Source organism: Sinohyriopsis cumingii, chromosome 8 (assembly GCF_028554795.1).
Source record: "Sinohyriopsis cumingii isolate HCF-2022 chromosome 8, ASM2855479v2, whole genome shotgun sequence".
Classification (NCBI taxonomy): Eukaryota; Metazoa; Mollusca; class Bivalvia; order Unionida; family Unionidae; genus Sinohyriopsis; species Sinohyriopsis cumingii.
In genome coordinates, this window is record NC_142968.1 from 121,878,518 (window position 1) to 121,950,606 (window position 72,089).

Here is a 72,089-nt window from a genome sequence, read left to right on the forward strand (position 1 = left end):
TAAGACAATCATTTTAAAATAACTTTTCAACTGGTAATTGCTCAACTCGATATGAAATTGATTTTAGTATCCATGGATAGTAGTTCAATCAATACGATATTGACCTTTGTGCCCACCGGTATTACTTCAATCAATATGATATTGACCTTAGTGCCCACCAGTATTACTTCAATCAATATGATATTGACCTTAGTGCCCACCGGTATTACTTCAATCAATATGATATTGACCTTAATGCCCACCGGTATTACTTCAATCAATATGATATTGACCTTAGTGCCCACCGGTATTACTTCAATCAATATGATATTGACCTTTGTGCCCACCGGTATTACTTCAATCAATATGATATTGACCTTAGTGCCCACCGGTATTACTTCAATCAATATGATATTGACCTTAGTGCCCACCGGTATTACTTCAATCAATATGATATTGACCTTAGTGCCCACCGGTATTACTTCAATCAATATGATATTGACCTTAGTGCCCACCAGTATTACTTCAATCAATATGATATTGACCTTAGTGCCCACCGGTATTACTTCAATCAATATGATATTGACCTTAGTGCCCACCGGTATTACTTCAATCAATATGATATTGACCTTAGTGCCCACCGGTATTACTTCAATCAATATGATATTGACCTTAGTGCCCACCGGTATTACTTCAATCAATATGAACTTGACCTTAGTATCCAATGGGAGTTCTTCAATCAATATGAAATTGACCTTACTACCCATTGGTATTACTTAAATCAATATGAAATTGAACTTAGCACGCACTGGCAGTGCTTTAGTCAATATCAAATTGACCTTAGTACCCTTTGGTATTACTTAAATCAATATGAAATTGAACTTAGCACCCACTGGCAGTGCTTTAGTCAATATCAAATTGACCTTACTACCCATTGGTATTACTTAAATCAATATGAAATTGAACTTAGCACCCACTGGTAGTGCTACAGTCAATATGAAATTGACCTTCTTACCCACTTGTAGTTCTTTAATCGATATTTAATTGATCTTAGCACCCACTGGTAGTGCTTCAATCAATATAAAATTGACCTTTGTACCCACTGGTAGTGCTTTAATCAATATGAAATTGACCTTCGTACCCACTGGTAGTTCTTTAATCGATATTTAATTGACCTTAGTACCCACTGGCAGTGCTTCAATTAATATGAAATAGACCTTCGTACCCTCTGGTAATGCTTCCGTCAATATGATATTGAAGTTAGTACCCACGGGCAGTGCTTCAATCAATATGTAACTGACTTTTATGCAAATAAAGGGAATCATAATACTAATATTATCAGTTTAAATCATTAAGGCAGTCAAATTAAGTACATCTCCAATTTTGTTATAAGTTTTAAATTTAAATTAGATTTAATATTATTTGAATTCTACAAATATGTACTGTATAAAGAAGGGCATCGTCAGATCAGTAATGAACGTGACGTATTAAGATGGTCATGATCCTATGAGTAAAATGATGTACGAAGACTGGCATAATCATATCAGCAGTACAACTGACATATTGAGATGGGCAGAATCTAATTAGTAAAGATGTGTACATGGTGACCGACATAATCACATCAGTAGTGTGATAAGTATTTCAAACACGGATGTAATCCTGTCAGTAATGATACTGAGGTATTAAGATTGACATGATCGTCGGCATGTTAAGGTGGATATAAGTACATAATGCTGTGAGGCAGGTTTTCTGCATTGGTAACTAAGTGCTTTCATTCTGACAAGGTTGTATAACCTTCCGTAGGCCTCATAAACAAGCAGACGCCTTCCATTTTAGTGGCCAAGTCATAGTTAAAGAGGACTGAAAAGAAGATGTAAATGGTTGATGTTGCAAGGACCTTTTAATGTTTTACTTCATGCCTGATCTTAAAGCTGTTAGACGCTAAACAAGTCAAACAGTACCGTTTGGAGTAAGTTTTCATAAAAAGAATGAATGGGGCCAGTCATTCCAAGTATCTTGAAGACACTCTGCTGAGCGTATCGAAAGTTTTGGCGTGGTTTCTAATGTTTTCAGAATTTCTCTTTCAATTAGCATAAGGAGACAATAATATCCACTCTTGAGCTATCTAATCTCAATCTGACATAGTGGGACTCTAAAAGAACTCGATCGGCTCGTTGTTATAGTCTCAGAAATGTGACGGATGCTAATGTCTTCTCTGTAATATTGAGGAATGTAGTCGCTGCAGTCACCTTTATTGGTGCGCAATGTGATTATGCTCGAGTAAAAAATGTCCTATGGAATTGTTCCTTTTTTTGCAGCAGAAAAGAAAGAGTTTGTGGAGTGGTGGTAGCAGGCTTGAGGGCTTTGGCTGCAATTCCACCCTTTAAAGGTGCCACAAGAAATATATGGCTCGCTAGCGATCTGTATCTGTTTTCGCAGCTTAGAGCTTCTCTATTAAGGGTAGATCATGCATTGCGTTACGCGCCAGCTGGGAGGTGTCAATTTTGCGGGAGTGGAGCTTAGTACAGTGTTCTATCTGCTTTCTCCTGTTGGTGATCACCGATCCATACAGTACCTTCAATAGGTCAACTGAAGTGATAGTGGAATTATATATATTGTAAAATATTCTCTGTTAAGATAACACTTGAAATAAGATAAATAAATGAAAGCTAGCGAAGTTCAAATTGAATTATTAATTTTACAAATTTTTCGTTAGTCCTTGCCAAAGTTGTTGTTCCAGAACTAGACTGAGGCTATGAGGAACAGGTAAGTCAATCCCGGTATTAAACATAGATTTAATGTAGATAAATGCATATTGGTATGGTATCGTTTAAACATAGATTTAATGTAGATAAATACATATTGGTATGGTGTCATAAGGACATGATTAGCAAATGTACACTAATCCCTGTCAACCTGATGGATATATCCAATTTCTTTTATTCGAGGGTAAAATTGCAAAGTATTACGTAATAATGTGGATCTTTTTATACAGATTCCTAGTATTCAGCGATCTATCGTATCCCTTCCATATTATGTGTACATATATTTTATAATCCAATCGTTCTATGTTTTTAAATCTTTTCAACTTTGTATGTCATTTTGTTTAGTAGATAGTGAAAACTCTTGTACTATAAAACTTACCCACGCCTTTTAATTTTCAAGTGAATAAACTACTGCATTACCTAAGATTATTTTGTCGCACATTATACATTTATTCTGTCCTTGTGGGTAGTTGTTTGTACTCAAAGAAGTTAATTCAAACTTTAAATCCCTTTGTTCCTCTTCAGTTTCTTCAGATGTTATCATGATTATTGATCTGTGATAAATGCTATTATATCAGTCAACTATTTTATGCAAAACATTAATCATTTTTTAGTTTTATTTTCGGACAAATCTTTATTGTTGTTGCAAGCGTTTATTATTTTTCAGAATAACTTGAAAAGTTGTCCAGATTTATATTTTCAAGCAATTATTCAAACATTTTATCATTAACCTCTCAGAGGTCTCTTTTTGGCTTTACGTTCTTCAAATATTTCTTCTAGAGAACAATACACATTAACTCCGACGTCTGTTTTAGTTTCCAAGCCCAATAAAACACAAAAACAAGCCCAATAAAACACAAAATCAATATTAGAAAAAGCATTTATTCCTGTTCAAACGTAAATATATTCTTCATTTAATTTTCTATATTGTTTCATTTGAACAGTATACCCTTTGTGGCTTGTCGGGTTGTTATGCCGCCACTGTGGTAGGTGTGTTATGGTTGGGGTGGGGTGCTCCCAATGTTATATCTAAATTATTATAGAAGTCCCACCCAGGCTCGATTTGGGTTGGAAATTAAATTAGTGAAATATAGATGTAAAGTTCCGAGCCCTCAGTCAGCAATGCCGACGGTTAAATGAATGAATATACAAAAAAGTGAAATTCAACGAATAACAATTTAATAATAATTTAATAGTCAAGTGTCTCAAATTTCCTAAGTACTCTCCTTCAGCTTGACCCTGTGATAGCCTATCGCATCATTTGATTAGTAGTGTCAGATAGCTTTCCACCTGTCCTTGTATTCTTATCATCTGTGTATTCTTCTCTCCTATTCATCCAATTCCTTCACCTCTTCCTCCATACTTTCTCCAAATTCCTTCTCCTCCTCGACATCTCTATACTTCTCTCCTTCTCCACTTTCTCATCTCGACTCCTGTTCCTCCTCTTTTTCCACTCTCTCCACCCACTAGACTTTTCGATTCCAACTGCTCTGCTAGTCTCATTTCCGTCTCCCCTCTCAGAGACTCTGGACTTCACTGAACCAGAAGTGCTGTCGCCATAAGCTTCCATTACGAAGCTTTGTTTTCCCTTAGAATCTCCTCTCTAAGTTGTACAGCCAAATTACGAGTGGATTCCTCAGCAATCTTCCTAGGAGAGACTAAATTGTCGCTTGCTAGTTAGAAGTTATAATTCGGATCGAGATTGTTATCATACCCTCTCAATTCCGATTGGGTGTCGTTTTGACCCGATCCAATCAAATGTAGCGGACAATCTCCTTCTCGCTATTTGTCTGCGTGGAGACGGATTTAGAAAACGCCCCGGTCCCTGGCGGTGCCTCTGATCTTAGGACTAAGCTTTTATACATAGGTGGGAAGTCGCTCTATCTAACGCCTGTGCCGATCCAAGATGCCGGGTCTTTTCTATGGTCAGGTAACCTTGCGTATGAGATTAACTCTAGCGTACGGCAATTAGACATCAAACCATGGCTTGTAATAATACCTTAGTTCATACACGACTTACTAACTGGGGCTGAGCAAACGTGACACTCGTGTTACTGAATGGCAGGGTAGATTACCCTGACTTGTTTGTGAAATGATTAACAGAGATATATGTTAGATATCCTTTCAGTTCATTGTATTCCATTTACTTTCTGTCAGGTTGTATCTGTTGCCACAAGTTAGTTATAGTTATCGATAGCCACAAGAACTATTAAATCATAATACATATGACTCAAAAATTCTTTTTTATAAGTTCCATTCATATCATAATTATAAAATGTGTACTTGCTTTATGTGACGATACTTGTTTGGTACAAACAGTGTAGATTATACTTTGATAACGTTAACATCACTGTGGTAGTTTAAATTTTGTATTTTTGTTTCTCTCGTCGTAAAAAAATATTAATAAGACCTAATCTACCAACCGATGCATTCATTCAGTTGTATGATTTAATAATTGAATTGTCACATCCTTGGGGGAGTTCACGATTTGAATCAACAGGACCATCATTATGCCGATTGGACCGATTTGGCCCAATCGGACAGGACAATCCTTAGGCACACAGAGGCACCACGCGTTAGACATTTTTACAAATATATCTACAGATAGAAATTAATTGTACAGCGATGGATGAATATTTTAAGTTAAATATCATATAAAATTTGTTTATAAGTGTATTTCCAATCCTTTGCTCAAAGGGGGCCGTGGGCGCATATCCAGGGGGCCCTGTCTAAATGATCAAATTAGGTACAAGCGTTTGCTAAGGCCGCTACTGGGAACAAATACCCACATTCACCCCAAATCACTCGCACACACTTCAGTGCTATCTGCAAATCCTCTTGCTTATGAATCAATAGATAAGACGACCTAATTCTAGACTGGATCAAGAGGTCAGTCATGTCACAACCGTCATGCTTATATTGATAAGACCGCTGAACGCGACTTGGAATTGCGGTATTTGAAATAATGAAACTTCTTGGATTTCTGCTCTGTACAGGGATATACATTGGTAGGGTAATGATTTATTAATAACATTTAGTCTGTCTATTTCAAGTTGGCTCTAACTTCTCACATTTGACTGGGATTAACTCAGAAATAATATATTCCTATTATTTTAACAAGAATACTTGTTTTCTCTCGCACATACGTGCACATTCTTCTCTATAAGTACGGCTTGGTACGTGTCGTTGTCACAGAATCAAGTCGTATACGGAGTATAGTGATATTCATTTACTGCGCTTTCATGAATATATGTATGTAAATATATGTATGTAAATATATGTATGTAAATATATGCACTGGGATCCTATAATGCACAATTTGGGAACCAGGGACTTATTTTTGCGATGCACTGAATGTTTTCAAGACCCTCTTTCTGATGAATCATTTTGGCCGAAATGCTGATATTCTCATTCGTTAGGAAGACACATGTTTATAACCACCACCCACCACCCCAGATATCACGAAGTTATGAAAATTTACAAAGAGAGAAGACAACCTACTTAAGATATGAAATATTCAATATGGTTACTTCCTTTCTGGACTTAAACATACACTCTCCTTTCTCTTTCTGTACGGCAATAATGTTGACATCTTTGGCTATGTCAATACACTGAATTCCAGGCCACTGAGGCAATGCCATCCCGAGTGGGTTGAGTTTTCCGTGTTCCTGTCGTTTCTGAAAATATGTCTTTGTAAATGAATCTTCCAATGGTATTTCGCATTGGCTCTGACTATTCCCTGAAGATGATCGTTCATTTGCTGAAAGAACTGCTGCCTTGTTTGATGTATGTATGTATGTATGTATGTACGTATGTATGTATGTATGTATTTATGTATGTATGTGCGGAATTAAAACTTATTTAATGCAAAATCTTGAAGAAAAAGTTTACGAAATAATCACTTTTGAGACAGGCATTTGCAAATGAAAAATCATTCCTTATGTTCTTTAATTAATCTTCCACAGGTTTAGCAAGGTCGGAGTGCCAGGATGCAAGCCCCGATGCATGTGCGTTGATGAAACAGAGCAAACCCAATTTGTGTGAAGATCCAATCATCTCCATTTCAGTTTGTCCCAAATATTGCAACAAATGTCGTGAGTACCTACCTACCTAACTACCTACCTAACTACCTACCTATATATATATATATATATATATAGAGAGAGAGAGAGAGAGAGAGAGAGAGAGACAGACAGACAGACAGAGAGACAGACAGACAGACAGAGGGATATAGATACTTATATAGATATGTTTAATGCCAAATGTGTCATGATACTGTAACACATATTTGTTTATGTGACTGCCTGTGTACGTCCCTCCAAATTCACAAACTCACGTGTAATGTCCAATCTGAAGTTTATATTGGACCTGCATGATAACGTTCGTATTAATATCCGTCTACTGCAATGCATTTCTGTGTCGGATTTTGTCTCTCTGTCTGTCTGTATTGTTATTTGTTCTGCATACAGATGAATTTATGGGAATTAAACCCATTTCATTAATCTTTCTTCTTTCCAGCCGTTTTTTCCAACGGGTTCTATCAATAATGACTTCACAATTACCCAAACGCATAACTTTTAAGGTCTATTTTAATGTATGCCTATAATAATAATAATAATAATAATAATAATAATAATAATAATAAAAATGAACGGCATCACCATCATAGCTTTCGACATAATTTTCATATTATTAGCATTATTTTTTATTATTATTTTTATTATTGTTATTATTATTGCAGCCCTCTCTTGTTACAGTTGTCATGAGGTAGACCATCCGACTGACTGCCACAATGTAACTACGTGTCAAGCGAATGAGGTACGCTTCCTAAAGTCAATGCAGGCTTGTTGCTCAACACACGTAGCAATGAACTTGATTGTTTTCTGGCAGCATTATTTGGCTCACACTTTACTGTGTTATGATTGGTTAATACCCACTAATCTCTCTTTGTCAAAATAAGTATATCAAGCTTGTGTAATTACATAAATGTAATGTAAGATTCCACTGTCTCGCATCTTGTCACGTCATATGCGAGATGACGTCAGAAACGGATAACTGATCAATGAATGTGTATTTTGTTGAGTGTATTAATCACAAAGAACTTGTAAGCGAATGTTTGTTTGCATGAACTTCGATTTGCCCATCCATCGGTTTGTTGGATCGTCTGAGCTTTCAATTATGTTACTGCCTGCGTTATAAATCGGCTTTAATTCAGACATTATCAGTGGCAAATTCGAAAATTTTATATTCATTTTCTTTCTTTTATTTTTTATTTTTGACGGGTGCACTTGTAACACTCCCATTCATTGGTCAACACTGGTAATACAAGCAATGATTCGTCAACACAGCAACACTTGCATTGATTATTTCGCACTTGCAGCACTAGCATTGATTGGTCAGTACTGTAAAACTAGCACTGAGTGGTCAACGATGGTAACATTGGCACTGATTGTTCAAAACGTCGATGAACTAACACTGATATAGCTACTCACTAAGAGCATTTGTTCAACACTGCTAGTACTAAAATAGCTCCAAAGACCTTTGTTATACCAGGAGTTCTAAACAACATTGATTGTTCAACATCTTTACCACCTACATGTAGTATTCAACCCTACAACACGATAAATGATTACTCAACATTGTAACAATGTTTGTTCAACACCTTCAACACCTACATGTAGGATTCAACCCTACAACACGATAAATGATTACTCAACATTGTAACAATGTTTGTTCAACACCTTCAACACCTACATGTAGGATTCAACCCTACAACACGATAAATGATTACTCAACATTGTAACAATGGTTGTTCAACATTTTTACACCTACGTGTATTATTCAACCCTATAACACGAAAAATTGTAACAATGATTGTACAACACGTATTACGCGCACGTTAACTATTCAACACTGCAACGCTAACAATAAGTAGCAGCAGAGAGGGCGAACAACCTCTAATTGGTTCACCTGTATCTTCGCAAATTAAGCCTTCCTGGGGGGTCGCAAAACTCGTTAAAAAAATGCGATATTCAGCGTAAAACAACTTCGTCGATGACAAATTGGTTTACCTGTTACGGCTGATGGTTTTTTTTCTTCGATGTAACTTAAGAAAATACGTGCGATTGTCGGTGACGCGTTGAGAGCGTCGCCGTCCCTGCTGCTATGAATTAAAAATTTTATAACAAATAATGGCCAATATTGGAGAAGCGTATACTACTAGATTAACTCGAGAGCGGCTAGAAGCAATTAAAAAATATATACCGCTAAGGGATTCTGTCAAAGAAAAACTTCGAGCAAGACAAGAAGCGCAAGTTGAGTTTACAGAAGGTGCAGAACAGTTATTTAAACCCATTACAAAAGATACAAGTAAAATTGTGACGGGTATCGTAGGGGATATCGAGGCTGACAAAGAGGGTCTTCTTCAATTATCAAAAAAACTGTGGAGGCTACGGCGGCATCACAAGATGTTATCAAAACCTTGCCAACCCAAATTGCTGAAGCTGTAGAAGCTGATAATCAAACACGCGCCGAAATCGATGATGTTAAAAATGTTGTCGATAAACTACCTAAACCAGAAATAAAAACAAGATATTTTACTCAGGATGCTTACGCGGAAATAAAAAAGGATCCTGTTGAGTTTGCGGCGACGAAATATATCTCAAGAGATAAGTTACTGAAGCCACAATTTCTTAATACTCCAGAACATGAGTGGAACGCAAAAGTATTTCGTGAGCTTAAAGATATTCCAAGAATCATCGGTGAACATAAACTCGAATTTGATAGTTTTGTTAGTCGGGTTAATGAATTAAAAAGGGCTAAAATATCAGCGTGGAAACCTCGGTCACGGAGACGACGACAAGCATCGCCCGACTCGAGTGAAAGATCCGGTGATGGGTTTTCAGGAAGTGGTTTTATTCCCTGTCCTAACAGTGTTCTTTCTGACGTAGAACGACTGGAAATTCTCATAGGAGGTAAACGAGCTGGGAATAATTCTCCGGAAATCATTAATGAAGCGGCTGGTATTTGTCAACGATTATTTCAAGGCGGTATCATTGAGGCTGATATTTACCGAGAATTTATTAACAAGCTCGTTGACGATTACAGCGATTAGATAAATAGTAATTAGATAAGATGATCATACATGATTCTTATCATATGCCCCAACGAGTTAGGATGGTAAATTCGCGATATCCTGTCTACAGTGCGTATTACGGAGATGGACTTGGAAATGTTATTCAAGGATTATTTACAAGAATAGCTTCAAAGGCGGGGCCAATTGCAAAACAGTTATCGGCAAAAGCTATTGATATTATTCGCGAAAAAGCTCCTGGCGCGATTAGTGATGTTGCTGGTAAGGCGTTTTGGTCAATCAAAGACAGAATAATGCAATTGTTACGACGGCGAAAAATGATTCGGCAGCAGCCAGTAAAATTGCAAAGCACAGAGGTTATGCCTGCGGATGTAAGTAAAGTAATAGATCAGGCTGCAAATCAAAAACTAGCAGCACTAATAAATCAACAGGTTGGTGTGCCTTTCTCCAAAGAAACAGAAAAAATATAACTTCGAGTTTAATAGCAGGAAGTGGTCTTCGTGTTAGACGATGATTTAAATCAACACAATTACAATAAGATGTTTCAACGTGTATCCAACGTAGCATTCGATATGGATAAACCAGTTAGAAAAGATGAATCCTTGCGCGATTATCAATATTATTCCTATGATGCAAAAACACCTAACGCGCAGGGGAGAATTGAATTTCATGATACGAGTAGATATTTTCTACCCAGTGAAGCTTATACTGAAGTCGTAGGTAAAATCGTAAAAGCGGATGATGCTGGATATGGAATAGGTGATCGTATTGGTTTTGTTAATAACGGTGTGATGGCGCTATTTAACAGAGCCACATACTCGTTTAGTGGAAAAGATATTGAATCGTGTTTGGAAAACGTCGACGTTGCCACTACGATACTTGGTCTTGCAAGATATTCCGATGACTACACAAGATCGGCTGGTCCAACAATGATGTTTGTAAAGGACATAACTAATCATCCAGAAAACAGAAATGTAACAATGAATGCGGCTGGGGATGCAGTTGCATCAATGAACGAAAATTTCAACTTGGGTTTAGCTGCACGTCGAATGATGTTAAACGACAATGAAGAGTTTTCATGTGCGATTCCACTATCTCATATTTTTGGATTTTGTGGAGATGTCCGAAAGGTTATATTCGGTGCTAAACATGCAGTAGTACTTGTCAGAAAAAACTCTGATAATGATGCAATATGGCGAGCTGATGGAGTTGATCCTGGTAAGGTAGTGTTAACAAGATTATCTCTGTGGATGCCAACAATGACTCCATCGGTCACTGAAGAACAACGGCTACTTTCTTTTATGAATCAGGGTGGAAAATCAATATTATCGTGGTGTGCAATGACAACAGATAGCACTTCTGTTAACGCTCCTGGGTTGTTCACGTGGCAAATAGGATCACAACAGGGGGTGTCAGCGCCACGACATATATTTATCTTGTTTCAGGCGAATTATAGAATAAATAACCAAGAAGAAAGTCCAGTGATATTTGGCCCATTTGGAGTTTCTGAGGTTTCGCTAAGAATAAACGGACATCAAGAACCCGCTGAAGATATAAATATGGATTTTGAACACAATGATGTTGTGCGTGCATATTATCGATTGATGTCTTATGATAGGCGTGATCAAAACGTTGACACTGGGTTGCAAATATCTCAGCGTGATTTTACAACGTTGTATCCGATCTATTACTTTTCGTTGGAACATTTAGATTTATTCAGAAAATCTGTCGTTGATATAACCGTTCGGGCTCGCTTAGCTCGAGTACCAGTAAGAGTAGTTGGTCCACCGGAAATTCCTGGAGGCGCTAGAGCAATTGCGGTTATACTTAGTGATAAAACAATGTTACTTGAAGGTGTTGGTGGACGAATGAGAGTTATTGATGCACCAGTAGAAAACATGTAGTTTTCAAAAGCATGTAGACAATTAGATCAATCGCGTTTATTATAAAATGTCATATAGTCACGTTAATGTGACTTTGACTTCTGGTCAGATAAAGAAATTACAATCAAAGAACGCAAGTGTGTGTGGGACAACAATAACACTAAAAAACGATCAAATCGCTAGCGGCGGCCCAAATAAGTTATCGCTGACTAAAACCCAACTAAAACATTTCAATAAAGCAAAACAATCAAAAACCGGAGTTCAACTTGATTTCGCTCCAAAAGCTATCAAGGATATGGTTAAAACCGGTGGTATATTTCCTCTTCTCGCAGCATTACCAGCGTTAATAGCTGCTGCTGCCCCAGCTGTTGCGAAAGCAGCTGCGTTAGGAGCTGTTGGAACAGCTGCTGGAATGGCATTAAAGAAAGCAGCTGGAAAAGGATACAAAAAATGACGGGGTCTAAGACTTCCAGGAACTCCGCCATCATGGTACCCAAAACGGTTTTAAAAACCGCTGGTGTTCTACCGATGTCAAATTTTGATTTGCTCGATGCTGCTAAACAATTAAATATAAAAAATTTCAAAGGCGTCTTTATGCGAGATCAATGACCACAACAACCGAATAATCCAGAAACCGGAATTATTAATCTCGATAACAGTGATGGTCCAGGAACCCACTGGGTTGCTTACGCGATCGATCCACGTGGAATTATCTATTTCGATTCGTATGGGTTAGCACCGCCAGTCGAATTCCTCAAATATGTGCAAAGTGCTCCAACTCCCATTCCGATCTGGTATTCAACGCTACCAACACAAACATTAACCGATCCACCAATATGTGGTTGTGAGGTATTAAATGTGCTTGACACGATATCAAAATCAACCAAACCACCTCACAAAGTTGTGCACGAGTATACCTCGGGTCGATTTAAACAATCCTTAAGAGAATAATGGTAGATATTTACGGAAGATCTCTCATCGAAGCAAAAATAAAAAAACGCGGCAAGGTAGATTTATCAAAATATGCGACCAAAGATGAAATCGACAATCTTCTAACGTTAACCGGGATAGACCCAGATGAGGTTGTTATTTTTCAAGACCGATACGGAAAACTAAAAACCAGCAATATCAAATGGAATGACATAATTCGTAGGGTTCCTGGAGCTACCCCGGATAACATCCCTGTGTTTACTGACAGCGGAAAAAACAGGGATTCAAGTGTATCGTTTACAACCATCAGAGACGAGATGAAAAAATTGTATCAAATCGCTTAAAAAATACCGGTGACACAGTGACAGGTGAACTCAGCATGAACGGAAACAAGATAACAGTGTTAAGAAATCCAACATCCCCGGAAGATGCCTCAAACAAACAATATGTTGACGCGCATTTCGCAACCCTAGAAGCGTTATTATCAAATCGTTTAAAAAATACCGGTGACACAATGACAGGTGAACTCAACATGAACGGGAACAAAATAGTAGCTGTAACAACTCAAAAATCTGACAACGACGTCGCAAACAAATTATACGTCGACACCGTAGACAGTAAATTATCCACGCTGCGGGCCGAGTATGACGTTCACGTGGGCGCTTTTGCAAGATTTCGCAGAAATCATCAAAAAACCGCAGAAGAATTCTTCGGCACTCCGCTCACCGTTGACATAAAACTTGCTGATATCAAAACCAACATTGACACGATCAAACAAAGACAGCAGGATATCGTAAGTGTAATTCCTGAGATCGTTAACAAAACCAGTTTGATTAAAATTCCACCTGGAGTTACCCGTGGCATTTTAAAAACTTAGTGTACACGGTATCATTTGATTTCGCAACATGGTCTAAACAAAAAAAATACTATCAAATACACCTCAACAGTTACTGGTGTGTACAGGTTTTCTGTGTTCAGTGCTGCAAAATTTGAGATATTTACGAAGTATCCCTGGCGACATTCCACCGATAATTTTTCCGTGGTTGTGACTGTAATATTAAAATTATTCGTTATAATATTAAACAAGGGAACCGAAGAGGAATTTATACTGGAAGCAGCTGATAAGAAATTAACCGCAACATCTTACTGGTGGTGTTTGCAATTCGTAGCTGAAACACCTGAATTGGTTACTGCGTAAGATAATAAATGACCCTCTTGACGAAGTCAACGACGACAGCATCAACGACAACATTAGATGCGCAACAATATAGATACGATGAAGTGCGCGAATGGCAATCAGAGTTAAAAACCCTCATCGACAAATACAATCTAAAAGTAAAAAAATATAAACGACGAGCAGTCATCGTTGATGCGTTATATACTCGGTATCCGCGTTAGTTGCATCTACCGGAGTAGTATTATCAGCGTTAACACCAGTAACAATCGTTTCCTCATCAACTGCCGCGGCTGGGGTTTTTAATATAATCGCGAAAAAAATATCCTCGTGCACTAGCACAAAATTGCACGATTACGTCATACAACTAAACATAGCCACAGCCGCATACTCAAAATTGTCGTCGTTGATATCATCAAGCATCGACGACACAACAATATCAGATTCCGAATTCGCGTTAATGGTTAAGATATACGAAGACTGCACCCGCCATTTAAAAGCAACAAAGATAAATAATAACAGAATTACTTCATCGAGCTCTGCTCGACATAGTCGAAAATACAACCCCCAAGAGAATTTCGATGATAACGGTAAGTTCGACTAACCCTGAATTTAGTATTAATTTTCCAACTGCAATTCCCTTGGAAGAAATCGCACTAGCACAATTACGAGTATACCACAGTTGGCCCAATATCAGATCAAAATCGTTTGGTGGATTACCAGCGAATAATTCGTTTGTGTTTGCACATAAAAATAAAGAAGATGGTACACCCGACTGGAATGTCATTGGGATACCAACGGGGTCTTATCAAATCGAAGAAATCAATGAGGAATTGCAACGGCGAATACAAAATATCACAGGAAAAGAATCCAAGATTAAAATAACCGTTCATGAACCAACCCTGTCTTCTGCGATCGAAAAAAGTACTCCAGACTAAGCCGTAGATATATATCAGAGTTCGATCAGAACAGTGTTAGGATGGCCTGAAATCCCACCCGAAGCACCACCGATACCACCAGAATCGAAAAAGTCTGACTATGTCACGGACACACAGTCATACCACGAAATTGAACCATTGTACAGAAATAAATTACTCAAAATAAAAAGTGAAATGTTGGGCAATGATTTTTCATCCGATAAGGGTGATATAGAGTGGTTTGTTTATGAACAAAATCCCTACAATGTGGAATTTGGTTTAATTATTAAACCAGATTATACCACTGAACATATTAAAATCATTAATCAAGAACATAAAACACAACTACAACGACTACGGCAGAATTTTCAAGAACATATTCTTGATTTATCGTTAAAAGTCTGTTATTAAACAAATAGAAATATTAAATCAAATTGCATATGATATGGAATTAATTAACCTGCGACTTATTCAAGGAGTGTTAGCTGCTAAAGATGGTTCTGCCAGAGTAGATTTTGCAAATAGGTATAAAATACGCGTAGATGATATTCCAACATTTAAATTTCCAGGGTATATTTCATCAAACGAACTAAGAAAATCATCTGTGTATGATCCAGTATCCAGACACAAAACCGTTTATTTGAACGGGGCGGGAGGTTCTGGTAAGACAACTCGAGTAATCGAATTATTTCGTGGAAAATCGAAGATTTTCGATTCAGATATAATCGTGCTAACACCAACACACAGACTTGCCAGGGAGATGAAACAACGATGAGTCAATTCTAGTACTTATCACAGCTTTTTCAAATACAGCGGTGGTGTGTGGACTTCAGATCGAATGGGAGAGAAATATATTCCAAAGGTTATTATCTGGGATGAAATATGTACGGTGCCGTTAGAAACATTAAAAACATTTCTCGATTGGTTATTAACAAAAAATACAGCTGTGATAATGTGCGGCGATTACGGTCAGCCACCTCCGTTTGTTGGACCATCTCCACACGATTGGTTAAAAGATTTTGTTGATTATTACGAAGTAGTGACTGATGATCATAGATCTCTCGATGCAGAATTAAAGGAATTTAAAACAATAATCAGACTGCAACCGAATAAAATTCAGTGTGAAATTATGCGTGAAATAATTTCAGAAACGTCCTTCAACGACTTTTGGAAAACGTGGAGACCAAATGAATTGATAGTGGCAAGTAGAAAGATAGTCAGAGATCCACTTCATCAACAGTTATTTCAATTACACAAGAAAAAATTTCCAACACTGCCAGTGCCATTGTGTTATAGACCAGCTGATACACGACTACAAAATATTGACGTTGATATACCAGGACAGTCAGTGGGGAAGCAAAATTTAGTATTAAATGATATTGTTGCAGTTGATGTCAATGTTGTTAAAGATGCACTGCGCACCGATAAATCCCCGTGGACGCTAGGATACGCAATGACGATACATTCATCTCAAGGACTGACTATTACTGATACAGTTGTTTGGATCGTTGATGATCGAATCGAGTGGTCAAACTTAGTTTACTTGGCTGTGTCCAGAGTCAGAAGAATATCTCAACTGCGAAGGATTGTCTTGGATGAGCCAATTGCTGATGAAATTAATAATGAAAACAGCAATGATATAATAAGAAAAAAATTAACTGGTTACAAACAGAGTGACAAAAAAAATAATCGCGATTTTGACCTCGATGTTGAATTTATCACGACACTGAAACAACAGCAGAATAATAACTGTGCAAGCTGTAATTGTGTAATGTTATGGCAGTATTCGGATAAACATTTAAGACAATTCACCGTAGATAGAAAAGATAATCGTCTTGGTCATACACGCGAAAATGTGATGCTGACCTGTCTTGAGTGTAATCGGCGTAGGGGTGCTAGTTAAGTGATCTAGGCGGTAATTGTGTATCCTCGGGAATTACTTGTAATTGTTCACGTGTGAATCCACGTTGAGGAGCAGTTGAATCCAGCCTGTAGATTGCTGGTCTACCAGTAGATCTAGTTATGTTAGATATCTTGTGTGTGGTAATACTCCAGATAGGATCAGTCGCTCTTTTTTAACCCTTTCCAAGCTCACCTGGTTCATATAAATATCTCACAGTAACATCACCCAGTATCGGCTGTGCTGAAAAATCACGTCGTACGGGTATATGTTGTTTGGTAATTGCGTTAATAGGTTTCATATTGGTTGTTCGAGTAATTTCATTATTTAATGCAGCTATCACGCCTGATAATCTTGCGACCCATTCGCGAGATCTTTTATCTTGAATGAATTCCTTCGCGTACTGATATCCAAAATAACCGCTCAGCAAGTGTTCGATTAAATCGCTCAACAATTGCCTGATCACGGTGAATTTCAGTATGTCCTCGTCTGATGGTAACTTTATGTTGTTTCATCAGTGATGATACTGCACCCTGAAATTCTTTGCCAGGATCAACCTGTAGCAGCTGTGGCCATCGTATACCACCCCGTTGATAAATTCGTTCAAAAGCATTGGCTACTTCAGTTGATGTCTTTGTTGACAGCGGTTCCGCATCTTTGTATCTACTTGCAACATCAACTACAGTTAACGCGTATTTATATGTTATTTGACGTCTTCGGATTTTAATGGTATCATGTGGCAGAAATAATATATCAGCCTGGTGAACTTCATTAGGAACACTAACATTGAAATGCGCAAAGTGAATTTGTTTAGGCGGTGGTTGGTAAATTTGCTATATTGCTTGTTTGGATAACCACATTTTAGCAGTATCGCGCGTAACTTTTGCTGCTTCAGCAAGTTTACTAATTGCTGCGCTACCCCTCCAATATCCTCTTGGGGAATAATAAATCGACTCCATTATAATTAATTACCAGTACCTAGCGCTAATTTACCTTTCATCGCGGATTTTATTAACCAGCTAGCTAATTTTTCCTTGAGAGATTTATCAGTGATGGAATTTAACGCGTGAATTAATTTCACATCCGCGAGATGCCTATCTTGCAGATTTTTACTTTTATAAGCTACATCATGAGCATGACACGCCTTATCAATAGCGTTTATCGGATACTCACCTGGTTTTGGTTGATCTTGGTCATCAAGTCTGATATCAAGTCGGGTTCCTGGACCGCAGTAACTATATCCTGGAAGATGTTTTTCTTCTGGGTATTTAGCCCACGGAGTCCGGGGTAGTTTTCCTAATTTTGCTGAGATCTCACCCCCGTGTTGCTTTTTTTCTTTTACTTGATTTTGACTTTGACTTTGACTTTGGTTTTGACTTTGGTTTTGGTTTTTCACCTGACTTGCCAGTGGAAATAAATTTAAATTTCTTTGTACCGCATCGCTCACACTTGCCCGTAACCGCTGATCTATTATTTTTTGTTGTAATGGTAGTTAGATCACTTGTCGATGCGCGCTCCCTGCATTTAACACAATATAAATCCATATTCTTTTTATATATTTTCTAATGAAAATCACTGACTTTTCTGCAACAAGGAAAATAGAACCAGTTAAGCATCACGCAGCGCTACCAAATTCTGTTCTTATGATTATTATTGGTCCATCTGGAAGTGGCAAGACGCAGTTGTTACTTAATTTAATAATGAAATGGATGAAATGGAACAAGTTGTATTTGGTAGCTCCATCTGTGGACGATCAGCGTTGTCATGATGTAATAAAAGATTATAATGAAAAAGCAAAATCGTTAAGCGGAGACGATGTTGTTGAATTTATAACCGATGTTAATGAAGCGCCAAGTATCGATGATATTGATGGAAAGTTAATAAACTTAGTTGTTTACGATGACGTAGTGTTGGATAAACAATCAAATGCTGCCAGGATATTTTCCAGAGGTAGACACAAAAACACAGATGTCATTTATGTAACCCAGCGGTATACACAGGTCCCTAAAGTGATCAGGGATAACTGTAACATTCTTACTGTCTTTAACGGAGTTGATACTCACACGTTACGAAATATTCATCAGACCTGGTGTAGTGGTGATATGGATATAAATAAGTTTAAAAATTTATTTAGTCGTGCTAAAATAAACCCACACGGATTTGTAACAATAAATCTACATGATCCTCGAACACGGTATCGAATCGGGTTAGATAAAATTTATAATTGAGCAGCAGGGAGAGCGACGCTCTCAACGCGTCACCGACACTATCGTGTATTTTCTTAAGTTGCATCGAAGAAAAGAAAACCATCAGCGATAACAGGTAAACCAATTTGTTATCGACGAAGTTGTTTTACGCTGAATATCGCATTTTTTTACGATTTTTGCGACCCCCCAGGAAGGCTTAATTTGCGAAAATACAGGTGAACCAATTAGAGGTTGTTCGCCCTCCCTGCTGCTTAAGTATTCAACGCAATAACACTAAAATTGATTACTCAGCGCTGTAATATTAACATTGCTTATTCAACACTGTAACGTGAACATTGATTTTTCAACACTGCAATACTTACATTGATTATTTAACAATGTAACATTAACATTGATCACTCAACATTGTAGCACTAACCAGTGGCTAACAAAGGTTGGTGTCACCCAGTGCGGTAACTCATGGTGTCACCCCCATGGACCTCCTTCCTGCACATAAATTCAAACATTTTATAGATAGTCATATGCGTTAACTCATGGTGCCACCCTCATGGACTTCCTTCCTGCACAAAAATTCAGAAATTTCATAGACAGTCATGTTGGTGTTACCGCCTCTGATGGTGTCACTCGGTGCGGTTCGCACCCCCTGCACCCCCTAGTGACGCCACTGACACTAACATTGATTACTGAACATGTGATATCAACATTGATTGGAACACACTGTAACATTCACATTCATAGTTCATCACTGTAACACTGATATTGACTGGGTTCGGAGATGTAACATTGACATTGACTGTTTAGTACTTGGAACACTAATATTTATTGTTCAGCACTTGCGAAACTAACATTGATAGTTTGACAACTTTAACACCAAAATGTGTCAACAGTTTAAGACCTTTATTACTTCCATTCAGTGTTCAACACTTGTAACACTATCATTGGTTGATCAGTACCTGTAACGCTGAAATTGATTACTTAACACTGTAAACTAACAGTATTAGATCAACAATTGTAACACTAATATTGATTTTTAAACACATTTAACATTCACCGTTCTACACATATAAAACCAACATGTATTCATGTATTTATAAACACTGTAACACAAACATTGATTGATCAACATTGTAACATTAACATTGATTCATCAACACTTGTAACACTACACTAGATTGACCAGCACGTGTAACACTAAATATTATCGTCCATCACATTTGACATTAACATTGATTGCTAAAGACTATAAAATTGATTGTTTAACACCTTGAACACTAACATGGATTTACCATTACTATAACAAAAGTATGCTTGATAAACACTATAATAAGAGCATAGATTGTTCAAGATATGTAACACTAATATTAATTACTCAGCACTGTATCATTTATTTTTCAACGCCTTGAACACTATCATTCACTGTTAGACGTATGAATACATACATTGATTATTTAATACCTTAAACAATAACACTGATTATTCAACACTTTTAGACCAAACACTAGCATTGATTACGCAACACTTGTATAGCTAATATTATTTGTTTATCATTGTAACACTAACATGAAATATTCAACACTGTAACACTAATATTAATTGCACGTTCGAACGCCGGCCGAGTCATATCAAAATCTTATAAAAATGGCACTTACAGCTGCCTCGCTAGGCGTTCAGCATTAATAGGTTAGTGTTAGGACTAGTCGGCCTGGTGAGAGAATAATGGGACTGAGTGGAGCAATGTCATGCATCATTAAAAACATTTTGTTAGATATATTAAAGAGCTTTAAATGGTACTGTTGGAGGTAGCTTGTCACAATATACGAGCTGGATGTACTCCAGATGCTTAGCACGATACTAGTCGTCCTGTGATACAATGTCTCCATTTAAGCTCTGAATATATTGCACACTATCTTGTCTGAGTAGACTTTTAGGACTCGGAGAGATCTACGCCTGGTGAAAGATTGTAGTCCCCCAGAGAACTCAAATTGATCTACGCCTGGTGTAAGATTGTAGGCCCAGAAAGGAGGCCTACAGAAAATCTTTGTAAGTTGATGACCGGCCATATCGCTATGATGTCTGCAGTATGCCAGTTTATAGTAATGTCTAGCAATGGGGCACCATGCCGCAGATATGTATCATGGATCTGTGGAACGCACAGCAGGCGAATCGTGTATTCTTTGTTGTCAATATCTTCTACAATATTGAAAGTACATTTTGTACACGTTTAAACTTGCTTTTCACAAAGATAATCAATGAACTTACCAACACAATTGGTGCATTTTTCAGAGAAGAAACAAATGAGGTAGACTTGTTGATAATAAGTGCTTGTAAAGACTTGTATCAGGCTTTCGCTCATGTGTATATTTCTTGGGGTCAAGTGAAAATTAGATTGAATTAGGTATATTTTACATCGTATAAAAAAGCGCTATACATTATTGAATTATTAGTCCTCCGACTATAAATTATAATCTCAAGGTATCGTGTATTATCTTTACCTATGCTGGCTTCTAATTGTTAAACCGGACCTTGAAAACACCAAGTCAACGTATGTGCCATTTACAGGGAAATCTATAATAATTATGAGCATACCATGTAAGAATATAATTTCCATACACTTTGTTCCCATGCAACACAAGAAAGCCTGTAATGCTGTCAATACGAATGTTGTAATTCTGTATTTTAGGAATGCTTGGTCGGTGAGGTGTTAACGACAGACTTCAGTCTTAAGTTTCGTCTAGGATGCGTCTCTAAAGATGTAAGTATCATGTACCCACAGTTATCTGGTCTCTGAAATATGCCTTCATCTTCTTTTGAAATAACTGATTGTATTCTTCCTTCTGTGAATGACTGACTAACTGATTGAGGTCTCTATTCTTTTAATTGGTCATCCTATGAATTAATGACTGAATTATTGACAGACTAACTGACTAACTGACTGACTGACAGAATGAATGAATGAATGAATGACTGAATGAATGAATGAATGAATCCACCTATATATCTATCTACCCATCTGCCCAGATGGATGTCCGTCCGTCGATTTAGCTGTGTCTTTTTGTTCATAACATTGTCTATATTAGCATGGATGTGTTTTGTTAATGACCTTCTCCACCAGTGCATCATCGATTTTGGTAGTCGCTGAGAGCCGCATTACATAGCTTACATTTCTTCAATGTCTATGTATAATTATGATTGATCCCAACAGAAACAAATAAAAAATTTTATCTGTATTTCGTGTCGAAAGCATATTTGCTTCAAACGTTATATTGATTTTTATCTTTCTGAGGGAAAATAAGTTTCAAGAAAGAACCAAGCTTTAGCAATATTTAATTACATGCTTTATAGTTACGGTACGGTGACCATTATTTGTTGTAAATGTTGAATACATATATTCCCATATTACCCATGAGAAGCAAACATTAGGTTCAATATATACGCTAATTTTAATTCGTAAGGCAATGAAAAAATACGCTGTATAGAAGAATGCATAATTGTGCTCGCTTTTCAGACACAAAGGTAATACATCTATTGTAGGTGTGCACAGGTCTGCACCTGACAGAGCTGACAGGCTTTGGGAAGCGTTTTGTGAACAGGAAGCGTGCTCTAGAAGTGGTTTGCTGTTCGACAGACAGATGTAACAGAATTAACCCGGATCACCATAATGGAACGCCTACTACAACAAGTACTCATCAATTAATCCAGTGCTTGCTAATTGTTTTAGTTATTTAAATATACAAGTTTGACCTTGAGTAATGTCTTTTCAGATAAAGACTGATATTTAAGGGACATTCGAGACATCCGTTACGAAATAACTGTATTCATTATTCTATGTTGTAACGGAGGTAACATTTTGTTAAACATGAAAGTTATCAAGAGACGTTCCCATCCAAAAGAATGTGTGACACTCGCCCTTAGATATCGCATTATCGAATATTTCAACATGAAATATTTCATGGAAGTTGGGATTCCGTACCTATTGAAAAACAAAGTCTTATTTGATTTATTTCTGCAAAATTTTAAGGCATCATTTCCGTAATAGTGCTTTTAAATCTCATATTCTCCATCTAGAAAGAAAGTGTTCAAACTCTTGACTCGCTTTATTTTTCAATCCTCTACTTTTCAAATTTAGGATGTTCGAGAAATACACACTCAATCGTCTTCATAATGGATAAACAATTCGAAGCAGTTGAAAATATATTACCTACTGACATTAATAGCATCAAAGATAACAGATAAATCCATTTCTGGCCCCACTCACGCCACCATTACAGCACTAGAAACAACACAAACCACCACACCACTTAGGACACGGGTAGTAACACGAAAGTTGTCAAGGCGGTCCAATATCACAATTTGATGCAGACACTCTAGCATTTGTATGCGCATTGCTTATTCCTGGTTCAACAGTTCTGTCCAAAGTCTTGTGGAGTGGGCTGTGAGCCCGAATATCAAGCATACATGTCTCAGTAAGAAAACATAAACGGATATTCTTTGACCGAGACTTCATTATTTTTTCTCACCAGTCATCAGACCATAATAATAAATGGGATATTAATGAAAATTATTTAACTAATTCAAAGTTTAAGACTTTGTGATAGCTTTAGAAGATAATGTGATCGTTTCATAGATATTACTGTTCTGAATGTAAGCATCAGTGGTAATTAGATCCTTTCAAGCACTATTTTCAAAATCATTCACTTCCCGTTTTCATTTGCGAGGCGGCAAGCGATAGTACGAAATAAATTTACAGATATATGGTTCCTCAGACCATGTAAAATTATTTTTTGTTATCACTGTGTCTATATCATACCTATCCTAAGTCAAAAGATATGCACTAGATCCTGTATAAAAATAATGCAATGCAGTCCATTTTCTCTATAGCTCAAATATACAGAAAATACTATATTTTAATAGTTATGTATTAAATTTGCGTGTAAATTACAGATTAATTCAGCAGCGTATCATACTATTCATTTGTTTCTTCTCTATATAGCCAGAATAACAACAGCACCCACGACCACAACTGTTGCAAGTGTTTGCCAAGATGACCCCACAGCCACCTGTAATGGAGACACGTTGCAGATCGTATGTGGGGATTCACAGTTAGCGCAACAGTTCTGCCCGAAATCCTGTGGAATTTGTTGTAAGTCACATGATGAATTTCGTTTTTACACCAAGATATGAGCATAGTGTAATCCATAAAGATAGATGTATAGTGGCATCCATGAAGATAGGTGTATAGTGTAATCCATAAAGATAGGTGTATACTGGCATCCATGAAGATAGGTGTATAGTGGCATCCATGAAGATAGGTGTATAGTGGCATCCATGACGATAGGTGTATAGTGGCATCCAAGAAGATAGGTGTATAGTGGCATCCATGAAGATAGGTGTATAGTGGCATCCATGAAGATAGGTGTATAGTGGCATCCATGACGATAGGTGTATAGTGTAATCCATGAAGATAGGTGTATAGGTAATCCATGAATAGAGGTGTATAGTAGCATCTATGAAAATAGGTGTGTAGTGGCATCAATGACGATAGGTGTATAGTGGCATCCATGAAGATAGGTGTATAGTGACATCCATGAAGATAGGTGTATAGTGGCATCCATGAAGATAAGTGTATAGTGGCATCCATAAAGATAGGTGTATAGTGTAATCCATGAAGATAGGTGTATAGTGGCATCTATGAAAATAGGTGTGTAGTGGCATCCATGAAGATAAGTGTATAGTGGCATACATGAAGATTGGTGTATAGTGTAATCCTTAAAGATAAGTGTATAGTGGCATCTATGAAAATAGGTGTGTAGTGGCATCCATGAAGATAGGTGTATAGTGGCATCCATGAAGATAGGTGTATAGTGGCATCCATGAAGATAGGTGTATAGTGGCATCAGTGAAGATGGGTATGTAGTGGCACCTATGAGGATGGGTGTGTAGTAGCATCAATGAAGATAGGTGTGTAGTGGCATCTATGAAAATAGGTGTGTAGTGGCATCCATGAAGATAGGTGTATAGTGGCATCCATGAAGATAGGTGTATAGTGGCATCCATGAAGATAGGTGTATAGTGTAATCCATGAAAATACGTGTATAGTGGCATCCATGACGATAGGTGTATAGTGTAATCCATGAAGATATGTTTATAGTGGCATCCATGAAGATAGGTGCATATTGGCATCAGTGAAGATGGGTATGTAGTGGCACCTATGAGGATGGGTGTGTAGTAGCATCAATGAAGATAAGTGTATAGTGGCATCTTTGAAGATAGGTGTATAGTGGCATCCATTAATATAGGTGTATAGTGGCATCCATGAAGATAGGTGTATAGTGGCATCTTTGAAGATAGGTGTATAGTAGCATCCATGAATATGGGTGTATAGTGGCATCCATGAAGATAAGTGTATAGTGACATCCATGAAGACAGGTGTATAGTGACATCCATGAAGACAGGTGTATAGTGTAATCCATGAAGATAGGTGTATAGTGGCATCCATGAAGATAGGTGTATAGTGGCATCCATGAAGATAGGTGTATAGTGGCATCCATGACGATAGGCGTATAGTGTAATCCATAAAGATAGGTGTATAGTGTAATCCATGAAGATAGGTGTATAGTGGCATCCATGAAGATAGGTGTATAGTGGCATCCATCACGATAGGTGTATAGTGGCATCCATCACGATAGGTGTATAGTGTAATCCATAAAGATAGGTGTATAGTGTAATCCATGAAGATAGGTGCATAGTGGCATCCATGAAGATAGGTGTATAGTGGCATCCATGAAGATAGGTGTATAGTGACATCCATGAAGATAGGTGTATAGTGTAATCCATGAAGATAGGTGTATAGTGGCATCCATGAAGATAGGTGTATAGTGGCATCCATGACGATAGGTGTATAGTGTAATCCATAAAGATAGGTGTATAGGTAATCCATGAAGATAGGTGTATAGTGTAATCCATGAAGATAGGTGTATAGTGGCATCCATGAAGATAGGTGTATAGTGGCATCCATGAAGACAGGTGTATAGTGACATCCATGAAGACAGGTGTATAGTGTAATCCATGAAGATAGGTGTATAGTGGCATCCATGAAGATAGGTGTATAGTGGTATCTATGAAGATAGGTGTATAGTGGCATCCATGAAGATAGGTGAATAGTGGCACCTACGAAGATAGGAGTTTAGTGGCAGTCATGTTCATAAGTGTGTAGTGGCATCTATGAAGACAGGTATAGTGGCATCAGTGAAGATGGGTGTGTAGTTCCACCTATGAAGATTGGTGTTTAGTGGCAGCCATGATCATATGTGTGTAGTAGCATCCATGAAGATAGGTGTATAGTGGCAACCATGAAGATAAGTGTATAGTGGCATCGAGGAAGATAGGTGTATAGTGGCATCCATGAAGATAGGTGTATAGTGGCATCTATGAAGATAGGTGTATAGTGGCACCTACGAAGATAGGAGTTTAGTGGCAGTCATGTTCATAAGTGTGTAGTGGCATCTATGAAGACAGGTGTATAGTGGCATCAATGAAGATGGGTGTGTAGTTCCACCTATGAAGATTGGTGTTTAGTGGCAGCCATGAAGATAAGTGTATAGTGGCATCCATGAAGATAGGTGTATAGTGTAATCCATGAAGATAGGTGTATAGTGGCATCCATGAAGATAGGTTTATAGTGGCATTTATGAAAATGGGTGTGTAGTGGCATCCATGAAGACAGGTGTATAGTGGCATCCATGAAGATACGTGTACAGAGGCATCCAAATTCAAACATAGCAGACATGGATCTCCTGCAGCATTGTACACCGGCTGATCAGGATCTGAAATATTTGTCTTGCACCATGATTTCAAACACTGATTGTTAATAGTAAATGTTGAAGGTTTATTAACAGACTATCCATTAGAAATCGACTGTTAAGATCAACACGTGAATACATCTTTATATAGTCTGTTTGTTAGTCATGGATTTTTGTGTGATGTATTTTACAGGTCAATGCAATATTTATTTTCCAATGTTCTCAATGCGGTAAAGTTTAAGAGTTCAGAACGTAGTCTTTGTTTCCAGCGATGAATAGTAAAAAAGAAATGTTTATATGCAGGGAAGATTTCTAATGAAAACAATTGCATCTTCCTGTGTTTACTTTAAGGAAAATTCCTCTCGACGGTTAGATCAAAGATCGTACTGTACGAGAGAGAGAAAGAGGGAGAGAGAGCAAGTTTGAATTCGAATATTGCATATGTCTGTGCATTTTCAGAGACAGAAAGAGAGAAATTCAAATATTGCAAATGTTATTAATGTGTCTGCTGCATTTTTAGTCTTACATTATAAAATGCGCGTTAGTTTTGTTTGTTTCGTACTTTTTCTTCTAATAAACATGATGTTACTAAGAGCATCCATACATTTTATCTGACATCCAAGATTATTGAACACTAGAAGACTAGCAGGTGTTGAGAAGGACGAAGGTCGAAATAAACTAACCATTCTATCAATTAATGTGTTCACTGTTTCTGAAATGCGATTCAACAGCGTTGTTAACTTGCCTACTCACTAGTACAACTAATACTAATTACAATGGCATGCAAATTATAGTCTTTTAAATTTTGCCGTGAGAGATCAACTTATTTGTTTACTGAGTTTCAAATATTTTATAATGTGTCACCAATATGTATGACAATTTGATTCACAAACGATGATCCTTTTACCTCTGATTTTGTATCAGTTATACGTACGAAGAAACCTATTAAACGTCTATAAATATATTATGCCGAAATACTTATTTTAAATAATATCGATGATAAAAAATATACGTTTTCGTAATCGTAAAGGTACCAAAATATAGAATCAACCTGACAAATGCAGATGTATGTGCTTTCCCAAACACTAAGGCAAGCGAGATGTACAGGTGTGACGTTGACATTAGACAAAGGCTCATTTGGGATTAATTGCATGGCACCAACATGGTGCTGTCCAATAAAAATTAACTTTCGACCTATATGTTGACTATCAGATTAGCCAAACATTCAAACACGGCTAAAATAGCTCAACACGTAATGATGATTATTGTAGAGATGACATGCTTTGAGACCTGATTATCAACTTAAAATTAAATCTGGGTATGTTATGTATGAATATATTGACCCTTTATATGCCGTTTAACTTATCAAGAAGGTCATTTTCGATTTAAAGAATAAGCACAACTAAAAATCCTTAACCTTACAATGGAGTTTTTGATGTGGTCTCCAGATCTCTTATTTTTGGTTTCAATGGTGACAATAAACGTTTGTCAAATTTTGCTAGTTTGAGTTTCATGCACTTTCTATGTATGTCCTATACTATAATATACCATAATAGTATGCTTATATTTTAGCAACAATTGTTACACGTATCCTTTAGTATCATTTCTTGTAAGTAAAGTAACAGTAGATGGTAGATTATTACAGTAATCCATTCTGTCTTCTGGTAGATCGGTTGTAAACATAAATGTTAAAAATATATCCTGTTTGAGGGCTTCTTTTGCTGTCATATTCAGTTTTGTAATAGTTTGATTTAGTAACATTTTACGCAACATTGATGCAACAGTTAGTACTTGTCTCCGTCATGAGGTCACAATTTACTAAGTCACTTCATGAAATTCATGTTATCTTAAAATATATGACAGCAACAAAACCTGCACCCCATGTAGCCACCACTATACACATTTCGACCACGACACCGGTCCATGCTACAACCATCGCTAGTGTTTGCCAAGACGACCCCTCATCATCTTGCAATGGAGACACACTGCCAATCGTCTGTGGGGACCCTCTTCTAGCGAGCCAGTTCTGTGCTAAATCGTGCGGAGTTTGTTGTAAGTTTTGGACGATTCATGCTGTATAAGTCAGCAACCTCTGTGAATGCCTACATTCTGCCAATAACACCTTTGTCTCCACAAGGTTGCCTATCAACATACAAACATAATGCGGAAAACCTTAAATAGTCCTCGTTTGCGTTGTTAATTATTGCAATATGACTTGAAAGTCACGTACGAAGGAAATATTCGTTAAATAGATTTTAAAACCATTGTGTCGACTGATATGTGTAAACAAAATCCGCATTCCAAGTACTAAACGTTTGCGTAATGGACCATGAGGTGAATTTAAAATACAAAATGTGTTAGTAGGTTATCCTATGGTAACCCATTTATTTTTTGAACATGTGTCATGAACGTATATACATCTGCGAAGAAATGCAATAATGCAAATCCTCACAATAGGTCCTTTCCAGTAAGAAGAAAAAAGTTCTTTTATTATCCACTTTTAATTTGCTCTTTTTTTAAATACAGTAATGGATCTTGCTTTATAAACGTTTTCTTCTGCCATGTCCAGTCTGGACATAATCGTTAATGTGATCATACATGAAGAGCTTTTCTGATTTCACTCGCTGTTCGAGCTGGACAGATGTTAAACGAAGATAAATGGATGAAGTAACCACAGGAAATGTTTTATTTACAGTTTCTCAGAACATACTACTATATCCATCTTGATGGCAACTTCGGTATGAATTGAATTGTGTTCGAAATTTTATATTGCCTTACCTCTCTTTGTTCTGCTTCTCATTTTGTGTGACGTCATAACAGACCAAGCCGCCGACCATTAATTACTACTGATGGTGCGTGTGTGTTGAAAGGCTATCTACATGGTGACTTGTTCTGGACAAATTCGTATAACTAATACGCGTCATGCAATACAAGTCTAAAAACTAAACTCAGCTAGATCGTGTGGGTGATATAACTTGTAGGAAATTATTGAGGGTTCTTTATTCTTGCGACGAAATGTAGTCTCACGTTCTTCTCAAGACAAAGATATATTCGTAAGTAAAATGAAATAATGAATTAAACCTAACGAGTCCGTGTTTATTCCAAGTTTTTTTTAAAATAGATTCCCCGATACAACTGAGCAACATATTTAAATGTACTTTTGTGCTAATAGTGTATAATTCGATTATTATCTACGACCTCACAAAGAGTGTAATTATGGATGGTAATCGGAAGAAAACGTATCAATAACTCAGGGCAATCACACCAAGCAACCCACATCAAGAATTAATTAATCCTACCATCGACTGGTGTATATATAATTCCCATCAAGGCAATGCTCACATCGACTGGTTTGTATATAATTACCATCAAGGCCATGATCACATCGACTGGTGTATATATAATTCCCATCAAGGCCATGCTCATATCGACTGGTGTATATATAATTCCCATCAAGGCCATGCTCACATCGACTGGTGTATATATAATTCCCATCAAGGCCATGCTCACATCGACTGGTGTATATATAATTCCCATCAAGGCCATGCTCACATCGACTGGTGTATATGTAATTCCCATCAAGGCCATGCTCACATCGACTGGTTTGTATATAATTACCATCAAGGCCATGCTCACATCGACTGGTGTATATATAATTCCCATCAAGGCCATGCTCACATCGACTGGTTTGTATATAATTACCATCAAGGCCATGCTCACATCGACTGGTGTATATATAATTCCCATCAAGGCCATGCTCACATCGACTGGTGTATATGTAATTCCCATCAAGGCCATGCTCACATCGACTGGTGTATATATAATTCCCATCAAGGCCATGCTCACATTCTAGAGGAAATCAGCTAGTCAATCCGATGATTATTATTATAGAAGCCAGTACTCTCAAATCTCGAGCCACGAGAAAATATCGTGGTTTGAACATGAACTTAACGATTTTGCAAGCTAGTTTATCAAATCGCATGGAGGGCTTGGTGTCCTGGTACAGAACGTTCTTAGCCAACAGGGCAAGCAATCTTCCGTTCAATCCAAATAAATAACTTGTCAGGAAATCTAAAACAAGATAGAGAACAAGTGCCCCACATACGACAAATTGTTATACCTTATATTTATTTTTAAACGGCAGTGATTCTGAAATAGAAGACATTTTTGTTGATCAACAACCGTAAGTACATCTGAGTCTCCCATATGTAAAGGTAGTGTGATTCCACTTCAAACAATCTTACATTAGCGGAATGTATAACTGATCGGACTAACATCGACACAATGTTTAGTGAATTACCAAACCTATTCTATTGAAAGAGGAGAAAATCGATTAACTCGGAAAGAAAAACACTACCTTTAATCTACGCTAGAAAAAAAAAAAAAACATTTTTCTGTTTTTGAGGCTAAATTTACGGTGCATGCAGTTTTTGAAACGTATGCATCTATCAGAATTCACAATATTGGCGATTTTGATTAAGTCATCTACGCAGCGCAACTGGTGATATTAAAGTCGATGCCACAATATAGATAAACAAAATGTTATCATCTTAATTAATTACCACATAGAGAGAAAGTAAGCGTTCATCCTGACACTCCGAAGAGTCCAGTTATTGTTACTATCAGCTCGCCCATCCCAGAAACCGCGTGATCAAATAAACAATCTGACGGAAAGGCACATGCTGCCGTTATTTATGCAGAAATCACTGCTAGACACCTACGCCAATAACCTATACCAGACGTGTCAATACACACAAACATACCTCATCTAAATGAGTATATAATTACGTGAACAAAACAATATAAACAAGAAAGAAAATAGACAGATGTAGACAAGTCGAAATTCAACAATATAAATGATGGCAGTTGAAAATATGATCAGCAACAACTATGGCATACAGATAGGAATTCGAAAGCCAGTCATGTAACATTCATTGATGGCCACAAAAAATTCAGTTCCTTTCTTGTGTGGAACAGTGAGTCAGCTGATTCTAATAGAATTTGTTTGAAAAGAGAAGAAAAAAAAAACAAGACCTCGTTCTTAAATGGCAAAAGGTTCTGGTGAAGTCTTTTTGGAAATATCTTGGAGTAGAACTGACATGTATTACAGCGGAAATATCGATAATCGAACTAAATAATCACGGATCACAGTTAGAAGAAAGAGGGCTTCATCCGACTGTGATTCTTTTTTCCATGTGAGAAAAGGAACAAACTTAATAGTGAGGGTAAATATTCCCGCAGAAGAAGCAAAACTAATAGAAAGCGAAAACTTTGTTTGGTCGAATGGTGTAGCATGTCGGCGCTGCCTCAGTTGAAACCAGCTGCGTAAAAAATACAACAACATGAAATAGAGGAAATCACGAAAACGACTACGACGAATTCTTAGAAAACAATACTAGATTGGACCAAAACATAGTAGACGAAACAAATATATCAAATAAGACTATATGATGGCTAAGATAAATATTAAAACTGCATCCATAATGAGTATGGCATTACAACTTTGACACCAATGAGTCACGAAGAAAGCACAGAGAGCAGTAATCAGCCTTGATTATTGTACATGTGATTTACTGTACAGAAAATATTGTATTTAAACTATGACTATTACAGTATTACTGACGTATACGTCTGCTTGCTTACTGATGCATGGCATAGTCCCAACTTTCTTACTTAAAACGTCTGAGGAATTATGTCCTCTTCATTATGTATCATAGTCCCAACGTTCTTACTTGGAACGTCAGAGAAATTATGTCCTCTTCATTATGTGTCATAGTCCCAACGTTCTTGCTTGGAACGTCAAAGGAATTGTGTCCTCTTCATTATTGTCATAGTCCCAACGTTCTTACTTGGAACGTCAAAGGAATTATGTCCTCTTCATTATGTGTCATAGTCCCAACGTTCTTGCTTGAAACGTCAGAGGAATTATTTCCTCTTCATTATGTGACATAGTCCCCACGTTCCTGCTTGGAACGTCAGAGGAATTATGTCCTCTTCATTATGTGTCATAGTCCCAACGTTCTTGCTTGGAACGTCAGAGGAATTATGGCCACTTCATTATGTGTCATAGTCCCAACGTCCTTGCTTGGAACGTCAGAGGAATTATGTCCTCTTCATTATGTGTCATAGTCCCAACGTTCTTGCTTGGAACGTCAGAGGAATTATGTCCTCTTCATTATGTGTCATAGTCCCAACATTCTTGCTTGGAACGTCAAAGGAATTATGTCCTCTTCATTGTGTGTCATAGTCCCAACGTTATTGCTTGGAACGTCAGAGGAATTATGTCCTCTTCATTATGTGTCATAGTCCCAACGTTCTTGCTTGGAACGTCAAAGGAATTATGTCCTCTTCATTATGTGTCATAGTCCCAACGTTCTTGCTTGGAACGTCAGAGGAATTATGTTCTCTTCATTGTGTGTCATAGTCCCAACGTTCTTGCTTGGAACGTCAGAGGAATTATGTCCTCTTCATTATGTGTCATAGTCCCAACATTCTTGCTTGGAACGTCAAAGGAATTATGTCCTCTTCATTGTGTCTCACAGTCCCAACGTTATTGCTTGGAACGTCAGAGGAATTATGTCCTCTTCATTATGTGTCATAGTCCCAACGTTCTTGCTTGGAACGTCAGAGGAATTATGTCCTCTTCATTATGTGACATAGTCTCCACGTTCTTACTTGGAACGTCAGAGGAATTATGTTCTGTTCATTATGTATCATTAATTTTCTGTTAGAATGTGACAAAGCAAACAAGCAAATGTATCTATACACTACATAGTGATTACTTGAATTGTACAAAAACATTGATACTACTGAAAACAGCTGATTCTTGAAAGGTCGAAGAGGTGGAGTATCAGTCAAGATTAAACAACAATCTGTGCCTACTCAATAAAAGAACTAAATTGCAGTAATGATCGATACATTGGTCTTGAATTAAAATCAGCGAAAGATCTCACAGTCTTTATATTTGGTGTGTATCTACCCACTAAGGAAAATATTCGTTTGTATCAAGAAAGTATTGACTCAATTAAATCCCTCAGTGAGTATTATTCGTGTTACAGTGAAGTATTTGGCATGAGGAATTTAATGTCATATACTGAGAATCACCATCATCATGGTGTGCATGGTATAAATGCTACTCGTTTACGGCATTTTTAAACAACAACGACTCGATACCATTGACTAAGTCCAAATGTTGTTTTAAATTAAAATATGATCACGAATTGGAGTCTGTTCAGGATGAGGTAGTCTCAATGTTATCTAAATAGTTTTCTAAAACGTAAACTCATTTTTCAGACATTGTTGTAAATCATGAACAAATTGACGGGTTGTGTGTACTGATGGACCTATCTTGAAAACAAAATTTAGTTGTCAAGAAATAGCCTATGTTATAAAACAGCTAGTTCAATGAAAGTTCTTGGCAATACTTGTATTCAAAACGAGCACTTATGTTACGTGGGGGACGCTTATAGAATTAATCACAATGCCTTTAATAAGGTAATACGCCAGTGTTACATTCCTGGCGATTGGAAAGTACGGTTAATTGTGCCCATATTTAAAGATGAAGGGAAGTTCAAAAAGGACCCTGACAATTATAGAGATATTTTTATGTTACCTGTATTATATAGTCTATTTGAAAAGTGATTATTTCATAGATTTGGCTAGGTGGTTTAATATCACTATATTTAACTTTAATAATACCGAGCAGCAGGGATTTCAAAGATCAGCAGTGTTTGCTGCTTTCTTAGAGCATTTGACACGGTGCATCACTCGGGGCACTTGGAAACCTGATAATCCAAGGTTCAAATATACAAAGCATTATCCTGAAGAATTAATTAAATTCCGAACCTTTCTCAATATAACGGGGCATTCGGCAAGGAAAGTGTTTTATCAATATTCTGATATTTTGTTTATATTAATAATCTTTTTCAAGAATTACAAGAGCAAACCTACCCCATCTGGGTCCACTCCATCTGGAAATACTGCAAAGCCAATGATATAACTCTGCTTGCAAACAAAACAATCCATCTTGATATACGTAACAGATACTCCCTGAAATGGAACTTCACTTTCAACCTTGTAAAAGCCGTGTATTCGTTTTAAGTCCCAACAGACAAAAATCGGAGACATTTAAGTCGAAAACAATCAATCAGAATATACGCATTTTAAATGAAACCGAACGTGTTGGAATCTTTGTTAACTCCAATATGAAATGCTTGACAAAAGTAGACAGGAGTTGTTGGGATTGTCATTGTTGATGTTAGTACCAATACTCGTAACTACGTCACTTTACATAAAACAACTGTGATACCATCCGACCTTTATGGATGTGAAGTTGTAGAGTATCAGACACAAAGCCTTAAGACCGCTCAGTGTATTTCAACATAATTGCACCAAACTCCTTCAACGATTTCATCAAGCAACATGGACAAGAATATGCGATAGCTTACTGTGGTTAAAAAGATATGTATCGCAAATTGATAAAATGAAACTAATTATGCCACCTTCCAGAAAATGTAACATCTCAAACAATAGTTCTAATCTGACTATGCATATATCTTTCTAGAAAGATGTTCCAGAACAGTAAGTCTTTCCGCGACGAACATAGCATTTTGCACAAATATAATATTTACTAATTTACTTAAGGTTTTGTTAGAGACCAAAAATGTCAAGGAAAACAAAATGGAAACAAATTATTAAACATGCTACTCTTGAGTACGAAATTGAGCGCTTTCAAAACTTGTGCCAAACTGAAATGTCCATCAAATTATCCAAAAATGTTCATAATTCTATAAAACCCTCAATTTTATAGCAGATTCCAAAAACAATAAGTGAATTACAGTTAATTGCATCCATTGCAAATGTACTGTTCACTTTTCTATCTAATACAATACATGCTTGTAGGCACTCCAGCTATTCTTACACATATATAATAATCAATGAATTTATTTGCCGTCAAAACATTGTGCGATAAATACAGATTACACAAAAATAATTTGGTCCTGTTATGTTCCTTCATAATGTATCAGATGATACATTTATTCAACATCAACTGCGTATGGAATTTCCCATTGGTTTTGGCTTAGACCAACCCTACACACTAAGAAATTTTATAATTTCTGCTTCAATTTTTTGGCATCTGTGATACATTGATTGTTTTTTGCAATTAGATCAATTTTCAAATTATCAAGATCTGGAAGACGCGTGATCGTAGAAATCATGATAGTCGTATCATCTTGCACGTGTTACTTATATCTGATTTAATTTATATTCATTTTAATTTTATTGTTTCTTTGTCAGCTTTAATTTTTTTATTTATATTATACGCTATTATAATATAATCTTGTTTAGGTCATTTGGAATGTTTGCAGAAAATCTGTTTGACCTGACACTAATTGTAATTACCTAAGACTGACCTAGTTCCTGACCTTAATTCAAAATTAGTAACAGTCACGTGAAAAAAGTTCTTTATAAAATTTATTTTATTGTGGGAATAATAAGGATGAGGTCGATGTTGTCCTGAATACGCGACCCTAGGCTTGTAAATAGTTGTTTTGAAGTAAACAACATTTATCATTTTATTAATTGAGTAAAATGATTGGGTTTTTTCGGGGCCATGCTGAGAGTACGTGATATAAACATGATTATGTGACCCTTATACGGGCACCCATTCTGCGCCTCAAAATTACTGTACAAGCATTGTTTTAGATAAATAATCTCAGTCTGTGCTTAAAACACTTGATGTCAATGTGTTCTTTTGTTGTGTCAGTCTGGAGTTATTTTAATGTGTATTCGAATTATTTTGATTCAAAAGGATTAATTTTTTTTCCTGGAAATATATTTGTGCTGAAATAGAATTCTTGAACAAAGACATTTCTCAAAACTTGTATTGGGTTTCCAACAACGGCTAATTGTTTGTGAATAACACAGAACTGAAGGCATTCCAAGACCACAAAGGATCCATTATATTTCATCGCCTTCCATCTTGGAGTCTTCGTCGGCACTCGAATTTTAATTTATTAGAACTTTTCATTATTAGTACGTCTAACATTTTATTCGTGGATTATTCTTGGGTTATTTTTGGATTTGATTCTTAAAACCGGAAGTTCTTATAATTTTCATTTTCCAGTATATTTTTCCAGGGAAATAAATTATTTGTTAAATTTTTCAAGGCTTGTTTTTTTCACACTTTCTTGTGTCACTGTTTATTCGAGCCTAAACACGTAACATAAAACACACCATTTATGGCATTCAGTATAAATGTAAATACAATTTACGATAATTAAGCGTTAGGGGGTTGCGCAAGCGTACGCCTTACGTTACAATAAATATGGTACTTTAATATGAGAATCATAATGGGAATGTACATCCATGCTAATTGTGTATAGTCTTTCGAATATCTGTATCATTTATATTTTATAATATAGCTTTATTAAGTCATTTGGGGTTGTGACATTTATATTTTAAATTTTACAATTCACTGGCTGGCTAGCACTATAGTAAAGTATATGTACTATACGTTGTAAGAAGCTCATTCATAAACAAAGGTCGATCTAGAAGGCCAAGTCAACAACTATTTAGACTACATACGCCGCGCATTAAATCGAATGGAGATCACATGAATATCACGTGAAGGTAGGATTGCGTTTGTCTTTTAGTACTATCATGCACCCCAAAGTGCTAAATGGTTCAATCGTTTGGGAAGGTCATAACATGACTGAGTTATTTCAAAATAATACTATGTAATTATTCAAGAATTTAATAGCGAATCAGACTTTGTCGACTTAGTGCTTATATAACGACTATATAATGAGAATGCACGCCTCACGTATTCTATTTTTCAATCTATCCCAGTTTTTTTTAAAGCAGTTGAGAAGAAATAATCATTTATTACTAATATTTATTCGTTGGATTAGCAGAGTGGAAAATCTTTACTTTAAACAGAGAGTACCTATTGGATTATGTGAATTTATTCAATGACTTGAAAATTTTATTAATTCTATTGGATTATAGGAAACTTTCAACGGCTTCAGCAATATTCCACGTTCACGGGAATCTCTTGAAGTAAATAAATTTGGATTTAGCAGGGTAGCACATAAACAAGTTAGAACCTCCAATGGGAATACCTTTAGACAGTTTCCGTTATAGTGAGAAATCGACAGTATAATTTAGGATAATATTCTAAGAATTCATACAAGTTATTTTCATTTCTTTCACTTTGATTTCATATTTCATTTATATTTAGGAAAATCGAATGCATGCTTGGATTACCAGTGCCTTGTTTCTTAAGTTAAGCTTCTAGCCGTAACAATAGCTATTGCATTACTTTGCATGTTTTCCTATGTTTGCATTCCTATCTCCAAAAAGAGGAAATACGGATTAATTATATGCTTTCCTAACCGTTATCACAATCGAGCTCTACAGGTGTGACTTGAGACAAACGCTCATTTCGGATCAACTTCACGGCACCTACATGGCGCCGTCCAGTAACATCTAAATTTCGAGCTGTATGTTGAGTGTCTTATTAACATTCAAGACAAAAACTCAATGTGTAATCATGATTATTAAAGTGCTGACATGTTTTGAGTTTCAACTAAGAATTAAATCAGAGCATGTTATGTGTATATATATATATATATATATATATATATATATATATATATATATATATATATATATATATATATATATATATATATATATATATATATTGACACGTTACGTGTTATATCCCTCAACAACAAGCATATTTGCAGTTCAAAGAATAAACAGAAAGAAAATTGCTTCATCTTCCAATGGAGATTTTAATGTGGTCCCAAGATTAACTACTTTCTGTTTCAATGGTGAGAATAAAGTCTTTATAAAAATTTGTTGGTTTGTAAATCGTGCACTTTTCTGCATGCCCAATACTATAATATAACATAATATTGTACTTATATTTTAATATAAATTGCTACATATTTCCTTTTGGTATCATTTCGTGTGAGTAAAGTAACAGTAGATTTTAGGTTATTATAGCAATTCCTTCTGTCTTCTCGTAGTTCGGTTGTAGACAGAAAACTCAAAACATATTCTAGTTGCGGACTTCTTCTGATTTCATATTCAGATGCAACAGTTAGTACTTGTCTCCTTCATCAGGTCACAATTTACTAATTCAATTCATGAAATTAATGTTATCTTAAAATCTATGACAGCAACAAAACCGGCACCCCACGTAGCCACCACCATACACATTACGACCACGACGCCGGCCCATACTACAACCGTAGCTAGTGTTTGCCAAGACGACCCCTCATCAACTTGCGATGGAGACACACTGCCAATCATCTGTGGGGACTCTACTCTGGCCAGCCAGTTCTGTGCTAAATCGTGTGGAGTTTGTTGTAAGTTGTGGACGACTCATGCTAAATAAACCAACACCCTTTCTGATTGTGCTTACATGCTGCCAATAACACGTTTGTTTCCACAACATTGCATATCAACATAAAAACATTCAGGAACGACTTAGATTCTTAGACTCTATTAATGCTAACTAGTCGTCTACTACCTAAATCGAGCAGGGTGTGGTTGGCAATTTGGCAGAATCTGTGGAATGGCGGTGAGGTCATATTGTGTCATGAAATACAATGTTGCTAATATTTTAGAGGCTGATGATGCGGTGTCATCAGAGTACGATTGGGTTACAATATGTGTGTATTCTTCATACAGGTCAGAATGTTTTACAATACGTGTGTATTCTTCACACAGGTAAGATTTGCTTACAGTACGTGTGTATTTTTCATGCAGGTAAGATTGGCTTACAAAAGGTGTGTATTCTTCATACAGGTAAGATTGGCTTACAATACGTGTGTATTCTTCATACAGGTAAGACTGGCTTACAATACGTGTGTATTCTTCATACAGGTAAGACTGGCTTACAATACGTGTGTATTCTTCATACAGGTAAGACTGGCTTACAATACGTGTGTATTCTTCATACAGGTAAGACTGGCTTACAATGCGTGTGTATTCTTCATACAGGTAAGACTGGCTTACAATACGTGTGTATTCTTCATACAGGTAAGACTGGCTTACAATACGTGTGTCATCTTACCATATCCTGGATATACTACTCTGATTATATAGAAAAGGTGTATGATCTTTTCAGTCTATATCGCTATCATTAGGGGTGATTTTAATATTCCAATCTATGTTAATATACAAAGGACACGAAAAGTAAAAATATTTCATTCCCTTTGGGTCGCACAATTTATTTTCTTTTGAGTATTGTTGAATTTTGCAAAGGTCATTGCTGATCATACATTTCATATTATCTTGCAAGTTGTTGTTGTTGTTGTAGGGTTTAACGCCATTTTCCAGCACACGACAGGCTATACATGGCATCCAGTATTAATGGTGGAGGAAGAACCCGGGGAAACCCCGGAAAGAACCACCGACCCAAGAGAGGCTACTGGCAAGCTTTCTCACATACCCACATTAGCCGAATCCGAGACTCGAACACACGCTGATAGAGGTGAGATAGCAGTGATCCGTAACGGAGAGCGTTTTAGACCACTCGGCTATATTGAAAGTAAGTATCTAATAGATGGCTTCGTTCTTGAAACTGCAAGGATAGGTATTGTTAAAGAATCAATGCTAATTGATGATGGTGCTTTAAAAGTGTCCGATGATATATTTACATATCGATCGTTTGAATGTCCGTCCTACAAGACATGTGATTGAAATTTCTGTCTAAAGAAGTACACTTGGAAAAAAGCTAACCCTAGAAAAAGATATGAATATGCGTAAGAATTAGACCTACTTTTAAAGTTCTGTAAGACTTTCGTCCAATAAACAAGAAGCAAACTGATTAATTATATATCAAAATAGCTCATGCTTTAGCGCTTGCGCGCAGAAAGAAGTCCCTCGTTTTAGGACTCAAAGCCTTCTTAAGCCGTACTGGAATATTGATTTCAAAGGATTGCGTAAAACCATGATTAAAATGGCAAGAATCCATTTAGACTTGAAGAGTGTATGATGGAAAAGATATATCTTTCGCCAGTAACCAAAATGCTAAAACAATCTTTTGGAAACTCAACATAAAATGCATGTTAGATTATTTTAAACACGAAAATGATGATCTTGGTAAGTTTGCAGAGGTAGTCCGAACAGTTCTGGAGAACTGTTAAAATAGGAAAACGGGAATCTAAAAGACCGTTTGAAATGCCATTTTGCAATACTGTTTATCGTGACGATGCAGATATGTTAGGTTAATAGACATTATACTTTGAACATTAAAGGGCACTTCTTTAGATTATTTAGATGATTTTGGAAATGTTTTAATAAATAGGATACACAGTGACCTTAATTATGCCGAGTTTTCAATTAATCCTCTCGGGGAGGGGGTATAGCGAAAAGGTTCTGGGTTGTAAGATGACATCCTAATAAGTACACGAGCCAGTTTATTATGCTAAGGAAACTCAACGCAAGTTGCGTTCAAATTTTCTAGGTGCATAAAATGCTCTTGATAACGTATGGTATGATGGTTTATTTTGCAAATTACATATTAATATCAACTTCAGAATATGGAATGTGATTGTCAGCTTACACTCGATCATGTATAACAGTTATTTTGTCTCAGAGAATTTTTCGAAGATTTCCTGTTTTGAAAGGAACACACCAAAATAATTTATTATCCCCGTGGTTTTACATTTCTTTTATAATGAACCTCTTGATGCATTTTCAATGTATAATTGTGGATTTGTATTTTTTTGATAATCCTTTCTCATGTCCTACATTAGCAGACGATATGCTTCTTTGACTTTTCCGAAGGTAGGCTTGAATCATTTTCTATGTGTATGCAATGAGTACAACATAAAGTGCGGAACTGGATATAATTCCAAGAAAGCTAGCGTTGCAGTGTTACAAAAGACCTGGTCTGACTACAAAAGTAACACGAGACAATGGTTCTAGAGTTTTTAGACTGTTCAAGTAACATAGTCATGTAGTCACTTAGTTGTGAATGTTTCCTAGTTTAGCACAATAGATGAAACTTTTTAAAAAAAAGCAATATCATGATCATTTCGAATTTCCTTACAACATCTAAAAAAATTGAAAAATATTCAATCTGACAATCCATCACTTGAGTGTTTCAAATTGCCGAGATGAGATGGTGATCCGACGATGGCGTATAGAACTCTCATCTTATTTTATGCATATCTCCTGAAGAATGAACCTCGAGCAGAGAAAAACTGCCAGGTCTGCTGACCTCGGAAAACATTCTTCATAAAAATATCGAGTTCCACCCTGTGATACAATGTGTGTGTGTGATTTGGATATTTAACGTAGCTTTAAAGAATTTTCAGTCATATCGCTACGATGTTTACAGTGTGGCAGTTTATAGTGATGTCTAGCACTGGGGCATCATGAGACATGTAGCGTGATGTCCCACCCAGTCACATTATCCTGACACCGGGCTGACCAGTCCTAACAATAACCTCTTAATGTTGAGCGCCTAGCAAGGCAGCTGTTAGTACCATTTTTATAAGTCTTTGGTATGACTCGGCCAGGGTTCAAACCCGCGACCAACCGCATCCGAGCCGGACGCCCAAACCACTCGACCGGATGAGACAAAACTTCGTGCATAAGTACGCGCGTGTGTGTTTCCAGTCAAAAAATATTAATGATGATGTTTCAACAGGGAAAATCTTCGATCATTTGAAGGTACACAGATATTGTAAAAACCTTTGATAATGTAAAACCCTTTGCCCCTAAATTTTAAGGATTTTATATTTTGTACCATTATGTTTCATTTTTAATAATTTTACAGTGTTATCTTCTAGTGCTATTTTTTTTTTAGGTTTACGCAGAAGACTTTATTTGCTCTTAACTGTTTTTCCATTCTTTTATATTTACAATTTTAGAACTGAGCGTATAATCGACATCGTGCAGCCGGTGTTTTACTGACGTGCAGCTAAACAGCTTCCATCCATCCATTCAGACAGACAGACAGGCAGACAGACAGACAGACAGGCAGGCAGACAGACAGACAGACCTACATACATACCTACATACATACATACATACATACGCACGCACGCACGCACGCACGCACGCACACACACACACACACACACACACACACATACCTACCTACCTACCTACCTACCTACCTACCTACATACATACATACATACATACATACATACATACATGATTTAAATGCACACACATAGACCCTAGATTTGCTGGTGTATAAATCATGGAGGAAGAAAGGCGCAAACATATGAATAAAACAAAGATACTTTGGGCCGACAGGAAGTGTCATAGAGTGCGTTTTGTATGATGCCTATTCTTATTTTCGCTTGAATCACATTGCAGGCTGTCAAATAATTACCAATCCTTGTAAACATGTAATGAAAATAGTACATATGTAGGCTTAGGTCACATCTGAAACTTTATACAACGTCAGCTTACTATGGAAGGATGCTGGTTAAAGACGGCAAAAATGATATAAAGAAAAGAAATTTAAAGAACAAAATCGTCACCTTCTATGTAACTAAAGAAATAAAGACTATAAACAATATGGGATGCATACGTTTGTTTTAGTTGAGAGTGTGATGAGATTATTGAGTATTGTGGAAATATTCTTGAATTAAATGTATTATAATAGAAGATTAAGGATGTTTTGTTTCAAAATGGTCCCACCTACCGTTCACAGTACCTCATCTTAGTTTAGGTAAGTATTGAAAAGTTTGAAAGCAAAATGTATTAGATGTAATTATTTCTTTTTTATTTATTTCAGTTTGTTATTTTTGAAGAAAGTCATTACTTATATCATATCGACAAACTTTTGCACAATACCCAATTGATGAGCAGGCTCGTTGTTCCATTGTTGCTTTACTTCCGCACATTTTAAAATTGGATGGGTGTACGTGGTTTTGGGAAACAACTGCAACAACTACATTGAAAATACACAGCTAGTACAATTTGCATACTACACATTTGAAATTCACCCTTAAAACGGATATGGGGAACGAAGCTACTAAACGAAGCTACTAAAGATTTTAAACAAGGTTTAAACAGAAGCTCAATAGTTGAACTTTAAGGATTCTTTATCTTTGGACCAAACACGAAGACTAAAGATAGTTGATTACAAAATACTGATAAAATATGAAAGTGAAAATCAAATGCTGAAAAACTGCAAATGACAGTGTTTAATTGCCTCTGCTTTGGTGTGGAGATAATACTGATCTGAGCTTGAGTTTCCAATCTTGCCAATCAAAAGCGACTTCACACATATTAAGTTATCTGTGACTGATTGACATAGGTTCCCTTCTACATTTAGTATGTATGTCTGAGAGAAGAACCTGTAGAAGGTACAATTATTTGCTTTTACAACATTACAAAGGAGATATTTTTGGCATACATCTACCATGCTGTAATGTATTGCGACTGAAATTTCTAACATGTGGTAATTATAGTATGCGCATTCTAAGCGAACCAATACTGAAAATAATTTATCTTTTCAGCGGCAGTTACTACAAAGCACGTGGTACCTACTACAAAGCACGTGACCACTACTACCGCGCCCGCTCATGGTTGTGCTGATGATCCAGACTCCAGTTGTGAATTGGCTAAGGATATTGTTTGCGCCGATCGTGATCTGAGCACGAAATTCTGTAGAAAAACATGTGGACTTTGCTCATAAAATGTAACTGTTTTTAACAAATAAATTAAACAGAAATTACCAAGTTATTTCGTTCCCAAAAGTATGAGAGGATAGTAGTATGGCACAGTGCAGTGATAGGGTGAAAATGTACCTCTGTGTCTATGGCGACAACATGAATAAACATTATGACCTATATTTTGAAACATGGCATCACAACAATGGAACTTTAACAATTTCCATACTGCCTGTATGTTGACAAGGAAGAAACGCATTTTTTAACATAATATTGACCTTTGACGCTTTAGATGTTTATTTGTGTGTTAAATGGATGGGCCTGTTTGGCAACAATGGGAATTCAACATTAGTCCATGGGTTTAACTTTGTGGGCTTTTACGTCGTCAAGAGTAAAACTGATATGAAGAATGTCGTCCATATATTTAACAAACACTTTGACTGACCAACACGTATAGTGTCGAGCACCCTATACTTACTGTCCAACACGCCGCTTCGAGTGAACAACAACGAGTCATCTTCTAACCAACCACTTACTAACTATCCAATACACCTCTTGGAGTGACCAACACCACACACTTATTAGGCAACGACAATGGTATGATATAAAACAAGGAGGAATGATGTGATGTGTTGTGCTGCTTCGCTTGGCGCTCAGCTTTAAGAGGTTAGTGTTAGGACTGGTCGGCCTGGTGTCAGGATAATGTGACTGGGTGGGACATCATGCTACATGTCTGCGGCATGATGCCCCAGTGCTAGACATCACTATAAACTGCCACATTGCAGACATCGTAGCGATATGACTGGAAAATTGTTAAAGCTACGTTAAAAATCCAAATCACATCACACGATTTCATTTCAAGGAGGAATGAAATCGCACACTATTATACATACCCACAAGGGGTTACTAGTAACAGCACATATACTGTACAAAACAGTACTATCATACAAGTGGTAGGGTTTAAGTTCTGGTTGTGATTGGACAAAAGAAAAAGAAAGACACAAAATAAAGAGATTGGCAATAAATGAGTAGCGGATCTTTTCGATGAGAACAGGGTGACCCTTAAGAGGACCCTTGGGGTAGTTATCCAATAAATTAACACAAACCTCACCTGACCGCGACCTGCGCATGCACTGTTCTATTTCGAGTGACTCCAAAGATTGATTGGGATTCTTCTGAGTAGCATATCTTTTCTAAGAGAACTAGGTTGCCCTGAAGAGGACCGTTTGGGTAGTTAGCTAAAACATTAGCACATTCCTCACCTGACCGCGATCTGCGCATGAACTACTATCCCATTTCTAGTGACTCCAAAGACTGATTTGTTCTTGGTCTTCTTCTTCCCAGGCACTTAACTTTGTTTGTACTGGCGCTGATCAGTGCTTGCTTCCTCTGCTCTATTTGTAGCACACATACTAATATGATGAAACAATGCATGACTGAGAAAAGCGCCGGAACTCATGATACCCCAGTACACACAAGCGTGGCGATGGCTGTGCGAGAGCAAGTGCCGTTTTATGTTCCATTGATTGGCCTAGCCTTTGCGGCTGACCTCGCGTGCACTTTATTCATCTGAACGACAAGCTGCGCAACCGCCAGCAGTCACTATTAGACACACGCTTGAACATTTTTGTAATGAGTAAGTAATGTGCGAAAAACAAGATTTTTATTCCACCTTTAGCCAAAGACGTCCGTTACTTCCTTTGCCATGCGGCAGTTTTTGGAGGCCTCGATGTTGCGTATTACATGATTGTTAAATGCTTATTAAGAATAAACGGAATAAACTTGGCGCTTTGTCTTCAAAGACGCAGAAAATGGCCGTTACCATCGCTGCACAAACACAGTAAAAGATAATTAAATATAAATCACTAATGCTAATAGCATCACAGCAGCGTAATGGCAGCTGCCGCCGATATGATGGTTGCAATGTTATTCTATGCCAAGATATAAAAAGGCGCCCAAGAGGAAACCATTTGTCACAACAAGGCGCAGAAGCCCTTCAAGTCTAACTGGTTGGGTACCAACAAAATTGCAATCGTACCAGGACGTCAGCCAAATCGACTTTAATTATTACCTAGTGTCAAGGAATACCAGACGCATTGTTACATAGTGTCCGGAATACCAGACGCCATTATTACCTAGTGTCCACAATACCCGACGTTAATCGTCAGATCATCGACGTGTCAACGCTTTCTAGCTTTTACAGACTCTCGCCAAAACAACAAAACTGCAAGCTGATATCAATTGTATGGGTTCTCTCCGTCTTTAGCTACATTAGCAGACATCAAACGATTGGTCAGTTTCACAAAATGTTCTCAGCAATTACATCATCGCACCAAGCAAAATCCCAGGACCGGGTTCCCAAACGGTGAATTAACACGACTCTCAGGTAAAATAAAACGTATTTATTACTGGCACTTGTGCTACGTTTACGCTGTCAGTGGCTCGGCTGATTGACTTGAAAAAGCTCGATTCGCTCTCAAATAACATGGTCTTTACACGTGTGCATCTGGAAAGCTTGAAGGTTGGCAACGTCTTGCTACGTTCCCTATGTTGTTTCTGGGGGGGGGGGGTAAACCCTGTCTGATAGGTTGGACATTCAAGGTCAGACATATATATACCACCTTTCTCAAAATAGTTCCTTTACCAAATGTCGTTCGCGAGGAACTACGCGTTGAGATAGCACGTATTTAACTACCCCATAAGGATATTCTTAGTCTAGGCCAAAGAACTCGCTCTTTTGGCGTGGTCAAATAAGGACGGATTCATCTAGATGGTACTTTTCGAAAATAATGCATTCAACCACATCCTATGCGCCATATAGATATTTATGGCAAACCTTTTTCCGACCGGGTATAGACAGCATTCTATGAAAGGAAATCGAAGTTTCTAGTGTTTTGTCTTGGGTCGCAAGAGGCTGCAAAATCCCAAACTACTTAAAGGCATCAACAGCAGTTTCATATTCTCTCTCTCTCTCTCTCTCTCTCTCTCTCACACACACACACACACACGAATTGGAATAAGGCTGACTCTTTTATTATACCAGGATGTGATCCAAATTCGCACCAATTACCTCAGCAAGGTAATATAACTATTCCGAAGGACTTCCGAAAGATCAAGGTGTTTCAAAGACTCTGTTGAAGCAAAATACGAGGCACGAACTGCATCTAGATGCAATTATCAACCAGTCTTTCATCAACATACACAGCAACCTTCACAAAATGGGGGAAATGCTGAATAAAACAAAACCAGCTTATCTCATCAGGACACGAAAGTAGTGAATAGGGATAGTATAGCCTCAATGGGAATTAGCATTAAAAACACCCTTGGGAACATATAGCCTCAATGGAAATTTAACATGGAGAAAAATCGTGGGAACATATAGCCTCAATGGGAATTTAACATAGAGAAAAATCGTGGGACGATATAGCCTCAAGAGGAATTGAACATGGGAATTGGGACTGTATAGCGTCAAAGGAATTTAAACAGGGTGGGACTGTATAGCGTCAAGGGGAATGGAACATGGGATTTTTTTTAAATTTAAAAAGTTTTTTTTAAATTTAAATTTAAATTTAAATTTAAAAAAAGGGTAGGCAATTCAAAGACTATCTCTTTTCTAGAAATATGGCTGGCCCTGAAAAGGGCCTTTGGTTTATGTTAATATGCCCTTAACATAAAGGGCATTTGCGACATCTTCTTTTCCTCAAACTTCGTCTTACAGCAGGGCCATACATCAGAGTCCTCTTGAGGCAACCTTGTCTCTCTATATAGACTCTTCTTATCCACAGGCTGCTGTTGGTCCTGTGGACAACGGTCCACTTGGATCGGACATACATGAGCATGTCCGTCCTGAACATCATTGTTGACACAAGGGTTGAAGATTCAACGTCGGTCCACATGTTGAGGCTCCGAGAATAGGTGAATCAATGCAGTGAACGGCGCTTATTTATAGGGACAGAAAGAATTGAAACGGATTGAGTTCATTCACCAATCCTAACACGCGTTACAGAATTCAGTCAGCCCGCATCCAATCCGAAGAGAGCAGTCTGTGACGTCACGTAGTCAATATAGATTCGCTAGCGCTTGTGTGCAGTCAATCTATGCGATAGTGATTCAACATGACGGAAACTCAGAAAACGATCCAGTGGGGTGCACCAGCAGGGGAGACCGCCCAAGGGAACCCGGACTTACTTTCAGAAGAGGTGAATTGGGATTTTGTGGATTTTCTCTCCTCGCAAGAATTTGTTCCGGAACCTTCGTTACCTTCTTCATTACCGCAAGTGGGGAATTTTAGACAGAGACAGAAAGAAGAATTGGAGAAATTTATACAACGACAAAAGGAAGCGGAACAGGCTTTTCTCCTACAGCAACAGCAACAAGAAGAAGAGGTAAGAAAAAAACAACAGCAAGAAGAAGTAGCAGCAAAGAAACAAGAGGGTGAAAATCAAACGGTCACGGTACTGTTGGACATTTTAGCGGAGTTAAGAAGTCTGAAACAAATGTATCAGACTTCTTTATCACGACCGAAGAGAATACGACCTTCCCGAGCTAAACACGTCAACCCTGTGACTAAGCCTACCGTACCACCCTTAGTGATTTCAACCCAATCATTATCATCATCATCAACATTACGCAGTCCAGAAGTAGGCCTTGGCCGTGGCAAAGGCATAAGGCAGTTAAAGTTGATTGCTTAAACTCACCCCTGCACCGAAATAAAAAAGGCCCTTTTCAGGGCCACCCACATATCTCGAAAAGAAATACAATTTCAATTTGCCAATAACTCAAAAATAAACCCCACCCATGTTACCCTTATAGTACGTGTCTTTGTATGAGTGCGTGAGTGTAGCTTCTTATTTTAAAATCACAACTCAAAGACACTTACCTTATATCATTCATTTATTCTTTTCTCCATTTTTTTACAATCCAATTCACAATTCACAACACAACACTTTAATGAAAAGTTCATTGATTTCTTCTTTTCTCCTTGTTTAGTCTCTCTGTTTTTTGAATTTCTTCACCGTCACACTCTTTTCCTCTTCTTTCTCCTCGCTTTCTTCCCTTCTTCTTTTTTTCTCCTGTTTCTTTTTCTTCACCTGTCTTCTTTCTTCCTCAGAAGAATCCCTCTCTTCCTCTGAAGAATCCCTCTCTTCTTCTGAAGAATTCCTCTTTTCGTCTGACTCCTCTTGTTTCTTTTTTGGGCAATCTGGAGACCAATGTCCTTTTTCTTGACAATAATAACAGGTATCTTGACTTTTGTCTTTTTTATCCCCTGTTTTTTTTCTTTTTTGACGGTCTGGACACTCTGAAGACCAATGCCCTTTCTTCTGACAGATATAGCAAGTATCTTGACTTTTATCTCTAAAGGAAGGAGAGTAGTCCGTAGGCTGGTCTGAAGAGAATTTTCTAATGACCCCTCGCAAAGCTCTGACGAAACGTTCCATCTGGTTAGTCTCTTCCATCGTTGTGCTCGGCTTGAGAGTGAAATGAATAGTGAAAGGACAAGACACACACCCTTTTATATACGCTGGTCTGCTATGACTATAAAGTGGTGTTTGAACTTGAGTCATTTGACTTTTTGCTTTCAAGATGAAACGATCTAATTCATTCGAGAAGAAAGAAGAAGAAAGTAAGAGGCAGAAACGTGATCTATCGCCTCGTACCAGGGCTGAAATCTTGGCACAAATTCATGCCAGTGATTTTGAAGAGGACATGAGTGAACCAGAATTTGAAACCTCTAAACCAAGTTCACCACCCTTAGTCAACCCTGAAAAATACTATTCCATTCGAGAGACGGAAAAGCGCTCCTCTAGAAAATTTAGAACCACGGCTTACAAATACACGGTGAAGTTTAAAGATTTCAAGTCCGAAGTACCGTTAGAGAAAGCAGAAGTGTTCATCACCGAGGTGTGGGATTCTCTGCTCACTGCACTCAAGCAGCAATGTCAACCCAAAGAAGACGATCGCTTGAGACTTTCCATACAACACGACGGTTTGAAATCCCCTGTTTTGGATCGAGTTTAGCACCCCTGCAGAATTGAACGCTTCCAAAGTCATGGACAAGATTCAACACGTGCAACAATCTAATGACCAGTTTGACATCACCGATGGAAAAGCCACATTGGACATGACCCACGTCTCTCCTCCTCAAGGGACCGGACGCAAAAAGATGTTATTGGTGAACGAGCTTCGCAGCATTAAGCGTAGCCTTGTCCAAATTCACAATCCTCATGACCAGATGTGTTTAGCCCGTGCCATCGTGGTGGGACGAACCTATGCCAACAAGAACGACACGGTACAATGGAAAAGAACCTGGAAAACTATTCGACAATCGGACAGAGCCAAACAACGAAACGAAGCAGAACTCCTGTTGCAACAAGCTGGCCTCTCCAAAGACACACCCTGTGGCATTCCTGAGATGCAAAAATTGCAAGATGCCCTAGCTCCACGATACACCTTGAAAGTGCACCCTCAAGAAGTGCGCGGGCCTCTGTTGTTTCGAGGGCAAGATTTTAAGGACGGAAAATACATTCATGTTTATCATCACGATGACCATTTCGATACCATTACCAGTATCACCGGATTCCTGGGATACGGTTATTACTGTGAGAAATGTGACCATGGTTATAATAATCGAGAGCAACACAAGCATTGTGGATTGAAATGCTCAGGATGTTTGGCCTCTTCACCCTGTCTGAGCGAAGAACCAGTGCCTTGTTCAACTTGTCTGCGCACGTTTGTCAGCCCTACCTGTTACCAACAACATCTGAAAACGCAAGGTTCACAGAAGAAATGTGCTTGTCAACTCCTGAGAATGTGCCCTACGTGTGAACAAGTCATATGTACCAATGCTGCCAAGGCACACGTATGTCGAGGAAAGAAAAAATGTCACATTTGTCACCACATCGTGGACTTGGAACACCAATGCTACGTGCAAAAATACCAACCCCCACCAGAGAAAGAGGACGGTCACAAGAATAAAAAAGGCAATTTCATCGTTTTCGATTTCGAATGCATGCAAGAGACCGGCATTCACATTCCTAATTTCTGCGTGGCTCATCGAGCGTGCGAGAAGTGCATTCAAGAACCTATCTTCAGTCATTGCCCTCACTGCAGCAAGATTCCCGGAGGGCGTGAAAAAATCTTTCGGGGGCCGAACACGCTAGCCGATTTTGCCCAATGGGTCTTAGACCTCGTCGACAAGACGTGGAGCCAAGAGGACATCGAACGTTACGGAGATTGTCATCGTCATGCCACGGTGATGGCTCACAATTTCTCCGGATACGATGGACAGTTTCTTTTGAGGTACTATACGGAACAAGGCACCGAACGTCCTAAAGTGACTTTGAACGGAGCCAAAATCATTTTCATGCAAGTGGGACAAGTGCAGTTTAAAGATTCGATGAGCTACTTGGCCATGCCTTTGAGTCGAATGCCTAAAACGTTTGGAATGACAGAAATGGCTAAAGGGTACTTTCCACCCTTTTTCAATACGGAAGCCAATCAACACGCCGTTCTACCCCATTTGCCCGAGGCTCACTATTACGACCCCGACAACATGCGTACCGAACAACGAGAAGCTTTCTACGCTTGGTACCAGGCTCACGCCTCCGACCCTTTCGACTTTCAGGAAGAAATGTTAAAGTATTGTCGTTCCGACGTGGACATTTTACGACGTTGCTGTGGAAAATTTCGAGAACTGTTCATGGAACACGGAGGGGTCGATCCTTTGAAAGAAGCTTGCACCATTGCCAAAGCGTGTTCCTTAGTGTATCGACAACGATTCATGCCTGAAAACACCGTGGCTGTCATCAGTCCTCAAACGACCCACTTTGTCAAGCGTCAATACTCGGTCAAAGCCCTACGTTGGTTACATTACTTGTGCGACAAGGAAGACAAGTGGATTCAGCATGCTCGCAACGGAGGGGGCGAAAAGACCATCGGAACGTATTCGGTAGATGGCTGGGACTTAGAAAACCCCAAGATCGTGTACGAGTTTAACGGTTGCTTATTTCACGGATGTCCCGTCTGTTACCCTGACCGTAGCACTAAAAATCAGTTTTTGCAACGAACCATGGAAGACTTGTACCAGGACACTTGTCAGCGACGCCTAAAGTTGGAACAGGAAGGATACCAAGTGGTGGAAATGTGGGAACACGAGTACGATCACCGTATGAAAACCGATCCCGAGTTTAAACGCCTCGTGGAAAGTTACCAGTTCATGGACCCTCTGAACCCGAGGGATAGTTTGTACGGAGGAAGGACCAATGCCACCTGTTTGCTGTACCAAGCCGACGAAGAGAAAGGAGAAGAAATCAAATACTTGGACGTGTGTTCGCTGTATCCTTACGTGTGCAAATATTGTCGCTTTCCTGTAGGGCACCCGCAATTGCTGACGGAACACATCGACCTGGTCAACATTCGACAATACGAAGGCTTGATCAAGTGCAAAGTTTTGCCTCCCACGAACCTATACCATCCCGTCTTACCTCACCATTGTCAAGGCAAACTGATGTTTCCCTTGTGCCGTACTTGTGCCTAAACGTGCAACCAAGACCAATCTTGTCAGCACAGCCAGGAAGAACGTGCCTTGACGGGAACCTGGGTCAGCGTAGAATTGTTCAAAGCTATGGACATGGGATACCAACTGTTAGAAGTGTACGAAATTTGCCACTTTCCCAAGACACAACAATACCGCAAGGGTGACCCTACTCAGAAAGGCATTTTCGCCGACTACGTGGATGCCTTTTTGAAACTGAAGCAAGAAGCCAGCGGCTATCCTTCCTGGTGTCACACTCCCGAAGACCAAATACAATTCAAAGAGAAATACTACGAACAAGAAGGCATCACTTTAGACCACATCGAGAAAAACGAAGGCAGGCGATCGTTTGCCAAAGTGATGTTAAATTGCTTGTGGGGTAAAATGGCACAACGACCGTGTTTACCCAAGACGGAATATTTGACAGAACCTTCCCGTTACTTCCAGATGATTCACGACAAAACCAAATACATGAAACACGTGGACGTCGTCCGAGAGAATTTGATCTTGGTCAATTACGAAGAAGATCTGGACTTTGTACAAGACGACCCTTTTGGAAATGTCATCATTGCGGCTTACGTGACAGCCCATGCTCGCTTAAAATTGTACGAAGCTTTAGAACTGTTAGAAGAACGCGTCCTGTACTTTGACACGGACAGTTGCATTTACATCCATCACCCGATTCAACATCACCCTAACATCGAAGGAGACCGTTTAGGAGCCTGGACAGACGAACATCCCGACGACAAGATTCTAAGTTTCGTCAGTGGCGGTCCCAAAAATTACGGCTACGAATACCGGGACAAACAAGGAGAAGTGCACACGACGTGCAAAGTGAAAGGACTGACTCTGAATTATCGTACCAGTCGAGTGGTCAACTTTGGGGTATTGAAAGAAGCCTTGCAATCGGGAGAGGATGGAAACTTTAAAGTGACCACTCACCAACCGAACAAGATTGTACGTTTACCCACTCACCACATCGTCAGTCGACCTTTGGAAAAAGTTTATCAAATCGTGTACCAGAAGCGAGTTCGACTTCCCAATCATTTCACCTTACCGTATGGACACGTTGGTATAAAACATTGGTTGTAAGAGGATAGCCACCCACCAGAAAGATGACTTCGCCACAGCAAGAATCGAGTGAGAAACCCGATGAGAACTCCAAGTTCAAACCCTACCATTTTCCAGTCTTCTTACCTGACTATTGTGATTGTGCCCGTCGATTGGACACGTTTCAGAAATGGCCTACGGATAGGGAAGGATTACCTTCTTCGCATGTTTTAGCTAGAACAGGATTTGTCTACTTGGGACCTGAGTCAGGATTGGGATACGAGGTACAGTGTTTCGCTTGTGGATTGAAGTTACGAATGGATCTATGTATCTATAAAGATTCAGCTATTCTGGAACATACTCGATGGTCTCCGCACTGCCCTTACCTTTCTATGGCCTTTCCACCCATTACACTACGGTACAATGTTGACGGTACCTTAGAGACGGTACCTTCCGAAACAAGACATAAAAAACGTAAAAAAGGAAAGATGTACAAGCTGGAGACTGCATTGCGACTAGTATAAAAAGGGGCTATGGTCAAGATCAATAGTTCATTGTGACTACCAAGACCGAGCGAACAAGATGAATACTTTGAAAGAGACATCGTTCCAGTTTGGGGATTGTAAAAAAGTTGTATCTTTCTCTAGTGTGACTAATACTGGATGGATAAGACCCAGGCATTGCGACGGAAAATGTCCGGAAGGAAACTGCGATTGTCCATGTGGTTACCATTGTAATTGCGTAACGGAGTTTGCAGACGAGTGCGATTGTGAGCCTTGCGATGGGACCGATGCTGTACCTTGTGACCTGAGTGATGCCGTAAAGCATCATGGGAACTTTAGTGCCCCTACCCCTGTCATGGAAAGTGATGCTGTGCGTGTCAAACCTGTGGGATGCGAAAGCGATGCTGCTCGTCCTCTTGGACATTTTACTGGGTTTCGTTTTAAAGGGGAATGTCGACCTTCACGTCTACCCCCCCTACGGATGTCATCCAGCCCTGAGCAAACTCCTGCCCATTTCACTCAACCCTCATCGAAACGAACCTGTGAAAAACGAATATTCGTTTCCTGTGCGTTTGTCGGAATACTGCGACTTTGAAAATCGTCTTCAATCGTTCAAAGGAAAATGGCCTAAGTATCTGGGAGGACCGACCCCTGAAGAATTAGCCAGAGCCGGATTTTTCTACTTGGGCGAAGGAGATAAAGTCAGGTGCTTCAGTTGCGATGTGTCACTTCACCACTGGGAACCGCAAGATTCGGCCTACGTAGAACATGCTCGATGGTCACCGAATTGTCATTACTTACCTTTAGTGGGACCGAGACATTGAAGTAACTTCTTACCATAATAATCTGTTCATGGATACTTTACAAGAGAACATTCGTGCTTTGCCTGTGGAGTTGAGAGAACGCATTTATCGAGAACTGGTCAAAATACAAGTGAAACGTAAAGAACAATTGCATCCGAGACGTCACCGGTGTTTGAACCACTGGTACCTGAAGGCTATACAAGGACTGATTCAATTGAAAGTGTTCCATCGGACAGACATTGATCAACGATCCTCTAGTTTTAAAAAGGATTGGTTTGGTATGGACGATTGTAGTTACATCATTGTAAACGTATTGCATCGAATTCCAGAGGAAGAGTTAACGAATTACCAACATCTTAAACACAATGTCAACTTGGTGAAAGAGGAAACTTCTGAACGAATTGTAATGTGTAGATTAGTGACTCAACGATTTAAATTCGACACTGAAGTGAAACCATGTTTGTGCAAAGAGTACATTTCTTGTGTCAGACCAAAGAGGATTTAGTATGACCTATTCATGGATACTTTACAAGAGAACATTCGTGCTTTGCCTGTGGAGTTGAGAGAACGCATTTACCGAGAGCTGGTCAAAATACAAGTGAAACGTAAAGAACAATTGCATCCGTTACGTCACCAGATCTTTAACCACTGGTACCTGAAGGGTATAAGAGAACTGATTCGTCAGAAATTGTTTCAGTGGTCAGACCTTGTTCAATACTTCCAGGCCCCCGATGATTCACGTGTTGATCATTTTGGTTACTTCGAGATTCACCTAGAGCAACCCATTGAGGAAGACGAGGTAAAGGATTACCAACATATTTTACGCGGAATCTACTTAGCGGAAGAGGAAACTTCTAATCGAACTCTGACGTTTCGGTTACAGTATGCAAGATTTACATTCCCCACTGGAAAACGAACATCACTGGCTAGAAAGTACGTGTATTCTTTTCGAAACAAAGAGACTATAAAAACAGGCAGCTATGCCACGACTTATGTCGTATGTCATCCAACAGATTCCGTGGAAGGAACTCAATGACCATATTCAAACCGTGGATCATTACCATCGATTATTACAAGAACTTTATCCATTCAATTTGGGACGACAAGTGGTGTGTGTCTTAGTGACTTGTTTTCTGGGATTTCGTTTACCAGCCGATTCTTTGTGGACTCTTTACGATCAGTACTTACCACCTCCATGGCCTTAAATGGTCACGAAAAACTCCTTTTGCTCAAAGCCTTGCGTTTTCATCTGGATACTTCTCGACCTCAACAGGAAAAAAAGATTCGTCAACTTTTAGCTACCCAAGACGTGTATGACGATGTGTGTGTAGCTTGTGACTTACATCCCCACTGGACAGATGTCCGTGCCTGGAAAGAATGGGATTTTGAGGCTTGGACCCAAGAAGTGGCCCAGTATGCACGAGAGTTGTTCAAGGAAAAAAGTTACTTTTCATCCCGTGTTAGTGACGGTGCCAGAAGAACCCGTCACCCAGGACAGGACTGTCGTGGACAGACCTGAAAGACCCTTTCGTGAGGACACTTGTGTGACCTTACCCCCTACTATAGAACTGGTTAGAACATTACCCAAAACATGCTGTACAGACACTTGTTTTTTTCCACGTTCATAGTTATCATTTGCCTTTTATCCTTGTACTTAAGCCTTTGGCTTTTATGTATTTTTGTCTTTCGTATTCATGTTTGAAAAAAAAAACATTCAATAAACGTGTTCTGAAAAAGTATATAAACTCTTGTCTTGTTTGTTTTTCGTGTCACAAGTGACATTTCTCACACCATGGCTACCTCTACTGTCTCTGCTCCCTCTTCCTCTACTGTCAAAGTCATCGACGAACACTTAGATCGTGCCAGTTGGGAGGCTTTGTATCTTCGCCATCCCTTTAACATGCTCATTGCTGGACCTAGCGGTTCAGGCAAAACCGAATTCGTCAAACGTTTGATCGAACATAAACATCATTTGATCGATCGGCCCCCTCAACGGATCGTGTGGTGTTACAAAGAGTGGCAATCGGCGTACAGCCTCTTGCGAGAAAGTCAAGGCGATTCCATCGTGTTTGTGGAAGGCATTCCTAAAGAAGACGACGGCATCGTCTCTGACTCCCGTCTAACCCATTTGGTCATTTTCGACGACATGTTAGGAGAAGACGAAGAAGAAATTAAATTGTGGTTTACGCGCAAAGGGCATCACCGTAATGCCAGTGTCGTTTACATTACCCAAAATTTGTTTCAACAAAGTAAAGCCCATCGCACCATCAGTCTCAATGCGCATTACGTGGTCTTGTTTAAAAGCCCTCGAGATAAATCGCAAGTGCAAGTCTTAGCCAAACAGTTAGGAACGCCTTGGCTGACTCAGGCGTACGACGATGCCACTCAAACGCCACACGCCTATTTACTCGTCGATTTGAAACCTACGACCCCCGAGGATTTGCGATTTCGTACCCACTTGTTTCACCACTGGTGCCAAGACGGAGGGCCTGTCCTGTACACGTCTCCGTCCTCGACTTCATTTCACTCCCCATGAAAAAAATCTATAAAAACCTCAGACCCTTTTTCGTCTGTCTCACACAGTGTGAACATGACGTCCCTTCAGTCGCATCTTCCCGTCAAATTGATTCGTGCCTTGTATGGCATCAGCCGAGAAAAAGATCCACAAACACGAGCCCGTGTCTTAGAAGCTAGTCTCAAAGAAGTCTTACGATGGTTCACGGTGACGGCACGTCAATTACTCCAAGGAATCATTCAGATTCCTCATCAAATCCAACGCTTTTTCGATCGAAACAAAGTCGCTTTGGTCCAACTGGCCGATCCCCGCATCGACACTCAAACCAAAAAACAAATCATTTTGAAACCTGGAGGGAGCGGTACTCTAGGAGGGGTCATCATTCGCTCACTCTTAAGATGGGATCCTAATGCCCCCAAAGTTATCCCCAAGACAAAAGTTCAACGAAGCCCCAAGAAGAAAAAGAAAAAGACCAAGTCCCCAAGAAGAATAACTTCTCCAGTGGCAGGACCCTCCTCTTACCAGACACCACCACCATCACCCCGGAAAAAGAAAAGAAGCCCCCATAAAAAGAAACAGAGAAAAAGTCCCCAGAAAAAGAAAAGTCCACAGAAGAAAACTAGTCGCAAGAGAGGCACTTCGGCCAGGACGCAACCTTACACTCGCAAACCACGACCTGCCACAGCGTCTCCGGCAGCCTCACGTTTGTCCACTTCTCCGTTGATGTCACCAGGAACTGAAGAGTACTTGGAGACGTTGATTACACCAAGAACTTCTCCGTTGATGACCCCCAAAAGAACTTCCCCAGTGGCAGGACCTTCCAATTTAGCGGCAGTGGCTGCTGCTCACAAAGTACCTTCTCCCAAAATCAAAGTTCAAGAAAGATCGGGCATGTTACAAAGTTTACTGGATTTGTCCAAGCAAGAACTGGCTCGATTTAGTCCGTTACGTACCCCTGCACGACGTGTCATGCCTGTCCTCAAACTGATAAAACGTAAAGACAATCAGTGGCGACGCGTTCCAGTATAAAAAAGGCCTGTGACCGAGTAGGGTATCAGTGTTTTTAGGTGCTTCTAAAGACTCAAAGATGTCACCCTCCAGAAAACCCCAAGGAAAGAAAAGGAAAGGACTACCACCACGTTTAGCCAAATATGGGGACCTGTTATCTGTCCTGTCCAAAGCTTCTCCACCCCTACGAAAAAAACTCATTCAAACGGCCTCCAAAGAGGTCATCGATACCGTGTGCGAATGTTGTTTGAACGTTTTGAAAGGCACGATCCCTTTGTCCAAACACCAGAAACAATGCTTAGGCAAACATCGTCACGTTCTTCGGAAAATGGTTCAAAAGAAAGTTCCCATTCGTCAGAAAAAGAAGATGTTGGTCCAACGTGGAGGCATTTTACCTCTCTTGTTAGGCCCCATACTGAAAGGAGTCTTGGGAACCATGTTGGGAGGACTGGTGGGAGCAAGATAAAAAGGCCTTCGGAAGTCCCAAGATCTCAGAATTCACCCCTGACAACCCCATGGAAGGACGAAAACTAGCTTTAGTACCTTACAAACGATGGATGGAATACCATCGGTGGCAAGAACAACGCACCCCGCATTTACCTCCCAATCCCAATTTGAGCGAGATGTCCCAGTTACAACACGAATTGCAATCCTTGATGGATCGCCAAGATTTGTCCGAAACAGAAAAATCGCAAAAGTACGGTCAACTCTTGCAACGACTACAACTCTTTCACCAGAAAGCTTTAGACGAAACAGCTCTACCCACTTTGAAAGATTTTAAGACCTTGATGAAAAGTCCAGCACCATCACCAGTACCAGTACCAGTACCACCAGTACCCGTGACCAAAACAGAAAAAGGAAAAGAAGAAGAAGAAGGGTTTCAAACTCCACCAGAAAAAGTACGCAAGTTAACAACACCACCTACCTCCAGAATTGGATGGATTAAAAAGATGATGGCCACCCCTTCTTCCTCACAAGAGAAAAAGAAAGTGAAGACAGAAGTGAAGACAGAAGTGAAACAAGAACCGATATCCCCCGCTCAGACATCCTCCTCCTCCTCTTCAACACCTATTGCTGGTCGCACACGCAAAGCATTGCAATCCAAGAAAATACCCCAAGAGAAAAAGAGTAGCCTCTTCCAAGAGTGGGTGCCTTATTAAGACACCAATCAACACAAAAAAATGGAAAAAGTCTTAGCTAGCATTTACTACGATCCCTCGCATCCTGCAGGTTACGCAGGAGTTCAAAAATTGTATCGTGCTGCCAAAACGCGACTGAAAAGTCTCCGTTTACCTCAAGTGCAACGATGGTTACAAGAACAAGCTACCTACACTTTACACAAACCCATTCGACGCAAGTTTGCCAGAAGTCGCACCCGAGTGGAAGGCATCGATCATCAATGGCAAGCCGATTTAGCCGATGTCTCTCATTTGGCCAGCTACAATCGTGGTTACAAATATTTGTTTTGTGTCATCGACGTCTTTTCCAAATTTGCCTGGGTCGTGCCTTTGACTTCCAAATCCAGCAGCGAGTTAGTGCGAGCCCTGCAACGGGTGTTGAAACAAAGCGGTCGTCACCCTCTTCGATGGCAAACGGACAAAGGCACCGAATTTCTGAACCAAGCTTTCCAAAAAGAATTAAAGAAACGTGACATTCATTTTTTTACCACCGAGAATCCCGAAACCAAAGCCAGCATCGTGGAACGTTTTCAACGCACTTTGAAAGAACGCATGTGGAAATATTTTACGCATCACCACACTCTGAAGTACATCGACATCTTACCGCACCTGGTGCAAGCGTACAACCAATCTTACCATCGAAGCATCGACGTGCCCCGCAAGACGTGACTCCCGAGAACGAAGTGTTGGTGTTTGAGCGCCTGTTTGGTACGTCCCCGACGAGGGCTGTCCCCAAGAAAAGTGGAGAGTTGACCGTAGGAGATTGGGTGCGCATTGGCAAAACCAAACGCACTTTCGACAAAGGTTACTTACCTAACTGGACGACCGAACTGTTTCGCGTCACTGGACGAGTACATGGCCGTCATCCTGCCGTCTATAAATTGGAAGACATGAACGGAGAAGTGCTCAAAGGAACGTTTTATTTGCCCGAGTTACAACGTGTCACCAAAAAAGAAGACGACGTGTACGACATCGAAAGCATTCTCGAACGCAGAACCCGTAAAGTGGGCAAACGACGTGTCAAAGAAGTCAAAGTACGTTGGAAAGGATATCCACCCAGTTTCGATTCTTGGATCGACGCTTCGCAAGTCATCGACTATAAAAAGAAGAAGTGACCATCATGCCCTTTCACACATCAGACGCTGCTACGTCGACCAGTCCTTCTTCCCCTAGTTCTTCTGTGCAAGATTTACAAAAACAACCCTTGTGGGTGTGGTGTGGAGAACGTGTGCCTAAAACGCAAATCGTCTTTTTCTGCCAAATCTTCGTGGTGTATTGTGTCATCGGGGCAGCCATCGCCAATTTGAGTTTGCAACAAGGAGACAAACAATTGTGGACCATTTTATTGAGCAGTTGCATTGGTTACCTGCTTCCCAATCCCTCCCTGAAATTCTCCTCGAACGGGAACGTTGTGTCCAGTGCCAGTGCCAGTCACCACTCCAACAACAACCACAACCAGAACCCCATTTTGGGCGGAGACACGCCTCTGACATCCACTAACCCCTAGGACAGCCACAGAATTCTGGAATTATGAGTCACCAAAACCAATTTTACTTAACCTTACCCAGTGACAGTTCCATGGAGGTGTTTCCCAACAACACGTTGTGCTGTTACACGGCCAAATTACCTCAGGCCATCCCCTTAGATCACGAAGCCCATTGGGAAGTGGCTTTGGTAGAAATGATTCACCCAACCCAAGTCCTCAATGTCATTGACGATCAAAGTAAATTTACGGTGGAAGTTTATGACGAACCATTGCAAAAGTGGATGAATGACAATAACAAATATCCCCATAAAGCAAAAAACAAAGTCAATCCAAATTGGACCGACTATGAGTTGTTCATTCCCTCAGGCTATTATTTTAGTGGTCAACATTTGGTCAGCGCCATAGCCTCCAAGTTTAATGGCGTGTTTGGGGAAGCTTTTAAGACTTTCAAGTCCAAAGCTGTCACCCTGGAATACCACAAAACAGCTCGTCGCTTCCTGATGAAATTTCCTGATGAAAAAATCTTGGGTTTCTATTTCTGTGATGAATTGTTTGACATGTTGGGTGGTAACGTAAAGATGAGGAAGAAAGTAGAACAAACACTAAAACAAAAAACCGTCATTTACAGCAACGAGTCTTTTGGCCAGTATTTTCATACCCCGGTAGAACTGAACCAAGGACTGAATTTGATCTTTGTGTATTCCGATGTGGTGGAATACAACGTGGTGGGACACACCTCCGTGCCGTTACTGCGTGTCATTCCTTTCAAAGTGGACTCTGCCACAATCGCTGACGAGGAAGGTGGAAACACTTACCACGTCCACCGCGAATTTGTCCATCCTCACTATTTGCCGGTCAGCAAGTCGTATTTGGACACGGTCAACATTACTATAAAAGGAGATTTGGGACAAAATATTCCATTCACCAAAGGAAAAGTCACGGTGAAACTCCATTTTCGAAAACGGTTCTCTCACGACTCGTAAGTAAGTAAGTCATGTATCCAGTGTACCGAGGGGTTGCTCGACAGCGAGGACACGGTTTAGGAGACATGTTAAAATCGGCCTTTCGTTCGGTGGCTCCAGTCTTGAAACCGATGGTGACACGAGGATTGCACGCCTTGAAAGATGCGGCACTGACACAAGGCAAAGAATTTCTCCAAAATGTCATCATCGACAAACAAAATCCTAAAGAAGCCTTCATGAGGGCAGGCAAAAATGTCTTGCTGCAAACAGGCAAAGACATTTTAGGCCGACGAGACACACCTATAAATGCCCTGCACGCTACCGAGTCAAGCATTCAGCAAGGACAAGGCAGAAAGAGACGACGAAGAAGAAAACACCCTTTCACCAGACTTCAAGCGAGAAAGGCCAAGAAAAGAAGAACCGTTCGAGACTTAGACGTTTTCGATTATTGAAACACAGAACAAAATGATGCACCGAGAGTCTTGTGCTTGTTCCAAGACGGAACTGGATCTGTTTGCCATGCCCCCCACCATGATGACGATGCAAGAATCCCAATGGGTGGAATTTCTTCCTATCTCCTCTTTGACCGATTCTGCTCCCATCGAGTTCGAAATCAAAGGACAACCCGAAGATTACATCGATCTAAATAGCAGTTACCTGTACTTGAAAGTCAAAGTAACCGAAGCGAACAACGATAACCTAGACAATACTGATGCAGTAGCTCCCGTCAACAATTTCATGCATTCCTTGTTCAACGAAGTGGACTTGTACTTGAATAACAAACTGGTCAGCAGCAGCATGGATACTTACCCTTATCGAGCGTACCTGGAAAATCTCTTGACGTATGGAATAAACGCCAAGAATACTCATCTAGATGCTTGCGTGGTATGGAAACCTGACCCAGCAACTAAGTTCAACGCTATTGTACTTGCTGCGGATGCTGCACATTCAAAGGGATTTGTAGACCGACGAGCGAAAATTGCACTAAGTCGTAGTTTAGAACTGATGGATCGCTTGCATTTGGACATGTGGTTGCAAGAAAAGTATTTGCTGAACGGGGTGGATATCCGCTTGAGACTGAATCGCAGCAGTGCCGCTTTCCATTTGATGGCTGCTCATGATGCCACTTACAAAACCAAAATCCTAGAAGCCAGACTCTACGTGCGTAGTGTGGAAGTGTTACCTAAAGTAGGTAACGACATCAGTCAGACGTTGAGCAGAACGACGGCCAAGTATCCGATCCGACGCGTGGAAGTGAAAACGTTCACCATTCCTGCTGGACATCAATCCATGATCCAAGATCATCTGTTCTAAGGACAGTTACCCAAACGTTTGATTGTTGGTTTAGTGAAGAATTCAGCCTTCAACGGAGCCTACCACGAAAATCCTTTTGAGTTTCAACATTACAAAGTGTCCAAGATTGAAGTCAGTCGCGACGGCAAGACCTTGTGTACCCGGCCTTTAGAACCTAAATTTGGTGACGGGAATTATTTGAGGTCGTACTTGTCCCTGTACGAAGCTACCGGACAGTTAGGAACCAACACCAGTCACGGCATTACGTACGAAGATTATGCAGGAGGCTACGCTTTGTGGGCGTTTGATTTCACTCCAGACCAAGGCAGCGACGAGGGACATTTCCACCCTATAAAATCAGGCCAGATTCGTGTGGAACTTCAGTTTGCACATCCACCTCCAGATCACACAGTGAACGTCATCCTGTATGCAGAATTTGACAATACCATAGAAATCAACAGTTTGAGAGAAGTCATTCTAGATTACTAGAAGTCATGGAAGACTGTTATCCCTCTTTACCTAGTGGAGAAACTTTGGACATGGAATGTGAGGAGACTGTGGAAGGAGAATCCCAAGACAAAGACGAAGAAGTTGTCATGATGAAGTCGAGATGGCCAGAACAAGAAGCCCATTTAGTCTCCTGTTTTGCCAAACACTTGGTCGACAAAATAACAGAATTGATCAAGAAAAATTGTTATGGATGTCAAAACGATCATCCCAGTCAAATTCAACACGATAAATGCCTAATGTTGAGTCAAGAAGAAAAATTGGACGAGTATCTGGACGAAGCTTGGAGTCTCATCTCGAACAAAGACGTGTTGCACCAGTGGTATAAAGACTTGCGTGAACATTCTTGTCCACCATTAACCACTCAAGAGATCCATCGTATCGAAGCTCTCCTGAATCAGAGTGAGGAAACAGAACAAATAACCGTTTATTCGTCAGACATTTTCAAGCAAAAAGTCAGGATCGAATTGACGACTTATTATTACCTGTGAAGAAGAAGAAAAAAAACACACAAATCAATGGATACCTGGGAACTTTATTACCTTTTGAACCACAGTTCGTATACGGCTTCTTGGAATCCTGTCGTCTGTGCTAAAGATGAACTCCCTCATCGCAAACCTAAAGACCATCAAGCTTACGTGATCAACACGGACGACAGTCATCTCCCAGGAACCCACTGGGTAGCCGTCTACTTTCCTCAAGAAGGATGTGTGGAATATTTCGATTCATACGGATTGCCCCCTTTGGAAGACGATATCATCGACTTTATGAGAAGAAATGCTCAAACCACCCGATTCAATAATGTGAAATTACAAGGCACAGATTCCTTGGTGTGTGGACAGTACTGTGTGTATTTTCTGCATCATCGCAGCCTGGGCTATTCCTTAGAACATTTAGTGACTCATTTCGATCCTCGTTCTTCTGCTAGAAATGATGTGAAAGTAGATCGATGGCTTTGTGACCATTATGCTTATCTTTTGTCTCAAGCTAGGAAACGTAGTGTCCATCAATGGCCTAATGATTTCCAACAGTGGAAATCACAGTTTCATTCACAACGTTGTCAGCCCTGTTCTAAGTAGATTCTGAATTGAGAAAAAAAATGTTTGTGATTTGAAAAAAAATTGTTTGATGTTATAGTGTTGGATTATTGTTAAAAATGTTGTTGTTTAGTGTTAAGTGATTTTTGAATAAAAAATGTTGTGTTTAGAAAAAAATGACTTTGTCTTTTGTTTAGCTATAAGAATGTTGGATTGATGCTCTTTCATTTCTTACTATCCCTCTCATGAACGTTGCGGCTCGAAAACCGTGTGGGGGATGTTTTCCTTCACGTCCGCGCTTTAACTTTAAGAACCGGGTTGTTCCCAGTCTAGCCATCCATTGTCGACTCATCCTCCTAAGAAGATGTGCTCCAAACTAGCTAAGCTCAACGAAGCCTACGTGAATCTGCATAGGGTCAGACACAGTCTGATACCGAAACCAGAAGAAATAGAGAATGTGAGAATGTTAAAAATCACTGAAGACCTGATAGAAGAGCTCTTCAGAGAAGAAATGAACAGGGAGAAAGAAGAATGGACAGAGAAGTACAGACTTCAGAGACAGCAGCAACAGCAGCAACAGCAACAACAGCAGCAGCAGCAACCTGAAGCTGACAGAGGCTTTGTCGATTGTCGTATCGACACCAAAGAATTTTTCTTCTCTTTCCGAAGAAGCAGACCTATCGCCAGAAAGTCTATCCTCAGAGGACATCGCATTCTTAGAAACTAAAAAAGAATGCCATAGCAAAACAAAAAAACAGCCCTTTTCAGGGCTAACCAATACTCTAGAAAAGAAATAACCATCAATTTGCCAATGTGTGTAGGTAGAGTAGTGTAAAAATAAACACTAACTCTTTTTCAAAAAATTTGAGGGTATGTGTTTGTGTATAGGATTGAGTGTTTGTAAGTGATCAAGTACGTTAGTGTGGATAGTAGATTAAAATGATGTTTGTTTTTTTGGCTGTTAGAGGTGTATATTTGGAGTTAGATTGGATTGCTTTGCGTATGTGGATAGTCAATTGAATTGATTTATAAAAAATTTTAAAATAGTGATGGGTAGCATAAAAAAGTGAGTGAGTGTTTCTTTTAGGTCCGCGCGTTGTTGTTTTTTTGGTCATGATCTAGGTAAGATCAATTTTATGTTATTAGGGGATGTTTTCCATCACGTCCGCGCTTTCACTATAAATTGAAACTCGTTCGGCAGTCCAGCTACCCTTGTTGATTGATCAACACCAAAAATGAACACGAGACTGGAGAAACTGTTGGAGCTTCATGTGCATCTGGAATATGCCAGGCGCATATTAAATGAACTGGCCGCGGAAGCCATTGTCGAGGAGGGAAGAATAAGAGAGGAGGAAAGAAGAAACAAAGAAGAGGGGGAGAGAAGATATAAAGAAGAAGAAGAAAGAAGATATAAAGAGGAAAGAAGAAACAAAGAAGAGGAGGAAAAGGAGAGAAGAAATTTCAAAATCCCAGAGAGCGAAAATTGGGATTCTGAAGCGACATATCCTGCCTCTGCTCTCTCCCCCCAAAAGGTAAAAAGTAACTGGGGGATAAGATGTGTATGTGGCGCCAGGCCTGGAAGGTGCCACCATTAACCAGGTGTCCATGAAGTTCCAAACAAAACAGCCCTTTTCAGGGCTACCCAATACTCTAGAAAAGAAATAACGATCGATTTGCCAATGTGTGTAGGTAGAGTAGTGTGAAAATAAACACTAACTCTTTATTAATAGTGGAAGTGTATGTGTTTGTGTGTTTGTGTTTGTAAGAGCTCTGGTATGTTTGTGTGAATAGTAGATTATAGGTTTTTTTATTGTTTCTTAGCGCATGTGGAGAGTATAGTTTGGGTTTGATTATATGAAATGAGAAAAGTGGGGATGTTTTCTTTCACGTACGCGCGTTGATGGGTCATGATCTAGGTAAGATCAATTTTATGTTTTTAGGGGATGTTTTCCATCACGTCCGCGCTTTCACTATAATAAGCCACCACGTTCGTCGTTCGAACCATTCTACGGAATAACGGAAAGAAAATGGTAGCTGTAACAGAATTGTTTAACCAGTTGAAAGACATTTGGTATTGGATGGTGGATGGAGCTTATGCAGTGGAAAGGATTGAACGTGAATGGAAGTATGAAGTAACCAGGGATTTTGTAAGAAGGCAAGTGACAAACCTAAAATCAGCCATGGATCTGGTGGCAGAGATGATAGAAGAAGAAGTAAAAAGACTAAGAGGCTTTATAGATCCAGAATATGTAAAGATTGGTCACTTGAAAGAAGCCATGGATAATGTGCTAGAAGTCAGGTGTTTTTTGGAAGAGGTAATGGAATGGACAGAGTGGTCCTTTGTCAAAAAAGGCCTAGACCAGCTTAAGAAATCGGAACAACTTATGAGAAAAGTAATGGAGGAAGAAGTGAAAAAGATCAAAGACAAGTGGAATAAAGAACGAAAGGATAAGGAAAACTTAAAGGAAAAAGAGGCCTTTGACAAACTCAACAACAATTGGATCAAGATACAAGAGAAGTTCAGGGCTATGGGTCACCCAGACTGGTTACCTGAAAAAGAAAAAAGGAAGAACAAAGGAATTTGGGGAAAGATTAGGGGATGGATGAGGAAATGGAGGAAATAGAAGAAGCAGAATAAACCCAAAGGCCCTTTTCAGGGCCAGCCATATTTCTAGAAAAGAGATAGTCTTTGAATTGCCTACCCTTTTTTTAAATTTAAATTTAAATTTAAATTTAAAAAAAACTTTTTAAATTTAAAAAAAATCCCATGTTCCATTCCCCTTGACGCTATACAGTCCCACCCTGTTTAAATTCCTTTGACGCTATACAGTCCCAATTCCCATGTTCAATTCCTCTTGAGGCTATATCGTCCCACGATTTTTCTCTATGTTAAATTCCCATTGAGGCTATATGTTCCCACGATTTTTCTCCATGTTAAATTTCCATTGAGGCTATATGTTCCCAAGGGTGTTTTTAATGCTAATTCCCATTGAGGCTATACTATCCCTATTCACTACTCACGAAAGAGTAGATCGCGCTGTATGATAATATGATTGGAGACGGAGAGACGGAGGGACTGATGACTAATGCATAGTCGTTATACAAGTGAAATAAATACGTATTATATATAACATTCTATTATTGATCAGTTTATTAAGTCAGACTATATACATATTGGATTAATTCTAGTGTGAGGAAATATAATAAGTATTGAAAACCTTATAGCAACAAGTTTACAGTTACACATGTGAATATTTAAATTTTTTTAAAAATAATATAAGTGACAGACTAAGAAATTATGAGATGCCGTTTCGTGTGCTTCTCTACAAATACCTATGATCGACAAATAGGTCATTATTTAGCTCACTAGAGCGACTTGATTTCTAGCCAATGTGAAGCTGAAAATCAATGACAAAAGATGAATAATTTGTTCAAAAGCTATTTGCACTTCCTGGTGATTATTTGAAGTAAATTGAGCGGGCAAAGAAAATTTTGGTACGAAAACTTCCTCAATAAAACTCTTTGCCTGATTGTTCAAATAAGCTGATTAGTTTTTGTCTAAAAGGTAAAACGACTCGACATGACAAAAAGAAGTAAAAGAGAAAAATATATCTTCTTTTGTTTCCAACTCGAATCCTCTGGCAGACTTTTCGACGACTCTACCGACTCACCAAAACTGGACACGATGTTCACTCTAGCGACTCAATTAAAATTGCACACGAGGTTCACTCTAGCGACTCAACTGAATTGTACACGAGGTTCAAATAGTGAAATGATAACGATATAATTTAGCAGTATAAGCGTAAATGTTTAAAGGTATATCTTTCTTGTAAAGCGCAGTGGACTACCTTATATTTTATGTTTAGAATCAAAGCATTTTTTCACAAGGGGTCGTTGGGGCAAAATACATGGAGGTACTCCCTAGGGTAACATTTTCTTTAAAACTAAAACTCATAAAATTGCAACATCTTTAGAAAGTGTCTTTAAAAATTATGTATGTACGATGAAATTGTGTAATTATTTTCACTTTCTGAGGCTTTTCAAGAATTCAGGACTGATATGTGCAAAGTAGATGTAAATACTTGTTCTCTTTGAATTAAATTTTGAGGGTTTAAAATTCACAACAAAACCTAACTTGTCCTTTGAAAACAATTAGGAGGAAAAATGAACACACCAGCCGGATGGTCGGAAAACTGCATTGTTTGCATTTATTTTGAAGCTGAGAAAAATGTATGTTATAATATGTATATTATCGACAGAGAGATACATATGTCGATAGATAGATAGATAGATAGATAGATAGATAGATAGATAGATAGATAGATAGATAGATAGATAGATAGATAGATAAATAGATAGATAGATAGATAAATAAATAGATAGATAGATAGATAGATAGATAGATAGATAGATAGATAGATAGATAGATAGATAGATAAATAGGTAGATAGATAGATAGATAGATAGATAGATAGATAGATAAATAGTTAGATAGATAGATAGATAGATAGATAAATAGATAGATAGATAGATAGATAGATAGATAGATAGATAGATAGATAGATAGATAGATAAATAGATAGATAGATAGATAAATAAATAGATAGATAGATAGATAGATAGATAGATAGATAGATAGATAGATAGATAGATAGATAGATAGATAGATAGATAGATAGATAGATAGATAGATAATCTATAATTACATCTACTTTCAATAATTTATTTATAGATAGGTATAAATAAAAAGAGACGGAAGGAAAATTTCCACCCTCCTCTTCGTCCACAATTGTGTCTTGTTAGATAATAGAAACTATATGCCGTCTGGAATTGCTTACCTTTTATTTCTCCATTTTAGAAAAAGTTCTCACTGTACTCTGTTTCAAGCACGTGTATCTAGCAACAAGTCATCCTTCAATTGAATACAGTCTGAAATTAGAGGAAAATGCAAAAAAAAAAATTCTCCAACCAGTGTCATAGTTACACATGAAGATGACAGTAAATAACATCCACAAACGAAAGTAGAAAGGCTACCATAATCAGGAAATATGTGTGAATTTAAATAGCACAGACAACTTGAATATGCATTTCGCTTATTGCAATGAAGCTTTTCAAATAACGAATTAATCCAATCACATTTATGGCCCCTGTATGAGGTGCATGCTTGCTATTTTGCCATGGTCTCCGCTATGTACCTTAGTCTCTCTTCCCATCCCATCCTCTCATATGAAGGAATGAGAAGCCTAGATGACTTGCTATTCTCTAGATAATGCACTCAATTCGACACCACAACCGTACCGTTATTCAGGGCACCTCTGAAGCCAGTGTCATATCAAAACATACGTGTTTCGCAAGGACGCTAGAGAGTCTTTTTAATAGATTGGTGTTTACATACGACCATTTTCCATCTTTGTTTCTCGAAGTTAAAGACTACTTCTTTATTGGGCCATCTTCCTGACGTTCGTATGGTACACTTTATAACATTAGAATGATGCACTTGGCACGTACTGTGTTATGAGAATAGTGTTCTATGGCACGTAAGCACACAGTGGCTATGCAATTCCAACATAAAGCTTATGTCCGAAAACTGTATGAATCACACACACATTCCATAGAATGTAAATGTAAGTACAATAAGACAAATTATAAAACGTAAATATGGTAAAATTCGGTAAATGTATATAAATAACAGATAAAGGTAATGCAAATGTACTGCATAAACCTCATTTTTTTTAAAGGTCCAATATTGTCTTAGGTTGTATATACTCATACAGTTTCTTGAAGCTTATTATATCTCGCAAGGCAGATGTCGACACACTGGACAAGAATGTGCTCTTCTGTCAGTGGACAGTGGCAAGACACACCCCGGTTGGCGTTCATCGATCAGGAAGTAAGCATGAGTCAGGTATATTTTTTGTCAGCACAATACAACCACCTCATCTCTCTTATTTAGTTTATACGAGAGATGCCACTCTCCAATGGTGGGTTCGATGTTCTTGAGTTTGTTTGTAGTGTCTTTATTCCACATATTATACCAAGTGTGACGAATATACTGGTAAATGCAATATTTTAGTATATGGAATCTTCCATTCAGAAACGGAGGAAGCTGTATTGTAGCTTTGGCTGCTTTGTATGTGATTACCATTTATACTAGGGAAACAGCAGTACACAATATTCATGATAGCATCATGTTTCTGAAATATTGTAGTATTTGCGATAGCAAATGGTTGTCAGGTTTTAGATTCCGCAAGACTCTCAATTGGTAAAGGGATTCCAAAAATATTATTCAATTTGATTTCTGGGATGTTTTAACGTAGTTTGAGTATGGCTGTGATGTTTACAATAAAAAGTAATGCCTTATCCGGCAACCTGTTCAAGATGGTGCTATGCGATGTTGAAACGGCAGCTCCAACTTTTTTCTCCTTCTTTCGAACCATCTGTATACTGCGACATTATATGATAAGATGCAATGATTTTATTGAATTTAATCTCAAGAAGAAGAGGGTTTGTTGAGAACTTTTTGAATTCGCAAATGTTAATTATTGTTATTTTGAACTTTTCGATAACCACGGTGTTGACCTGGGAATACAGAAATTTGCAGTCTTTCCAACACTGATGTTTGCTCTTTTTTAAGTGAGGATGAATTCGTAAGGCTAATGTGGAAAATGAAGATCGGTTTCCTGAACATGCAAGGTTTGTCATTTGGGAATAAACGCATCATCTTATGTGGGTTTAGATTGACTAGAAGGAGTTCTAAATGTACCCAGATAGAGACTAAGTCCCCGATTATGTACAGGATAAAATCACCAGTTACGATTTGCATGCCGATCCATACAAACCAAGTCATAGTCAGATTTTGATCTTACTGAGGACCTGTACAACCTTCCTATCTACTCCACGATTTGGG

General features: G+C 38.8%; 1 protein-coding gene across 2 annotated transcripts; it reads left to right on the forward strand.

Moving 5' to 3' along the window:
- The first annotated feature begins 5,616 nt into the window (after positions 1-5,616).
- On the forward strand, positions 5,617-44,372 carry LOC149794539 (uncharacterized). Of its 2 annotated transcripts, XM_089968798.1 has the most exons (9): positions 5,617-5,752; positions 6,710-6,838; positions 7,486-7,562; positions 21,529-21,600; positions 22,380-22,527; positions 23,839-23,988; positions 28,511-28,699; positions 38,839-39,027; positions 44,155-44,372. In XM_089968798.1, exons 1-9 carry the CDS (start codon positions 5,710-5,712, stop codon positions 44,331-44,333), a joined length of 1,176 nt encoding a protein of 391 aa, XP_089824924.1. In that variant the 5' UTR covers positions 5,617-5,709; the 3' UTR covers positions 44,334-44,372. The 2 variants fall into 2 exon arrangements, with proteins under 2 accessions (XP_089824924.1, XP_089824926.1); XM_089968800.1 differs by lacking the exon at positions 28,511-28,699.
- Positions 44,373-72,089: the final 27,717 nt, after the last annotated feature.

Bases quoted from the DNA above. Each gene is read 5' to 3' on its own strand.
- LOC149794539 (XM_089968798.1), top strand. From the start codon at position 5,710: ATGAAACTTCTTGGATTTCTGCTCTGTACAGGGATATACATTG. The intron at 21,601-22,379 runs GTAAGTATCATG...CATCTATTGTAG, and splicing joins TAGGATGCGTCTCTAAAGAT to GTGTGCACAGGTCTGCACCT. The intron at 23,989-28,510 runs GTAAGTCACATG...AATATATGACAG, and splicing joins GAAATCCTGTGGAATTTGTT to CAACAAAACCTGCACCCCAT.